The sequence below is a fragment of the Cenococcum geophilum genome (genome assembly GCF_001692895.1).
Source record: "Cenococcum geophilum 1.58 unplaced genomic scaffold K441scaffold_72, whole genome shotgun sequence".
NCBI lineage: Eukaryota > Fungi > Ascomycota > Dothideomycetes > Gloniales > Gloniaceae > Cenococcum > Cenococcum geophilum.
In genome coordinates, this window is record NW_027137630.1 from 315,001 (window position 1) to 387,089 (window position 72,089).

Here is a 72,089-nt window from a genome sequence, read left to right on the forward strand (position 1 = left end):
TATAAAATCCTTCTTATATATAATATACGTGTATTCTATCTACTTTATTACGGATTATATAGATTATACAGATTATATAGATCATATTATATGACCTTAGTTACTATTCCTTGTCACATAGTTCTATCGGCTCTATTCTAGACCGTGCCTAAATTAACTAACTAGCTTCTTCTAACTCTTCCCCAAGTAGTTATAACATTGTACTTAAAGCGTTCGTAATAATAAATAACCTATTACCTAGATAAAAGAACGAGCTTTCCCTACCAGTTTAAGTAAACGGTAACGACAAATAGAAAGTTAATAAAATATTAGCCTATAAGATAGTATAGGGAACGCTAAAATACTATATTTAATAGAAGGGCTACAATCTAGACCTAACCTAGTACCCTATATAGAACTTTATAAGCTGCCCCTAGAAGCTTAAAGAGTTTTATAACTAATACCCTAATACGCCTAAACCCCTAAAGTACCTAAATAAATAGATAAAATGTTAGTATAATAAAGATAATAAGTTACTAAAAGAATATAGGGATAAAAACGCCCTAAAGCCCTAATACAGCTGTCTGCTAAATTTTGCTATATTCCGCCGTTTTCTACTAATACCGTAAAATTTAAATATTTAGGAACTTTGACCGCCGGTTAAAGTTGTCTAATTAGTTAGATCTATACTAAGACCTTTAATAGCTACTCTTTTTAGCCTAGTGCTTTCACTTAGCCTATAATTGCCTTTTATACTAGTCCGGACGCACTTATATCCCCTTTATCTCCTTATCTTATATTTTATAATCCTATATTTATAAGCCTAAAGATAGGCTTTCTTTTAAAGAGGGGGGTGATATAACGGCGCTATCGCACGTTACCTATTAAATTCTGCTATATTCTGCTAACCTATAATTAGCTCGCCTGGAGCTAGCGCCTTAGCGGCTTACCCTATATATTTGTTTATATTAGTCCTAGTGACCCCTTTTTTCCCTTCTTCTTAACTTAGTATCTTCGTAATATAGCATTCTATAAGCTTTGGTTTAGAGGTATTTATATAAGCCGTAACAATTATAAGGCTTAATATTCGTTATATAATATAAATTCTTAGCCTATTATGGCGGTAGTAGGAGTACTAGAGGGTAAGGATTGGATTGTGGACCTAGAGGATAATAAGGAGTAGATAAAAGTTACTGTTTATATCAATTTAATAATATAATTAAGTCATATCCCGGGGCACGAAATACGTATAGTATCGTATACTCTTTGGGATGGTAGTAACTGTTAATTATATAAAGCAGACTACGTGGTCTATATACTAATACACCTCCCCCCTAATTAGTTAGTGCTTTATAAGTGCACCAAACGCGTAAGTGAGTGGTTAGTGCACTAAACGTGTAAGCGCGTACCTGGTGTACTAAACGCGTAAGCACGCGGTCGGTATAACAGGTGCTATAATTATACACTAGCAGTACTTAAAAAATAAAACCACCTATATACAGCCTCCGTAATTGCTTTAATAAAACCATAAAACATAAAGGAAAATATATAGGAAATCTCCCCTAAGGTGCTGTCTAGGCTGCCTTCCAAACGGTGCTTTAAGCTGGCCATAAGTCCTGCTTACGGTCTGTAGAATAGGCTGTATAATAAGCTGTACGGCCTTCTAACGGGCCGTAGGCGTACCGTAGGTACTCCGTTAGTCCCGTTCTACCTATTTTATAACTTTTAGGTTAAGCTTATTCGTGTTAATTAGGGTTTTAAGGGCTTAACACGGCTTTGCCTTAGTTATAACATCTACTAGGTTGGTTCTGCCGCTGGTCTATTTAACCTCCGTAATTTCACGTTGTTTGTAGGCCTAACGTAAGCACATTAGGTTAACCATAAGCCTTTTTTCTTATGTTATACCTAGTTTAACTAGGCAGTTATAGAGGGACTTTAAATTAGTATATAGAACTAGGGGTAACTACTCTAGTTATAGAATCTTCTGGACCGTTAATTTAATTGCGGCTGCTATATTAAAGCCATAAGCTAGTGCATATAGTTTAGAAGCTAGTATACTGCGGGTTACTTGTTTGCACTTAATTAAAGACTAATACAGTATATTTGCGTCCTAATTACGGTCTGTAAGTATAATTATAAAGCCGATTTGTAATAATAGGTCTTTGTTATTAGTAAAGGAGGCGTCTGTAAATGCTAGTAAGCTAAGGGAATTTAGGTCTAGTGGTACAAAAGTAAGTCCCCTTACTGCATTATTAATTTGCCACTAAATGCGCTTATTAAGCTGTTTAATATTTTCCTCTTATAGGTCTATTACCTGGGCCGCAAAGGATAAATTATAGGTAGATTTAGGTTGACAGACTATGGCAATATAGGCGCCTCTTGCACGCTACGCAGCATATTAGTCCTTTATATTTACGGTCTTATAGGTCTTTATAGGAACTAGTGAGGTCCGTAGGCTTTACTGTAATAAGCTTTAGGTTTTAAGCTTGGCGTTCCTAAGTTAGCTTAATTAGGTTGCCCTTTTATATAATTAAGCCTCTATTAAACTTAATTGGAGTCTGCTTAGTTAACTGCTCTCACGGCTTTACTAAGAACTTTACCTTTTGTAGTTTAGTTTCTTTAGCGTTCGCAAAGGTTTGGTCTACTAGGAAGAGGGTATTGTCTATTTAGAGTCTAATAATACCAAGGCCGTTTAATAGGCTGTATAGGAGGTAGGGGTCGTAGGTCGACTATTCTATTTTGAGTTTACTAATATGGTGCTAGTAGTATGTCTTAAACTAATAGTTTTTAGCTTCTGGTACTCCGTAAAGAGGTTTTACGACCCGTAAAATTGTTCTTAGTTATAGGTTAAGCTTGCGGGGTAGTTGTATAAAGATGTCCCTACTTAGGTAGGTATTAGACTGTATATAGGCTTGTGAGATGTCCTGTAAGTATAGGGCTATGGGCTTAGTTTGCTGTAGTCTAGGCATAAGTGTAAGTATAATCTGTTAACTAACTTGTTAAATTATAGGCGATTGCGTAAGGACTAAGTCCTTTCCTTAGTCGTTATAAGCTTATATAATAAGCCTTGACTTTTTAAAGGCTTTATTAGTATTAGGGTGCTTAATTTTGTTAATAAAGCGTAAGTTAAATATACGGACGCCTTACGGAATATCTTTCTCCGTTATAACCATAAAGACGCCCTTCTTAAGTAGTCCGTTAATCTCTTTACGTCGTAAGTCCGTAAAAGGGGTTTCCTATACTAGAACTAATATATTTATAGGCGGAGATTGCCTTACGGATATTCCTACGGAGGTTAGGTAATTCTTTATTATGGGGTTTTTGGTTATAGGGTGCTTTTAAGGGCGTCCTCGGCTATGCTTTATAGTAGGTTTAGTAGGTTTAGTAGGTTTCTAGGGGACTTCTAGGGTAGGCAAGGGTGCTTTTAGTTTATCTAATTTGGTAGTCGCTTCTAGTTTATCTAGTTCGGCGGTTGCTTCTAGTTTGTCTAGCTTAACATTATAGGCGTTTTTAGGCCGAAAGTAGGGTTTTACGGACGTGCTCCTAAAGCTAGTTAATCCGCTAGGGAGTTGTATATAACACGTTTCGTTTTCTACGGCTAATAAACGGTAAGGTCCCGTCTAATTGCCGCTTTTACGCCATATAAGGACTTTAGAATTAAGCGGAAGGTTATAAACTAAGGTTATATTTAGTCCGTTGCGGTAATATAGGGCGCTATTAACTGCTTATTTGGCCCGTAATTTGACTATTTCGGCTATTACCTTCCGTATTATAGCTGCTTGTTCCGTAATGGACGGGGTAGAAGGGCCTAGGTTGCTTATCCTTAGGTAAGCTCTATAGACTAAAAGGGTGGGTACTAGTCCGTTTAGGCCAGCGGTGTTATTAACGGCTTTTATAGCTATCTATAGAGCTAGTTCCTTTTAGATGTCCTTATATTTGTCCGTAATAATCTAGTAAACTCTCTATAAGGCTAGGTAAGCTCGCTTAATAAGCCTAATAGACTAATACGCCTTAACTAGAACAGCTTTTATTAATATAGCTATAGCCGTAGTATACTACTGGAATTCCTTACTAATAAAGTTTCTATCGGCGTCGTGGGTAATATACTTAAGGGGTTTAACATATGTGTTAATCTAGTAGGTCCGTAAAATGTCCTAAGTATGTTTTATGGATATATTTTATAACTAACGGGTGGCTTAATAGTGGGTTGCCTTATTAATTATGTGTAATACTAGGCTGCCGTTAATATATATAATATCTATATATACTAAGTGGTTAAAATTAAGGTCTTTATAAAGAGTAAACTTAAATTGGCCTAGGGAACGTCCGTATTTCTAGTAAAAGGAGCAGTATTTAGTTAGGTGGTTAATTGCCTTCCTATTAACGTTGTCGTGTCTAGAGCGTTTAAGGACTCTATATAGCTTTTCGGCTAATAAATAGCCGAAATGGTGGTATAGGCGGTGGATTTTAGTACTAGTAAGGTAGCATGGGTTATAGTTAAAAGATTCCTAAATATAGGTCCGTAGAGTCTCTCCCTATATAAGGAACGGGTGTCTAAATTGTTATATAATTAGTAGGGTAATATGCTTGCTTCCTAGGGCAGTTGCGGGGCCAATTAAGGTATCCGTAACGTTATTATAGTAGACCTATAACCTATCTATATCTGCAAGACAGAGTAGGAAGGGGGTGTCCGCTTTTACTATATAAAAGTTAACTAGGCTAATTAGAGTCTTAACTTTAACTAATCTAATTAATGCGGTTAAGCCGATACCGAATTAAACGTTTACGGCCCTAGTTTGCGTAATATCAATATCCGTATTATTATTTGTGCTGGTCCTATATATAAGGTATTATCCGTAGCCTATGGTAGACTTCTTAGAGGTACCTATATCAATTATAATACCGTAGAATTCCTTAGGGGTATAGCGTTCTGTAGTGATATATATAAATAGGTCCTGCTTATAATCTATAACGTCTATAACAGGGGTGCTTGTGGAATGGTTTTTAGGCGTAATTAAGTGTATAAAGGAACGGTCGGCTAATATAGTCGTAATATTAAAGGCTTAGCTGTCCGTAAAAGATCCGAAAGTAGTTAGGAATATCTCTAAGGTCTCTTATTTCTAAGTGTTTAAGTTAAAGTTAATTATAAGGGCTTCTATTGACTTATTAGGGGGCTTTTCTACTTCCTTTCCTTTGTATTCCAAAATAAACTGGTTAATACGGCTATTAAGTCTCTTTTTGGACTTGTTACGTTCTTCCTAGGTATGCCTTATAGACTAATATCTTTCTTTACTACACATAAAGTACTTTTGGCTGGTTTGTCTATAGGGGTATGTTTTTATATAAGGGTTACTGCGGGGGTTATAGGTAGGACTTGGTCGGTACGGGTGCTGTTAGCGGTAGTGGCGGTCTATAAAGTAGACGTCTAAGTTTGGTTGCGGATATTAAATATCCGTAATAAAGGCTTAAGTGCTACCTGGTGAGTTTAAGACTTTATACGTTATAATAGAGGAGCGTAGATTATTAATAAGGCTAGCTAAGGTATCTGTAAGCTTATAATAAGCGTACTTATAGGGCTTTACTTCTTGGTAGGCCGTAATAAGTTTGTTATATAGGAAGTCGTCTATTTAAAGCTTGGTGTTAAGGCCGTGCTATAGGTGCCAAAGGTCTTTAATAAGAATTTATAGGCACTCTATAGTTAATTTTTTAGTATTTTTATTAATTACGGTCCGTAGCTTGGTTATATTCTATTAGGTAAGAATATTACGCTTATATTTTAGTCCTTTAAAGTAGTTACAAGTAGCTTTATATAGTTTATTAAAGGGAACACTAAGGGGGTTGCTCTTAAGGTTAGTGTAGTAGTGGTTAAGTGCTAGGCCGCGCAGTATAGTAGAGTAGGCTTAGCTAAACTCCTATTTAGGGATATCGGCCTTCTGATAGAGGTTCGTAAAGATGGTCAGTTCAAAGTTAAAATTATCGTTTTTACCGCTATATTTAGATTTGTTAGTATAGAGCTTAGCTAGGTTAGCTAGCTCCTTACTATAGGTCTTTATTTAGGTAGGTTGCGAATCTATAACTTGCGGATTTGTGGCTTGCGGATATATAGCTTGCGGATCTATGACTTAAATAATGGGGGTAATTTGGTCCGTATTTTGGTTTATAGGGGTATTATAGTCTGTAATTTGGGTTACGGGGGTATTATAGTCCGTAACTTGAGTATTGGGTATACTTTGGCCAGTAAGATTAATTTTAATGCCACTTAGGTTTATAGAACGAATTTGGTTAAATAGGTTAGCTATAAGGCTAGAGATTCTGTTAAGTTTAAAGGAGGTAAAGAGGTCGCTAGTTTTGATATAATCTAAAATCTACTCTTTAGTCTATTCCGTTTGGTCCTCCTTATATAGTATATCATATAGAGACCGTGTAATAGTAACTTATTTATCCCTTTTAACCTATACGCCTTAGTAATATAAAAGGGTTCGTAGGTTACGGATAGCAGTAGGGTTATAAGCCTTAAAAATAGCTTCCGTAAAGTCCGCAAAGTCTTCCTTATATTGCTCCCACAGGTCGTTATTTATAAGCATAAAATATCCGTATTTAAGGATTTTATATTTAATATAGTTGTTAACATTAGTTATAGACGTAAGGTCAACTCCTTAGCTCCATTTCTCTTAACCTTTATTAATTTACTTACTTGTGTCTGCTATACTGTATAGTATAGTACATAGCGAGTAGAAAAGGTCTTGTAGTGGTCCGTAAAGGCGGTTAATAGGTCTATAACAATTTGCAGGAGGGTAGGGGGTTTCCGTAAGGTCTTATAACGGTCCATAAAGGTAATTGGTAGGTCCGTAGTAGTTCGCGGGAGGGTAAGGAGTTCTATAAAGGTCTATATTTGCATCTATAAACTTCTAATAAACCGTACTAAGACTTAAATAAGTATACAGAGTTGGTAATAGTCCGTAATCCCCAACTTCTAACCTTCTAGTAGGTCGTACTAGGAGTCTAAACGGGTGATTACTGTTAAGTGTCGCTTAGGGGGAGGTGTCAAGTAATTGCTGATCTGTGCGCGCTTACTAATTAGTATTTGTATTAATTTAATAATACAATTAAGTTATATCCCGGGGCACGAAATACGTATAGTATCGTATGCTCTTTAGGATGGTAGTAACTGTCGATTATATAAAGCAGACTACGTGGTCTATATACTAATGCACCTCCCCCCTAATTAGTTAGTGCTTTATAAGTGCACCAGACGCGTAAGCAAGTGGTTAGTGCACTAAACGCGTAAGCGCGTACCTGGTGTACCGAACGCGTAAGCACGCGGTTGGTATAACAGGTGCTGTAATTATACAGTTACTAAATTTAAACTGCTAGGTCTCCTCTCTTTTTCCTATTTTTATTTTATTTTATAGTATTTTATATAAAGAGAAGTGTAAATAAAAAGGTAGAAAGGAGATATCTAATTAATAGGAAAGCTAAAGGTATTTACTAGAGCTTCGTGCAGAGCCTCCGTAGAGCTTCGTGCAGAGCTTCGTGCAAAGCTTTTGCTGAGCTTTAGTAGAGCGCCGTGCGGGGTTCCCCCTAAGCCTTATTCCGCAGAGCTCTTATAAGCTTTATATCTATATAATATTACTTATCCTTAGGATATTTAGATAAAAGTGGTACCATTTTAAAGCGCTTTATAAGCTCTATAAATCTATACTAATAAAAAAATTATTTATTTAATATTGGGGGGTGCATTACAAGCGTAAGCATATTAGGGGATTTTGCCAAGACTATCCGGAGACTATCCGGATAGTCTCCGGATACTATCAGCTGATAGGTCTATTATCCGAGAGGCTTATCTGGCCTATCCTCCGCAGGTCTGAGGATTCCTAAAGTCTTGAGGGCCTGAGATAAGAATGGCTTGGCTCTCTGCCTCGTGCTCAGACGAGAGTTAACTCTCGACGACACCAAGCAAGGATCACCATGGAGGCTATTGGGGCCCTAGCAAGCATTATCCAGGTCGTTGATGGATCAATTGCGTCCCTCAAATACCTGAATGAGGTCAAGGCAAGCCCGAAGGAACGATCGGCGCTTTCTCAAGAAGCCTCCACCCTCGGTGGGCTGCTCGCGGAAATGAAGACGAGAGTTGATGAAGCGCAACGACGGAATGATGATTTGTCCTCTCGAACACGTTCACTGGGCATCCCGAATGGTCCGCTCGATCAGTCTAAGCAGGCGCTAGAGGAACTGATTAAGCAGCTTAGCTCACCGTCCTCTGGAGCTAGCAGACCGGCGAAGCGCTCAAAACTTGGAGAAATACGACGAAACTTAGCATGGCCATTCCATAGAAGCAATTGTGCTATGCTTCTGTCCCAGATCGAACGCACGAAAGCTGCGATTCAGCTTGCTCTGACACAAGACTTGTTGTATGTGATATCTCACTACCTTCGCCTTCACAACTAAAGCGATCTAGAACAAGCACATACGAGATTAAAAAGGACACGAATATCATCCCTGTCCTCGCTCGAAGCACAGCCAAGATCGTCGGTGATGTTTCAGGTCTCACGTTTGCTGCTAAGAGTAGATATGACATCATCTTTGCTTATGCTGTATAGATACTTACTACGGTCCAGTCCGTTCGCGTCAAGAAGCAATCTCATGGTTATCTCCATTGAACTTTTTCATCACTCAAAAAGACATTCTCGGGAGACGGCAGCAGGGCACGTGCAAGGCTATCCTAAGATCCGAGAAGCTTAGGTCATGGATTATAGGTACAAGAGCCAAATTGTGGTGTCCTGGGATTGGTAAGACATTCGGCAATTTCTATGGTCTTCAGAGCTCACGCTTCGTAGCTGGATCCGGGAAAACGATGCACGCGTATGTCTCTCACCCGAAAATTAGTTCTCGATGGCCCTCTTAGGAACGCTAATTTAGTTGACCGTTCACAGTGCCACAATTCTCGAATACTTGCAGGAAAGATTCTCGTCTGACTCGGGGTTAGGAGTGGCAGGTGTATTCTGTAACTATAAGGAAGTGGATATCCAAACTCCAGCCAATCTACTTGCCAGCATTTGGATGCAGCTTGCCTATGCATCGGACATATCCCCAGATGTTCTCAAACTCTACCAGGACAATCTCGACAAAGGAACTCAGCCAAGTCTGAATGAAATATCCCATATCCTACTCTCTGAGACCAAAAGATACAGTAAGGTACTTATCGTCCTTGATGCCCTAGATGAATGTGAGGCGACTGTAAGCGGTACTCTTCTCCGCGAGCTTTGGCTGCACACCTCTAACGTTAACATCCTGGTCACATCCCGTCATCCCCGACCAGAGTCATTTTATTTGAATGGTGCTGCTATCCTCCGAATCTTGCCCGATGAAGAAGATCTGAAGGACTATATAAATGGTCGCATTGAGAATGACCCTTCTTTATTTCGACATCTGGACAAGGACCCTACGTTGAGAGAGGACATAGTATACTCGGTCCTTCGGAAGGCTGATGGAATGTAAGTACCTCCCGGAATACTTTGACGAACACACAACCTGACTAATTAGCTTCTTGCTTGTTTGTCTCCACATGGACTGTATCGCTGGCCAAGACAGCGTCCGAAGGGTGCGAAACATGCTTCGGACTCTCCCTGATGATATTTACTCGGCATATGCCAGTACTGTCTCTCGAATATGCTCTGGACGACTTTCCGAGAGGGCTAAACGACTAATTTCATGGGTATCATGTGCAACGCGGCCATTAACCGCTAACGAGATACTTTATGCTGTTTCTGTTGAGCCAGGCGATACCTCACTCGAGGATGATGCATTACCTGACCTCGACCTTCTTATTTCGGCATGCGCAGGCATCGTCGTGGTGGACGACGAGAGCCTCGTTGTTCGCTTCGTCCACTATACTTTCCAGGAGTACGTCAACAGAGAAGCCCGGAATTCAATACAGGTCATCAATTCGAGCTTGACGAAAACATGCCTAACATACTTGCTATTCGATGAGTTCGGTAGCGGTCGATGCGAGTCCGATAAGGAGATGGAAAAGAGGATCAAATCCCATCCATTCCTTCTATACGCTGCTCAGAACTGGGGACACCATGCCCGCCGTGAAGGAGAGGTTGAGGACGAAACCCAAGGACTCATCGGAAAGTTGTTTGGCCAACGAAACCACCGGGAAAGCGCTGTTCAAGCGATGCTAATACCCTCACAAAGGTTTGATGGCTACAGCTGGACCACCCCAAGGTACACCCATGGACTTTGGTTGGCCAGTCGATTTGGGCTGCGCTCTACCGCCGAATCACTCATGCAGCGGGGTTTCCCGGTTGACGAAGAAACCTCCGATGGGGCTACCGCGTTCTTCATGGCGGCTAGCATGGGCTATGATGAAGTGGCAATGCTTCTTCTCAACAATGGGGCTTCAGTTCTTGGTGGCACCAATCGAAATTATGACAGGGTTCCAATTCACGAGGCCTCTCGTCGTGGTCATCTGAAAGTGGTTAAGGTACTCCTTGATCAGGGCGCAGACATTAATCAGAAGACCAAAAGTGGCAGAACAGCCTTGCACGAGGCGGTAGGCACGGGCCAGGTAGATATCACACGCTACCTGCTCGAAAATGGGGCAGACATTACAGCGCAGACAACACCAACCCTCTGGACAGCCTTGCATAGCGCCGCTAACCAAGGAAATAGTAAGCTATTATCACTGATGTTGGAGCACGGCTCCAATTTGGAAAGTAAAACGTCGGATGAAGAGACTGCTTTGCATATCGCAACAGTACTTGGTTACACCGCAATTGTAGAGCAGCTTGTTGACGCCGGCGCCGCGCTAGGTTCGAAGGACCGCAGGGGAGATACCGCGCTCCACCTTGGAGCTAGTGTTGGCTCACATCCCATCTGCTGGATTTTACTCCAGAAAAGAGCCAACATTGATGCCCAGAATTATTTTCAACAGACTCCGATATACCAGGCCGCTGCATCAAATGGTTTAGAAGTCGTCAAACTACTACTAAAGTACAAGGCAAACAGCACTTTCTCCAGTTCCGACGGGGCGAGCCCTCTACACCAAGCTGCATGGAACGGACATCTTTCCATCACGGAAGTATTATTAGACAAGGGCGACGATATCAACTGCCAAACATGTGCTGGCAAAACGCCTCTCCATGGAGCAGCGGCGAATGGCCATATAGAAGTTGTGAAGCTTCTTCTGAGTCGAGGGGCAGATCACGCAATTACTCACAGTCATGGAACACACGAAGTCCGTGCCGCCATTAACCGTAACCAGGCCTACCCCTCGAAAAAGGACGTCCTGCAGAGAATGATTGGTAACAATGATCTGGAATCCACCGCAATCGACGATGCAAGAGCAAATGGCCATGACGAGATTGTTCAATTGCTTTCAGACTGGAATACAAAACAGAGTCGCCGAGCCGACCTCCACAATCCGGAGAAACTTGCCAATAGTGACTCAAAGGCCTCCCATTATAACGGTCTTCCACTTCAACGGTATGTTCTAATAAATCACTGAACAAGCTTGGAGAGTGGCTCAACATCATGATTAGAAAAGGGAAGATAAGCGAAAGTGCGAGCACCTCCACCCCCAAATCAACCTCTTCTCCAGTCACTAGCGGTACTACAGAGAATACCGTCCTAACCCTCCAAAATATACAATCTTCGAGCCATCAAGGCGGTTGTATAGAAACATCCACAGTTAAGACTAGGGTGACAAATCCGAGAAGGTTAGGAGCTTTTCGGAGGATAAACAAGGAGCTGGTAGACCTAGGAAGAAATCCTCCCCCTAACTGCAGCGCTGGCCCTATTGGAGACGACATGGTTAGTCCTGCTTTATAATATTTAGTGTATTATTCCTTAACTTCTGACAGTTCACATGGATGGGCACGGTATTGCCTCCGGTAAGGTTTATCCACTTGGAAAATTTACTTTATATTTCTAAATTAGTAATCATGTAGGGTGACTCTGACTATGCTGGAGGGGTATTTTTCTTAGATATACTCTTCCCAGACGATTACCCATTCTCTCCACCCAATATTTACTTTACGACGAAAATCTTCCACGCCAACATAAGCGAAGGCCACATCTCCCTCGACATCTTTGCATCTTATCCAGATATTGGGCAGAGGTGGAAAACAAACCCTTCTGATTCGAGAAATTACGGAGGTCTTGCGAGTATATGCCATTGGTCCAGTGCTCTAACTATAGGCGCGTGTAAGCCGCCATGTTTTCGTCGCGCTTGAGTGCATTCTAATAGTCTGGAAGGTCTCCGCTCAATAATCGCTCTTCTACTCGACCCATACCCCCCTCCATCCTCCGAGTTTCCGTCCGCAAACCTATGGAGGCGAGATAGGGCGAAGTATCACAAGACAGTTCGAAAATGGACAAGAAAATATGCTATATAATTGATCCCTGGTATATGAGCATTCACGATCTGATTTTTGATTTATTTAGGCAGGATATGCGCCTCTGATCTGGCTGTAGGCTGCTATTACGTTCTCTGAGCTATTACTAGCGGGGAATAGCTCGTGCCATCATTTGCCATAGATGATAAAGACCCGGGTTAAGATATCTTTCCTCTAAAGAGTTCTAGCCTATAACCCGAGTTGAGTTGCTTGCAAATCATTCAAAGCACCATTTACCTACGTCGAATCTCCCTTCATCCAAATTCATTATTAGTCTCCGCATTATCTAGGCAAACACCTGCCCGTGTCTGCATTCCGGTGTTCCTCAGCGTTTAACTATTCACAATTTGCCTTTATACGCACTGCAAAGAACTACATCTCGCCAAACACCTCGAAGATTCAGCGTATTATCGATATCGTCCAACGGATTGTCTTCTATCAAATCCGCCTTCAACTCCCCCATCAGCCTTCCTCTATCTATGAATCCGAACCTCCGAGCTGTCACGCTGGTAGCTGAGCGCTGGTCTCTTCTGGCGTTATGCCAGCATTATGAACTAACAGGTGCAGTTCGTGATTCATTGTATCAGCCGATAAATACGTCCTATTTGGCTTCGCCAGAGGGACCAGTCTTTTTGGACCAATTGGGCGTTGACACATTGATAGACCCCATGCCGTATCCAGTGCTAGGCCCGCAGAATTGCTCCCGCTATCACAGGTCAGCTTGCTAACTCATTTATACTGGACTCGATCCCTCACCAGATAATATCGATTCCCGCTCCCTTAATATTCTCATACCCTCATACGCATACTCAGCCTTGCTCGTCGGTACCGTGAAATCCATTCACGGACACATTCCCCCTCTCCTTCTCCCAAGTAAGCCTTGTACCCTCTTGTTATGCGCAAATCCCCCCCGCAGCTCTTTCAAACTCCCAATCGCCGCCAACGTATGATTCAACAAATCATTATTCTTCTTATATTCCTCGACCAGTTCCTCCGTCGGCGGCTAGTCAGAACTAGTGCTTTAATCTATATTCAATATTGATTAGAGTTATTCAATATTCAATATTCAATACAAAAAGTGTTAATATTTAATATATTGAATATTGAAACACATATATGTATACACTAAGAATTTTTAATTTTATAGTTAAATAGGCCTATATTATACCTACTAATATATTAGGCTATATATATAGATATATAAAAGAGTGTATAGGTAGGAGTAGTAGAGGGATAAAGTATATCCTAAAGGGGGCAAGGGGAGGAGGGGGGAGGTATCCTCCCTAAGCGATAACCCCCCCTAAGTAACACCCCTTCTCTATATACGCACGCAATATATAGTACTATTAAGTCCCCGCGATATTCCTAATAGCCTTTATATATACCTCTACTAAGTATACCCCCTAAGTAGCTACCTTATTTTTTACTAAATTTTACTAGCTTAATTGACTTCTACTAAGTTCTACTAGATTAATTGAATTTTACTAAAGTCCGTTAAAGACTATATGCGTACCTATTAACCGCTAAGACCCCTAACTATTAATTATAAGATTCTTATATTATTCCTTTCTCTTCTTTATATAATATTTTATTCCTTATAAGAGCTATATTTCTAAATTTAGATAAAGAATATATTATTCCTTTAAATTTACCCTAAAGTCTCTTTATACCTATTGGTCACACAAAATAACTCACCAATAACGACTACTCGAGTAGGGTTATAGTGATGTTGGTTAATAAAGCTTATTAATTGGAATGAGGGAGGGCGAGGAACTTAAGGCTCCTCGCCACGCTAGTACCGCGGCGACACGTAATGGTAACTTGCCATTACGTGACGGCAGTTTGCCGTACGTGGCGGCAACTTGCCTTATTCCCAACACTAGTAACTCTTCTTTTATAGTTGCCATCTATATACAAATACTACTTAACTATCGTAACAAATATAAACCCTCCTCGCTTACTATTGCTATTATAGTATAAGTCTCGCTGTCCCAAAATTTGCCTCTTAGCACGCGGTGCTTTCTTGCTAAGGAGTCGTAGGTAGATATTATATTAGGGCCGTCAGGGCCGCTAAGGCGCTAGCTATAAGCGAGCTAATAGCGATTTTCTATCCTGGGGATAGAAAATCCTAATTGGCTAGTTTAAGTTAGGGTCTGCAGAATCTGACTAATTAGACAACTTTAACCACTGGTTGAAGTTCCTAGATATCTTAAGGCCTTATATAACTAAGATATTTTTAGGGACTCCCTTTTTACCTAACCTTTAACTTATATATATAGAGTATTTATATTAATAAACGTCTCTAGTGCCTTATTTAGGTTCGCCTTCGTTATCGCATCTACTAGGTTATTTTGGCCATTAATCTATTAAATCTTAAAGAGTTCTTAACGTTTATAGGATTAACAAAGTGCCATAATATTAATTATAAGGCGTTTCTCCTTTGTGGTACTAAGCTTAACTAAATACTTATAGAGGGAGTATGAGTTGGTACACACGATTGTAGGAATAATAGGAAGTTTGAGTCGATCTATAATTATCTTTAGGGTAGTTCCAATTATAATTACTATGTTAACTCCGCTAACCATTCTATATATCTTTAACGCCAGAACGCTTTAAGTAACGCGCTTACTCTTGGTTAAGCTCTAATAGATAAGGTTACCGTGGATTATAAAGTCGTTTTCTCTAGTAGATTTATTCGCGATAATAATCTTATATCCCAACTAGGAGCTAAAATCTTTATTATTTATAAACGATCTATTAATAAATATAAAGAGCTTAGCGGTAGGAAGACTAATAGGCATATAGAGTAGTCCCCGATTGAGATGGTTTATTTACTAGAAAAGACGTTTATTTAGGGCAAGAATATCATCCTTAGTTAATTCTTAGTATTAGGCGGCAACAGAGAGATTAAATAAAGCCTTAGGTTAATAGATAGAAGTAATATAAGCTCCGCGAGCGCGTTGCTCCACGTATCCTTACTTTAGGGAATTAACGTTAATAATATTAATCTTCTTACCTTAACCCTTCTAGCGTAAAGCAATAACATCCTTATTTAGGGAGAGGATGCATCTATTAAAAAGTAATGGTGTTATTAAATTAAGCTTTTCCTTTAGCTTTGCTATAAGATTTGCCTTTACTAACTTATCTTCTTTAAGGGCTAAGAATCGGTCGTCTTCCAAGATAATTGTATTATTAGTTTATATACTAACAATTCTAAATAGGGTTCCCGTAGTTGTGATAAGGAAGCATAGATCGAATATAGAAGTAGTTATTAAAAGTTTCTCTTTATAGTGCTTGCTATAGGTAGCCCACCAATGGGTTCCTACCTCTGCGATTCTATATAATAGCTTAAGCACAACCATAATCGTATCCTCGGGATATTAGTAGCGAATTTACTCTAGAAGGTATGCTAATATTAAGCGCTAAAGGTGTGTCTCTAATTGGGTATAGGCCTAAGTAATATCTTGCAAATAAACCGCCATTCTATTCTTTATTAAGGAGGGAGCTAGCGCAACAATAACTCGCTAACTAGCTCGTTAAATTATAGGAGATTGCGTAAGGATTACCTCCTTACCATTATTATTGTAGCCTTGGATAATAAGCCTTAATTTCTTAAATAGGGCGTTAGTAGCTTTACCCTTAATCTTATTAACTATTCTTAACTTAAAGATGCAAACTCCATTAAACTTAGTATGGTTATACTTCTTAAATTTAAAAACTCCTCTTATAATAAGACTATCGATCTCCTACTTATCAGATGCTTAAAAAGGAGCTCCTAGAGTTATAATACGACCTTCCTTTTAAAGCTATTTTGCGAGCTTAAAGTTAGCCTTCTTCTTAGTTATTATAAAGGCTATTAACAGCTTAATTCCGTTCTTAATAGCGGCAATAAATTGCTCTTTAAAATTAATAAGATGTTAGCAGTTTTATAATCCCTTTAGGCGACCTCTACCGCGTTATAGTTACGGCGTATCTACTATAATTATATTAGAATCGTTGTCGCCTTCTAGAGCACGTTAATTATAGCTCTCCTTTAAGGCATTTTCTATAGCATCCTATAAAGGCTTAGAACTGTTATCTTTATAGTAAAGTTTAATAACGGTTAAACGGAATTAAGTAGGTCTATAAGGCATCTAAATTGTATAAGTTTAACTATTAATTATAATAAGTTAATATAGGCCTAACTATCCTCCCTTTTTACGCTATACGCGTACCTTAGACTGGAGTGGCAGGTCGAGCGTAGTTAAGGTATTTAGGCCATTTCTTATTCCTAGTGCGTTGTTAACCTGGCGTGTAGTATAGAGACGTTATACCTCCTTTGTTGCCTTATAAATAGCCTTAGCTTATTATACAACGGAGGGAGATAGTAGAGAATTGTTAGTTATTTAAGGGTAGGCGCTAAAGACTAGTAACGTAGGTACGAGTCTATCTGGGCCAGCGGAATTATTAATGGCTTTAATAGCTATTTATAAGGTAAGTTTTTTGCTAGCGTCCTCTAGTTCCGAAGAAATAATCTTATATACGCGGCGTAATGGCGCGTAATATCGTTCTACTTTTTTAATACTATTGTGTGCCTTAATAGGGACTTCCTTAACCTTAATTGCCATTGCCTTTATTTATTATTAAAACTCTATAGATAAGAAGTTCTTTCCTATATTGTGGACGATTTAATCGGGGGGTTTTAGGTAGATATTAATCTAGTATAGTTAAAGGGTATCCTATGCGTTCCTAGCTAATATATCCTTTAAGAAACGTGCGGCTTAGAAGAAGGTTAAAAAGTTAATAACTTAGAGTACTGGCTTACCGCTAAGATATATAACATCAACGATAATGCAGAAGTTAAAGTTGTAGTTATCTTTAAGGGTGAACTTAAATCGGCTAGGGGACTTCTAGTTTATTTGGCAGTTATAGCAGTACTTTATAAGGTGCTTAATTGCCTTAACCTTAACTTTATGGCCTGCTTGCTAAAGAACCCTAAGTAATTAATAAACGGATAGGTGACTAAAATAATGGTATAGTTAACGTAACTCTAACTTAGTTAGGTGGCTCTAAGTAATACTCTTTTCTAGTTAATAAAGGAGCAACTAGGGGTGACCCTACTTGCGTATAACGGGTACCTAATTATCTCCCTAAATAAGTATATTTTTAAGGTTATTAAGCTTAACGCCTAATTTGTTTATATCTCTAATGCAAAATAGAAATGGGGTGTTCGTAGGGATAATATGGAAAGTGATATACCCTAAGGGGGTTTGGACCCTAATTATGCCAAGAAAGATCGTAGTACCCTTGCTAAAACGAATCGTGTGTTAGCCTGCCGTTAAATAGTTAATCTAGATAGAGCTATTAAGCTACTAAAGGGCTCGAACTTAAGGTTTTCCTACTATAGATACTCCTGCGGCTCTAGTATCTGGCATAATACTATAAAAGACGTTCGCCGAGTATCTGTCATCAAAGGAGAACGCGGAACTCTTCCTTAGCTTATTAAAGATATCTAACTTTGTAATAGAATAGAGCGTAGATTAGTTATTAAGAATAGTAACGGTTTGTATACCATTTACCTTACCATACTTAGTAAAGTATTGGTTAGGAGAGTAGTCCTCAATTTCCATATCTATAAGGAGCTATTCGGCCTTATTAACCTCACCCTTAAGATCTTCTACGCCTTTATATTAAACTAGGAAGCTTTAAAAGTAAGCCGCAGTAGCCTTACAATTTCTAACGTTTCTTATACTCTAGCGAAACTTATTATATACCTCCTTTCGCTTATTAAGAAAATGCCTAGTTAACTAGCAATTTAGTTTCTTATAAATATAGCACTTCTTCTGGCGATTACTTTAAAATGAACCTCTATAAGGACCTCTACCTTTACCTTATAGTTGTTAATTATACCCTCTACCGTATTACCCACTACGGCCACTATATATTCGATTAGTCCAATTATAATTATATTGGCCGGGCGGGTTAATTAAAGTAGGTTGGAGTTAGGCGTTAAATTATTATACTTCTTAAGAGCGTAGAGTGGTGCTAACGGAAGATCTTAATTAAGCATACACTCCTTTATAAGTATTTATAGGATTAAAAAGAGCAAGGTTATATTCTTTAACGCCTTGGTATACGCTAATGACTTAATTACGTAGGCTAAAATCCTCTTAATATGATTCGGATAAACCACGCTAAATTATCTAAAGTTAATTAAAGAGCTTTTAAAGATAATCAAGCCGAGGGACACCTGGGTTTATAGCAATAATCCTTAGGAAAGTAGTCTCTCTCTATTCTAACATATACTACTACTTATTCTCTTCTATTTCGAAGTGGCATCTTAATATATATATTATGCGGTTGAAATTATATCCTTTTCCTACCAAACGATTATAATAGAAGGTACTAGCTTGGCCCTTAAGTATAACGGAATAGGCGTTATAGTATTAATTAGACTCTATTCCTACCTTTTAGTAACAGTTATAGAAGATACGTAGTTTTAAATTAAGAATATTATATAATTCCCCGCTAAACTTCTTCTCCTAATCTAAGTAGAGCTTTGCAAGCTCTATAAGCAATTTTAAACTACCTCCAATTTAAGATTAAGGTAGAGGAGGTAGGAGTTATATTGCAGGCTATAGTGGGGACGTAGGTCTAGTTGGTGGAGTCTAAAGGTTGTTAAATTGCGAAGCAATAGGATCCTGTGCCTGCTCTTATTAGGGTATAGTATCTAACGTTAAGGTTACGGGTTAAATTGGATACAGAGGAGTTAAAGGTAGAGGTAAGTTCGTCTCTAGAGGTGTATTACTTAGGTTCTATTATAAGTTAAGCTTCCTTATAGTACGTAGTTAGTGCTTAATCTCTTATAGAGTCTATTCGTGCTCTTCTTTTACGTTAATAACCTGCTCCTAAATATTGTCTCTAATAGTACCCCCGTCCTTAGGGATAAATACTCTATTCTCCTAAAGGAAGTTACGGAAGTCCTATATAATATCCTTATTTATAAGGGTTTATATTTCCTTTATCCATCTAACAAAGTCCTTCTTTATACATTCCCATAGCGCGGTATCGTTATATTTACTGTCCTTATAATATGCCATACGGTATAATAAAAATCCATTTAAGTCTTGTTTATTAGCGTTTACAAGGTTAATTATAGCTTTATTCCATATCTTTGGGTTAATATCTTCCTTATACTTCTTTAGGTAGGTTAACGCCATAGTAGGTATAAAATTAACGGGGTATCGTACGTTAAAGGTAGGTAAGATTTTCGGTTTTATAGGATCTCGTAGGTTTGCTGTCAAGAGGTAGGCAATTTAAGATATTATTTGACGCGTTTTAGACGTCGTTTAACGCGTTTTGGACGTTAACTTAAGACCCTAGGTTTAGTAACACTTCTAACCTAAAGTACTTAACCAAATCTTCGTAAACGCGGTTGTTCTACGTAATAGACGCAACTTGGTATCTCTTAGTACTTAGTGACACTTCTATTACTAGTTTTCCGCAAGCCTAAGGTAGCATAGTATCGCTGAGATCCATTCCATATAAGCGCATATAGCACCCCTATACGAGACTATCTCTTCTATTTAAAAACCTAGCTACTCTATAATTAACTGTGTATTCAACCACTAATTAGTATTAGTTATATAGGGTAACTCACTAATAACGACTACTCGAGTAGGGTTATAGTAATATTGGTTAATAAAGCTTATTAATTGGAATGAGGGAGGGCGAGGAACTTAAGGCTCCTCGCCACGCTAGTACCGCGGCGACACGTAATGGCAACTTGCCATTACGTGACGGCAGTTTGCCGTACGTGGCGGCAACTTGCCTCATTCCTGACAATACCCTTATATATAGGACTCTATAGCTATTACCTCCCTTTTAACCCTTTGCCGTCGCCTTCTATTACTTCTCCGCCATTATTAATAGGGCATTACTAGCTATATAGCCTCTAAAGACACGTTACTAGATACTAGCTATTATAACTAACTACCCTACTATAACTAGTCTACCGTAAACAGCTAATCACTATAGATAGCTAGCTATCGCGCTATAGATAACTACTATACTATACCGCAAGCTATCGCGCTGTAGCTAACTACTATACTATAAGCATATGGTGCATAGTAAAGGTGCCGTAGGTATACCGCAAACGTACTGTAAACGCACTGTAGACGTATATAATTACTATAATATACTATATTACCGCAGACGTACCGTAAGCTATCGCGCTATAGACAACTACTATATTATAGGCGTACTCTAAATATACTAATAAGAATAGCTATAGTAAGGGGGAAAGAGGTCGGCCTATATTACTCCACCAGGTTAAATATAATGTGGATAGGTAAATTATTATTATTTATTGCTTAACGTCCGATTTAGATCCCTATTAGGCCTACGCGGACTACTTCTTATATATATAGAGAGAAAACTCTATTTAAGAAAATCCCATAATCCCTCTCCCCGCTTTTTAGAACTTGCCTATTTAGCGCCTATAAGTTACCTATAGTGCTTTACTACCTTACTTTTTAACCTTTTTAGAAACTACTGCTACTGTAATAAGCCTACGGACGCGCTAGTATCTTAGACTTTACTCTACTACTATAGAGTTATTAGGGGGCGCCTATTACTCGCCCCTTTACCTTTTATTACTATTTTTTTTAATATCTAGAACTAGTTTAATATATTTTAGCTAATAAGCCACTAGGTAGCTGCCTTAAGGCCTTTTTATATTAAAAGTAGTATATTATAGTTTTCTATACTAGCCGTTAAAAGTATTACTTTTTAGCCAGTATGTAAGGGATATAATAATATTATATATTTTAGTATCTATCTTAGCCAGCTATATTTATACCTTGGGCTACTTACTAGGATACCTACCCAAGGATATATATAATTAGTGCAACCGTAATCGATCTATGGATTTTAATCCCTATAAAACCGCTCCTTTTAATTATAATTAATTGAATTAAATATTTTAGTTATGTACTAATTTCCTAATTAGGTAAGTAGGTGTAAATATAGGTATATAGTAATTAAAAGGGACTTCTAGATAAAATATACTATAACGCGTTAGCACGTATATATTAACTTTTTCTAATAAATCCCGCGCTGACTTTTTTTAAATATAAAACCGCAGGCTCGGTGCTTTTTAGAAGATTGGTGCGCAACTTTCTTAACATTAAAGCTTTATTGCTATATTTTATTCCTACGCGTTCTTCCCGCAAGTGATTATATTAATTACACAATTGTAACTATAATTAAAAGACAGATTCTAATTGCGATTAGTTATATTATATATTAATTATAACTTATATAACTAATAGAATAGTTATATACATCCCTATACCCACCTAGTAAGGCTAATCTTTTAGTCCTATTATTCCTATCCTTAAAAGTATTACTATTATATTTTCTACCTTTATTAGGCCTTCTTAAAGCCCTTAGGTATTCACCCCCTATAGTATTAACTATATTATAGCCTAGCTTCCTTTTGCCTAAATTAACCTCTATACCTTCGCCTTCTATATATCTCTTTAGCGCTAGTTTAACTAGTATTATATTATAGTGGATGGTTTCTTAATATTCTTTTATACTCTACTTTAGCTCCTTTCTCTCCCTTACTATTATCTTTACTAGCCTTTTATACGTCTCCCTTCCTCCTCTATATAGGCCTAGGCCCTAATACCGCATTATTTTTCTTCTACTTTCTTTACCTATTTTTCTAGTATATCTTCCCTACTTTAGGGTTATTGGGTTTTTCTCCTATAGGATACCCTAGGGTCTCTCTATAGTTTATTTAGGCGTGTTTTAATATACTTTATAATATTAGAGTTATATTTCTTTTCTACTCTTTATACTGCCGCGGCTTTATATATAGTTATAAGGGGGGAATATTGGCTTCCTTTTTAAGTAGTATTATAGCCATTTGCCTATACCCGCCTATTATACTCTAAAGTCAGGCTATTTAGACCTTTTAAAGTAATTTAAGGAGTAATTTAGGGGGGCCTTTTTTAGTCTCTCTAATAGCCTAAATACTAGATTTATACGTCAAAGTTGGCTAGATAATTACTATATATAATAGGCGCGACCTCTAAAAGCATAGACCCTATATAGAGTTAGTAATCCTAAATATAGCAATATACTATACTTAGCCTTTATAGGCCGTTAATATTATATATACGCTCTATAAAAGCTTACTATTATAATAAGGGCACGAAAAGGCTTTAGGAAGATTTAAAGGAATAATATAAATTCTATCTAAATCTAAGCGTATATAGCTCTTATAAAGAACAAGACATTATATAAAAAAGAGAGAGGAATAATAAGAGAATCTTATAATTAAATAGTTAGGGGTCTTAGTGGTTAATACATATATATATACGCACGTGGTCTTAAACAGACTTTAGTAGAATTTAATTAATCTAGTAGAACTTAGCAGAAGTCGATTAAGCTAGCAGAATTCGGTAGAATTTGCTTAAAGCGTTGGAATTTATCTGTTAAGTGTTTTGCTAAGATATTCCTACTATAACTAGGCTAGTCCCGTTATAACTATCTACCTATACTCCTAATACTCTTAGGCCTTAAATAGGTTAACCCCTAAAGCCTTAAATATAGATTATATACTAAAGATCTATAGATTAGTTACGTTTTTTTATAAAATAAATTAACTAGTATTTCTCTAGTAAGAATTAGACTCTATATCTTGCCTATTTTATATAGGTATTATAGGTTTTCTTACGTGTTCTATAATTCTTTACGGCTGTTAGCCTATATATAATTAAGTTTATATTATTAACAAAACTTATCCCTTAGGTCGCCCCTTTCTTAAAGGTATTAAGTAAGTTTCTTATAAAGAAAAGAAAGAGCATAGGCAAAAGGGGTAATCCTTATAGTATTTCTATTATAACTATAATAGAGGGGCTTTAGTATCCGCTAAAGACTAGTAATATTTATTTTTAGCTTATAAATCCTTAAATAAATTATATAATCTATTTTAGGAAGCTCTTTACCTTAAGGATATATAGGAGGCGCTTATAGGGTATATTATTATAGGCACCGCTAATATCTAGGCTAAGTATTAACACTATAAAGTCCCTTTACATAGCTTATACAGTTTTAATAGTAGTAGCGAGTAGTATAAGTACTAATGGCATTAAGCGGTTCTTTCTTGCCCCTATTTAGCTTTATAGTAATAAAACGTATTCCTTTACTATATCTACTATATAGTCCATTACAACCCTTTCTAAGATCTTACTATAATGGGCAAATATAAGAAAAAGTAGAACTAGAAACAGGGATACCATAGGGATCGCCTATATCCCCTATCTTATTTCTACTATATATACGCAATATCTGCAACATACAAACAGAAGGAGCCTATTCTCTTAGCTATATGGACGATTTTGCAATTACGGTTACCTCAAATTCAGCTAAATCTAATTGTAAAAAGCTAGAGAAAATAGCGCTAGAGCTAATGTCTAAGGCTAAAGAAGCTGCTATTAGTTTCGACGTTAGCAAAATAGAGCTTATACACTTCCATAGTAAACGTACTACTATAGAAGAAGGGTTAAAGCTAGGAGACGTAGAAATATCCCCTAAACCCCTAGTTGGGTAGCTAGGGGTATTCCTAAACTCTAAGCTTACTTTTAAACAATATATAGAAATACAAATCTCTAAAGCAAAGACAGCCTTCTATTTAATTAGAAGACTAGGTAATACACAAAGAGGTCTATCTCTATAAGCCCTACAACAGCTCTATATAGCATGCGTTACTACTATAGCAGACTACAAAGTACAATGCTGGTGGAAAAGTAAATCTAGAGACTACCTACTAGATAGGTACCAATCTCTACAAAATAAGGCCCTAAAACTAGTTCTAGGAGCGTTTAGAGGATCTCCTAGCCAAGCTNTAGAGATNNAAGCCTNTATTCCTCCNCCTAGAATTAGATTTAAAAAGCTTTGCAATAACTACGCATTAAGAATCCTAAAATNTAAGGAAAACCACGTAATTAAGAAGGTCTATATAGAAGAGATCAACAAAGATAGGGACGAATTAGCAGCTAATTCTAGCTCTAGCTCTAGCCCTAAAAACTATACTATAAAGTAACTCTTACAGCCAAATACATAGCTACTATCTCTAGCCTCTAGAGTTTAGCAGCTAATTTAAAACTGGAAAATAGAGAGAACTTCTCTAAATTGGCAAAAACCGTGGTCTTCTCCTATTTCTGCATCCTTTTCTATCTTAAAAGGTAGTAAGGAAGAAGCTGCACAAGAACACCTAAAACTAGTAGAAAATTTATAAGAATCCCTAGAGTAGGACCTAGTAGATATATACTACACAGATGGCTCTAAAGACAATAAATTAAATATAGCTGCTATATGTAAAATAGGGGAGAGAAATAGGATTAAATATGCAATAAACTGGAATCTAGGACCTTATATGGAAATTATAAACGCAGAGATCTATGCAGTCTATAGGGCCCTAGAACACCTAAAATAATAAAGACTAAAAGAGAAACAAGTCTATATCTTTATAGTTAGCTAAGCGGCTATTAAGAGATTATAGCTTAATTCTCTTACAGGGGGGCAAGAACTAGTCTTTAAAATTACGTAAAGCTGCTCCTATCTAGCTAGTAAGGGGATCTCTATTAACTTTTACTGGGTTCCTAGCCATCTAGGAATCTATGGGAATAAAATAGCAGATAAACTAGCTAAAAGGGACCTTTTTAAAAGAAAACTACAATCTTCTTATACCTTCCTAGCCTATATAGGGAGAGCAGCAAGAGAAAAGATACTAGAATAGTGGAAAAATAACTGGCAACAGAATAAGAATAAAGGAAAACACTATACTAGGATCTGTAAAGGAAGCTATTCCTTNTCTCTTAAAGCCCCTAAGGATAAATATCCTAAAAGGCTATTTTAAATCCTTCTCTAAAGTAATAGGGGGGGAAGACGAAGATNGTAGATGCTTTAAGGAATATAGAGCACTACAAACCCCTAAGTACCTACTACTAGACTGTAACCTATATAGAGAAGAAAGAAGAGAAATGCAAAAGAAACTAGGCTCTTCCCTCTCTCTAAAAAAGCTATTTTGTACACAAAAAGGAAAAGAGGCGCTTTTTCTATTTCTAAGTAGGATAGGGATAGCTACTAGAAAGTGGCTAATAACAGCAGGATCTATAAAAGGAGGTAACTCCTACTAAGCTCCTAGTAAAGAGATATTAGTAAGTAAAAGGATAGAAATAAATCACAAAAGAATAGGGATAGGCGTTAGGATTTCTTAATTTTCTTACAGTTTTCTACCGCTTTTTCATTCCCTAGTAGTTGCTTGTAACTTAGTATTTTATTAAGGAACTATAAACTCCTAGTTTAGGGGCTTATAAACTACTAGGACATAGTTACTAGTACATATTAAGCTGCCCTAAGGGATTTATATATATAGGACTATAGCGCTATAGCCTAGAGGCTGCATACGCAGTATTATACGTAGTATAATACAACGGATTTAAAAAAAAAAATTTTTACTAAGGGTGTTTTCTAAAGCAATAGGGCGGTAGCTTCCTAGGATTAAGTAGTTTGCTTTACCTTCTTTTTATTAAACTACTATTATTACAAATCTTCTAAGTTGCGGGTGGTAGCCTATTATAAAGTATACTTTAGCTATATCTATAAGCTAGGGTACTATAAGCGGTTTATAGAACTTTAAGGCCTTATTTAAAATCTTATTCGGTCCTAGTGCTATATTATTTAAAAGGCAACTAATAGTTATAGCTATTTCTTCTATTATTATATTGCTATTAACTTATAGCAGGTTACTAATATTTTACCCATAATGTTACTAAGGTCTACTAAAGCCGGTTAGGGGAAGAACCTTTTTATAAGTATCTTTACCTTCTTATTATTATTATTAGTGGCCTATAATTCCCCTGTTTTTTATAGGGGTAATAAATATAAGTCTTCTACTAGGCGTCCTACCTTATTCTTTACCTATTTTACTATAATCTAATGGCCCTTATTATAGGGAAGGCTTAAGTTAGAAGTATATTTATTTATAAACTACTTCTAGTTATTCCTTACTTTTTTTCTTAGGGTATTCTTTAACTAGTTTCTTATATCTTTATATTATCTCTTATCTTTAGAGTTATAGCTATTTATATATTTCCTTTTTACTTATTATTAGCTAGCTATAAAAACTACGTATTATATAGACTATATATATTCCGTATAGGGGCCTAGTTTTAAAATTAGGTAGTACTCTTCTAGCCTATTTTTAATTACTACCTAAATTCTTTCTAGTCTTTAGTTAATTTTTATAGGGGTAGCTAGTGTAACGGGACTAGCCTAGTTATAGTAGGAATGTCTTAGTAAAACACTTAATAGATAAATTCTAACGCTTTAACCAAATTCTGCTAAATTCTGCTAGCTTAATCGACTTCTGCCGAATTCTATTAGCTTAATTAACTTCTGCTAAGTTCTACTAGATTAAGCAAATCCTACCAAAGCCTATTAAAGACTGCGTGCGTATATACGCATGCATTAACTACTAAGACCCCTAACTATTTAATTATATAATTCTCTCGTTATCCCTTTTACTTCTTTACGCAACGTCTTATTTTTAGCAAAAGCTATATACCTTTAAATTTAGATAGAATTTATATTATTCCTTTAAATCTTTCTTAAAGTCTCTTCGCGCCCTAATATTACGTTGCGTTAAAATAACTACTATTAAAATGACAAATAAACTTAAACCTCTTACGTTAACTATAAGCATTATAGCCCTAATTAGGGAACAGTTAACTATAATATAATAGTCCTTTATAGATTCTCTGGCCTAATAGCGAGCAATATTAGAAGCCTAGTATTAGTAATTAATAGGAGCAATTTATAAAGAACTCTATAACCTTAAAGCAATTATATTAGCGACCCTAATAGCAACACCTATAAATAAAATTAAAATAACTGTATATAAACCTAACCCGTTAAATATAAACCCTAAACTAGTAACGGTAGCTTAACCTATACCTATAAGCTCGGACCCCTAAAACTCGGCCGCCCCCTAAACTCGGCCACTTAAGCGAATCGAACCCTACCACTTTTAAAGCTATCTATACTTAATTAAATCAACTTAACCCCTAACCCCTACGTGTAATTTAATATATTGGCCTCGGCCTTTCTACCTAGCGCATTTTTAGGCTTTAATTTTAACTCCTTTGTTGTTATTTTAGCCTCTTTCTCCTCTACCTCCTCTATACCTTATTTAACCAATTCTATATTTCTAAATTCTATATTTAGACCTTTAAGGTCTTTAAGCTGCGATTGCGAGCTATATATTTAAGCGTCCTTATATATAGTCTCTACAGTAAGTTGCTTAAGTTAGTGACTTCCTTTTTAGAAAAGTAACTAAGTCTTTTAACTAAGTATATATTTGTTGCAAAGGCTATAAACTACTCAATATATATTAAAAGGCTTTTTTAGGATGTCTATAGTATTAAACTAATTACGGTTAGCTTATTTAAAGCTTAAAGCCTTTATTAAAGCCTTATTTTTAACCTATAAAGACTTAAAGCCTATACGTAGATTCTATAGATAAATACTAAAGGTATACTACCTAAATTTAACTATTTTTGCTAAAAGACCTTCCTTTTAGGCTTTATAGTTATACTTAGTAAAGCAGCACCCTTTAATTTAAGTTATATTATTAAGAAATATAAGCTCTATAATTTAGTCCTAATATTTTAATTTTATAGAGAAGAAATACAATAGGTTTGGGGGTTACTATATTAAATAAAGCAGTAGAAAAATAAGTTATATATTATATTATATATATTTTAATAAAAACTTAATTATATAGTGGCCTATATAGCTATTAAAAATAATAATTAGGCTTTATTACTAAAAAACCCGGTTTTATATAAGAAAATATTAGTAAATTAGTTAAATATAATAATATTTATTCTTTTAACTATCTTTAAATATTATATATACCTAATAGAGTGTTTTTCCTTAGTAGAATTATATTAATTAAAAGTGTTTTCCTTTAAAATTTATAAGAAGTTTAATTAAGTAATTAAGGGTAGATATTATCCCTATAATAAACACCTATTTATAATTATTTAGTAACTATATAAAGGCTTTCTCTTTAAAGGTATCTTTAGTAGTAATTTAGTTTATATATACACTTAATATAACTTTAAATTCATTTATATATTAGGCATTTTCTACTTATATATTAACCTTCCTTTATACTTTTTTTTATAAAGGTTACATCATTTTTAAATTTACTTTAGTTATGCCCTATTAACTTACATACTTTCCATTAACTAGGGGAAAAAAATTTATATAAATTTTTTATTTAAAATACCTAATTACCTATATTTTACTTAGGGGCTTTATATTGCTATTTTAATTAAATATTTAGATTACTATTCTTTTATAATTATATATATAAGGGAATAAATATTTATAAATTATATTTAAGTACCCAATTAATAAGCAAGGCCACTTATATAGAAGTTAATTCCTATTTATATTAGTGTATAAATTGCCCTAGTAGCATACTACTTAATTAATTGCTTAAAACTAACAAAGGGACACCGTGTGCAAGCATAGCTTTTCGCGCATACTTAAACACCAGATTTAAAATCTATAATAGCTATTTATAAGTTCTACTTATTTTGGTCTATGTTAATTAATTCGTTATAGAGAAAATAAGTTAACAAATTGGTGGTTTAATTTTGGTTAAGTGGCCGACTTCTAGAGGTGGCCAAGTTTTAGGGGTCTGAGCTTAATAAACCCAATACTAACTATAAAATCTAAAAAAACTCCCTAACTCTCTAATATTTAATAGAAATTAAAATAACCTATATCCCTTTATAACTAATACCCTACTAAAGTTAGTAAGATTAGCTATAAAATATCTTATTTAAGTAAAGACGTTATATAAACTATAGACTTATTCTTCTATAATAGCATCTTCGTTAATTTTAAAATTATTATCTCTCTATTAGAATAAATATATAATAATTATAACGGAACCTTATAGTAGGTACGGAGGACGGCCCAGAAAGAGATTTCTCCTTCCTATTTGGGAAAAGTGCGGTTTTGGTGCCAAGACCCCACCAAAATTTGCCAAATTTTTAACTTCGAGCTTTATAAAAGCAACTCTACACCAACCTTTTAATAGAATCTACTCACTTAATCGCTTATAATATCCTTTATATACCTCCTACTGTTTTCCCTACTATTTTTAAGCCCAAAATGCCTTACTACGGCCTTGCAACGAGGGCGCAGGCCGTAGTAATAAAGGCTTTAGGTACACCCCTAAAACTAATTACTTAAGTTACTAAGATTAGCGGTAGGCATATTGGTAACCTAGTAAAAAAGGTAGTAGAGAATGGTTAGAATGCAAATTGGGTTCTCCTTAATAACCACCTTAAGGATAAGCCCCGCGCAGGGCGTACTAAAAAGATTACCCCTAATATTAAGCAGAGAGTTATAAACGCCGTTATATACGATCGTTACGGGCGTAAAAAAAGTAGTAAAAAAATAGCTCGCGAAATAGGTATCTCTGCGGCGTCCGTTTAAATTATACTTAAAAAGCACGGCTTCCGTAAAATAAAGCTAATAAGGAAGCCTAGATTAACTACAGCTATAAAAAATAAACGATATAGTCGCCTCCCCTTTGCTCCTCCGTCCGTCGTCGTAAGGGCGCCGCCGGTTGTATACCCCCTAAAGACACGTCACCACGACGCTAGCCACCACAACCAACGATTCTACTACAACCAGTCTGCTATAGAGCAGACGACCTCCTCTACAACCAGTCTGCTGCAGGGTAGACGACCTCCTTTATAACCAGTCTGCCGCAGGGCAGACGACCCCCACTATAACTAGTCTGCTACAGGGCAGACGACCTCCTCTACAACAAGTCTGCCGCAGGGCAGACGACCTCCTCTATAACCAGTCTGCTGCAGAGCAGACGACCTCTACTGCAACCGGTCCACGGCTGTCGCGCTATAGGCAATCAAACTATAGAGGACCGCAGGCGTACCGCAGGCGCACCGCAGGCGTACCGCAGGCGCACCGCAGGCGTACCGTAGACGATGCACTGCTAGGGTAGCTGTAGGGGATAGGGGAAGGGGGCCGGCCCGTGTTACCATTAGCACGTTAAATATAAGGTGTATAGGGGAATTGGTATTTATACCCCATATAAGACAACCTTGTAAAAAATTTTCCTACTACGGTGGGTTTTATGTAGTAAGGTTCGCCCTTATAAAATACCTGTTTCCTAAAATATAAAACTAGGATTAATAGCCTACTTATAGGGAGAGTAGCTATTAATTACTAATTCCCTACCTACTCTTAAGCAAGGAGAAGAATAGGTTACATTACTAAAAAAAGTCGTATAGGAATAACTGGTAGTTGTCTCTAAGCTGGTAAACTATATAGAGCCCTTTGTTTTTATATGCAAATGTTACTAAATCTATCTTTTAGAGCGCTTTTTCTACTCTAGAAACGGCAGAATACGGCAGAAATAGATAAAAGAGCTAGGATTTCCTTTTGATTTTCTTGGTACGAACTAAACTATAGTAAGCAAAACACCAGGACAAAACTCCCCTAGCATTTAAAACGGGCCAGAGTGCCTACTTAGTTACTAGTATATGTTAAGCTGCCTAGAAAGGATTTATGTATATAGGACTATAGCGCCATAGCCTAGAGGCTGCATGCGTAGTATTGTACGTAGTATAATATAACGGACTTAAAAAGAAAAAAAAAAAAAACAAACGATATAGATTTGCACTGGCTTATCGTCATTGGACGTTAGAAGATTAGAAGGCTGTGATTTAGTTAGATAAGACGAGTATTATTTTAGGCCACCGTCGAGGGGGCTATTGAGTATGGCGACAATCGAATAAGGCCTGCGTACGCAGCTGCGTACGAGAGCGGTAGAAGGGGTACTCCGAGTTTATGTTTTGGGGTTACTTTACATATAACTTTAAAGGCCCTTACTATATTTGGAAGCCCCAAATAAAGAAGAAATTTAACGAATTAAAATCTATTATTAAGATCTAGAATTAAGCTCTAGAGCTAAAGGCATATAAGGCCTGGAAGAAGAATTAAGCCGCTAAAAGGAGCCTATATAAACTACGTTATAAGAGGCAAATGGGTGGCGCTTCTACTAAATAGAAGTTTATGGCGTTATACGGAGCTTTAACTTAATTAGATGGAGGTAGAATTAACTAGTAGCAATATCTAATGAATATTTTAATACTAAAACTTCTTCTATTTGCCTAGAGTCTTACATACTTAAATCCTAATACGATTGTATAGGAAGATATAGCTACTACTTATATTGCAAAGATTCACTAAACCTACTTTAACGCTTGCGAGATTTAACGTCTTCTTTAGCTAGGTAATTCGCCTAATCTAAATATAATTAAGCCCTATTAGGGCTACCTAAAACGGATTACTATAAAAAGAGGCCCGCTTACCTCCCGCGCAGCTATAGAGAAGGCTTGGCTTAGAGCTTAGCAAGATCTTAAGCAGTAGCAAATTTAGCAGTGGATTAAGAGGATCCCTTACTATATTAAGAAGATTATAGAACTTAAAGAAGGCAACGATTATAGAGAGGGAGCAGATAAAAAGTAGTAAAGCTAGAAGCAGCTCCGTACGGAAGCCAATCGCAAACTCTCTATAATTATTGAGGTGCTTAAAACGGGCTACAAGATATTACGTAATTACTGTAGTCTGCCTAATGCCTATTTATAATTCTTCCTACCTACGCAGAGCCGTAAGGAAATTGAGGAGATTACTAAGGAAGAGTGGCAAAAATTAGCTGATTTGGTTGTTCCAAATCGACGTTAAAACACTTAAGGCTCTGGCTTAATTGTAGATTAACAGCTCTATAACCAGAGACTCCAAAGAAACAATCGCAATCAGGTAATCGAACGGGTAGAGAGCCAGGTAGAGAGCCAGATAGAGAGCTAAGAACAACAGAGGCAACTAAGGCCTCGAAAACCTCGAAAGCCTATAGAATATAAGGTGCGGTGGAACGAGGTCAATTAGGTAAATGCTAGACACTAAAACACCACGTTTTAGAAGCTATATAGACAATATACTAGTATTAAAAGCTTTAATCAAGCTAATTAAGTTAATTTTAGTGAGGTCTTGGCGCTTAAAACCGCACTTTTCCTAAATAGGAAGGAGAAATATCTTTCTGGGCCGTCCTCCGTACTATGGTAGGCTTATTATTAGACTAGGTATATAGGTAATGTAAATAAAAGTCAACAACGTAACAATAATGGAGTAGTTGTTTAATAGATTAACTTTAATTATATTCTAAGAATTACAATAAGGAGGGAACTATCTAGGTAGGGACCATAGTCCTTTAAATATACAACCGTACTCCTAAGAAATCCTCCTTATACATAAGGTACGTATACTCTATCTACTCTATTATAGATTACCTAGATCCCCTTAGATTATATAAATTACATTATATAACCTTAGTTACTATTCCTCGTCATATAGCTCTATTAGTTCCATTCTAGACTATACCTAAATTAACTAACTAGCTTCTTTTAACTCTTCCCCAAGTAGTTATAATATTATACTTAAAGCGTCCATAACACCATCTCCTCCCTTTTTATCTTTATCCTTAAAGATTTAAAACATCTCTAAGTCGTTTATTAAAGGTATAATATCCATCTAATTAATTTAGTTAATATTATTGCTTCTTATACCTAAAGTCTCTTCCTTTTCCTTAACTGTCCGTCATACTCGCACTATTACTGCAATATTATCTCTTAGTAAGATCATGCTATCTCCGTATTCTTATTATTCAAAAAAGGGGTTAGTTTATATTACGTTAGTAAACCTATCTTTATAATAACTATCCTCTTATTTAAAGTGCACTAAAGCAAATATTTGTTTATCCTATAACGTTCGCTCTATCTCTAATACTAAATATACGTGTCCTATTACTCTAAATAGTTGTCTAGTTCCCTAATTAATCTATCTTAAGGTTTTATATTTAATCTACTGCTACGCAGCTAGATAATAAATTATCTATTACTCTTGCTAAACTCCGTCATTCTTATAATACTAAATAAGAGGCTGCCGATACTTAGCAACGGGCCCTTAAGTCTTATTTTACGGCGTCCGCTCAGCTAATCCATCTTAAAAAGGTTTATAAAAAGGTCCGTTTTAAGAAGTAAAAGCTTATAAAATAAGGTTTATAGGAACTTAGTAATAAAAGAACTAATTCTCTCCTAGCTAAGAAGGAAATAGATTTAAGTAGTTCGGCAACTGCTCTTCTTAGGTCCCCCTTAGGTGACTTATTCTTTAGTGATTCTTCTTTATTAATACTGCCTGACCTAATCTCTCCTAATACTCCTATACCTTTCTTATAGCGTTCTTTAAATTTTTTAGTAGCTCCTAGGTAGTCTTGCTATAGCCTATCTACTTAACCTTATACTATATTTTGTCGTTAATGTCCTTATAACTAACAATCTTTAAAACTTACTATTTATCTTCTTCTTATCCTCTATATATATCTGCCTTATAAACTAGTAGTTTAATATTTCTATATACTGGTTTTAGCATTACAATATACTATATAGGGTAGATCTTTATTTTAGCTAGTAAGTTTAACTTAAATATAACCGGTAAAATTCTTTATATAATCTTAAAAGGTCCTAATCTAACGTAGTCTAACTTCTTACTTAGTTATTAACTCTTAAAATTTTTATATAGTAGCTACACTTTATCTCCCTCCTTAAGATCTAGTCCCTTAGATCTCTTAGCGTTATAGTACTTTTTTATTCTTTCTTATACTTTTTTTGCTAATTCCATAAGGTTTATATAAAGATTTATTAATATCTTTATTCTTTCTTTAGCTGTGCTACTTATTTTCTTCGCTTATTGTAGTAATAACAATATTCTTAGCTTATATCCATAATTCGCCTTAAATAGTAATATGCCTATTCCTTCTTATAGTGTTATATTATATATAAACTATACTATTAGTAATAATAATATCTAATTATTCTGTGCGTGGTTAATATAGTGTCTTAGATACTATTCTAGTATCTAGTTTAACCGCTCTATTTAACCGTCTATCTATAAATAATATGTGGTAAAAGTTGCTACTCTAACTTCTTATTCCGCTAAGAATACCTCCTAAAATATTATTATAAATCTTAGATCCCTATCTAATATAATCTTACTTAGTACTTTATATTTTATAAACACTTCTTTAATATAAACTCTAGTGACTTCTTCTACTAATATTTCTTCTATATATGCTATAAAGTATCCCCACTTTATAAGCTTGTCTACTATTACTAAGATTATATTATAATCTTATCCGGTAATAAGGTCCCTTAACCTTAGTAATTTAATAATAAAGTCCTATAATATAACTTCCTATAATCTTTCTAGCATCTTAACAGGTTATAGCCCTCTATATAGCTTATGCCTTATTAGTTTATTCCTCTAGCAATTTAAATATTCCTTTATAACTTTTTACGCTAAGCCCTAAATTCCGTTAATAATATACTCCTCTTAGAGTCTTAATACTAAGCCCATGGCTCTATTATATCTTTAAGTTATTCCTTTATAAAACTCTTTTATAAAGTGCTTTACTATACTTCTTAGGATATACTTTACTTTATAATTTTCATATATATCCGTCTATAGATCTTCTAATTATACTTTTAGAATTCTTTATACCTAAAAGCTTTTTAGTAATTCGTAAACTCTATTTAATTCTTTCTAAGTTATTATAATTTTTAGATAATTGTACCTAATCAATCTATCTATATCTTTTTGCAGTAAAGCCCCTAACGGCTTTTTATCATTTTACAGTTTAGCTTTTTAACTTAGAGCATCTACTTATATATTATCTATACCCTTAGTATATTAAATCTTAAAATAATATTCTATAAGTATCTCTACCTATCTAACTTATCTTTAGTTAAGTTCCTTTATTATTAGAAACTCTATTAGGTTCTTATAATCTATCTTAACTATAAATAGTTTTTTTATACCTTATAAGAATACTCTTTATTTTTTTTAATACTGTAACTATACCTAATAACTCCTTATTATAGATATTATAGTTTAACTCTAATAGCGTTATCTTCTAACTATAGTATACTACTAGGTGCCATCTATTTTAATATTTCTATATAAAGTACGCCCCTAATATATAGTCTAATACATTAGTTTCTATAACCGTCTCTAGTCCTAGTTAATAGATTTTAAAAACTAGCTCCTAGGTAAATAATTCCTTAACTTTTTTTAAATAGCTTTTATTATTCCTCTCCCTATACTTATAGTTCTTCTTTCTTTATTAATTACGTAAATAGTTTAATATCTTTTAACTATTACGCTATAAACCTCCTATAGTAATTATAGAACCCTAGGAATAATCTTAACTATATAACGTTCTCTAGTTTTTACCAATTTACTATAGCCTTAATCTTTTATAAATTTATACTAAGTTAGCCTAGTTTAATAATAAATCTAATAAAATTAGTCTTCCTAGTAAAGAACTCGTATTTCTTAATTATTACTAGCATCTATTCTTCTTATAGTCTCTTTAAAACCCATTTAACGTATTCCTTATATTCTTCCTTAGTTATTAAGTAGATAATAATATCGTTAAGGTATACTATAATAAATTTATCTAGGTGTTTTCCTAATATATTATTAATACGCTTTTAGAATATTACTAGTACGTTTATAAGCCTAAATTATATAACTAATAGTTTATATAGTCCTTCTTTTAACCTAAAGGCTGCCTTCTATTCGTCGCCTTCCTTAATTCGGATCTAGTAGTACGCCTATCTTAGATCTATCTTCGTAAAGATTTATATATTACCTATCCTATCTTAGATCTCGCTAATTAAAGGTAAAAATACCTATCCTTTCTAGTAATACTATTTAACTGTCTATAGTTAATACACTGTCTTAGTTTGCCATTCTTTTTTAGTATAAATAGTACTGAATAACCTGCTAATAATTGCGATGGTTTAATATATCCCTTTTATAAGTTTTCTTAGATAAACTCTTTTAATGCTTTATCTTTTTCCTTAGTAAGTTTATAAATTAGAAAGAACCTTAAACTTATTCCTAGTTCTAAATCTATTTTATAGTTATATACTGTATATTTTAATAGCTTTTTACTTTCCGGTAACTATAGTTTCTTACTATACTTATAGTATCTTTTTAGTACGTAGCTTAACCCTTTTTCTATTTCTTCGTAGGTTGCTCCTACTTAGTACTATACTAACTTGGCTTATTATCGCATCTTACGGCATTAAGTATCCCTAATATTGACTTAACCTATAACCTAATTAATCTTTAGATTATATTTCTGTAACTAAGGTATTTTTAGTACTACCTTATTGTTTCCTAATAGTAATATATCAAAAGATATCTTAACTTATTTTCCTTTAATGGTTATCTAAATAGGTCCTATTTTAAGATTAATAATGCCTCCTCTAAGGCTATTAGATCTCCTAAAATTATTACTAATAGGTAAGAATGCTCTTTTTTCCTATATAGTAATCCCATTCTTTTAACTACTATTAGCAAGATATAGTTCCTTATTACTCCACTATCTACTAATACTTTAAACTATTAATCCTATTACTTAATTTATAAATTTAGGTATTATTCTTAAATTCCTTTAAGGGTTTAAGGCTCTACTACTAGTTCCCTTTAATCCTATAGGCCTCTACTTTTCCTAACTATTAGCTACTTAATCCTATTTATACTTAGTCCTCCTTTAGCTAATACTTAGTTTACCTTTTATTTTTAATATACTATAAATATATATTCTCTAGGCACTTCCACTACTATTATTTATCTAGGTATTTTTCCGTAAGGAATCTTCCTAGCTAAAGTATTAAGTCTCCTAACTCCTAAACTTCTACTAGATACTAGCTATATATATACTTAACATTTTTATACTTTTACTCTTCTATTATCTAATATATTCTTATAGGGTATTTCTTATACTTATCTTTAGGTGCTCTATATATATTATATATATTATCTATATATACGATCTATACCAACGTATAATACACTTAGTATCTTAGGTTAACTCTTAGCTTATCTTTATCCTTAAGTTTAAACTTTTATCGTGCTAATCTAAACGTTATAACTTTATTTACGGGTACTAAGATATATCTTTTGCTTCTCTAGTCCTCTAAACGTTCCTTTAGATCCTTTAATGTTATAATTACGGCCCCTTTAATATAGCTTATTACCTTTTCCGTAATAGGGTAGTCCTAGATAACCTTCTTGTCCAACTATATATAAAAATCTTCCTATTTATTATTATGCCTCTATCTATACCACTTTTAATATAGCTGCTAGAGTATACGGCTCGTCCGTAAGAAAGTATCTTCTTATTACTATGTTATAATACCCCTTAGTATATTATTCCTTAAACCTAATTAGGATTACTAAATCCTCTTTATTTTCTATTTTAGTAAGCCACTTAGCTCTTAGTATGCCTGTTCTAGGCCTATTAGTAATTTTTTATATAGGTGCTCTATTCTTAGCACGTTTTAGTATATTAGTTTACTAATCTAACTTTTGCTATTACTACGCGATAATTCTTGCTCTGAATTCCGTTATAGTTTTTTTTAGTTTTTACCTTATAAGTAAATCCTTAAAGTCTTCTTACTTCTTAATCTCGTTAATAATCCTTATTTATATCTTAAAGTCTTAGTTCTATAGGATTCTTAATTCTAAGCTTACTTCTGTCTTAAGCTTTACTCCTACCTTAGTCTAACTAGGCTTAGGTATTCTTATCTTATCTTAAAAGTCTTAAATCTTACTTATCTTATCTTAAGAATCTTATACCTATAGGAAACTCTATCCTAAGCTTATTCGTATATCCTTAAACTAAGCTACTACCCTACTTTATTGGGTTTTGTCTATTATAGGTCTTTAGGTCTACCTTATCTTATCTTAAGAATTTTAGTCGTTTCTTATCTTATCTAAAGAGTCTTAAGCCTTTAGCCTCTTACCTTTATTAAGTACTAAAATAGTTCGCTATCCTACTTCTCTTACGTCTTATAAAGCAATAGACATTATATCTAGCAGGGTCTTAATCCCTACTAATATTCCTTATTCTATAGTAGAATTATCCTCTACTTTATTTATAATATCTTTAAGGTCTATATACTCCTAGTAAGCTGCCTTTATATTACGGACACTTTAAGTACAATGTTATAACTACTTAGGGAAGAGTCGGACGAAGCTAGTTAGTTAATTTAGGCACGGTCTAGAATGGAGCCGATANAACTATATAACGAGGAATAGTAGCTAAGGTTATATAACGTAATCTATATAATCTATAGGATTTATATAATCCGTAATAAAGCAGATAGAGCGCACGTATATTACGTATAAGAAGGATTTTATAGGAGTACGGTTATATATTTAAAGGACCACAGTCCCTACCTAGATAGTTCCTTCCTTATAGTAATTCTTAGAATATAATTAAAGTTAATCTATTAGGCAACCACTTCACCAGTTATTATTACGTTATTAATTTTATCTTATATTACCTACACACCTAGCCTAATAATAAGCCTATTGTAGTACCTGCTATAAGGTTCCGTTATACAATTACTACCTAGTTATAGTATTAAGTATAGAAAGTTAAATAACATGTCACCAAAAGCAGCCACTATAACGCTATTAACGGCGGCAACTACCTTAGGGTTAATAGGCGACACTAGTATAGCGGATACTAAGCTCGGACCCCTAGAACTCGGCTAACCCCGAACTCGGCTACCCAAACAAAACCGAACCACCAATTTGTAGACCTATTTTCTCCACAACGAATCGATCAATATAGACCAAAATATATAGAACTTATAAATGACCATTATAGATTTTAAATCTGGTATTTATAAGTCTGCGCGAAAAGCTATACTTGCATATAATGTCTCTTTGTCAATTTTAAACGATTAATTAAGTAGTACGCTACTAGGGCAAATTTTACACTAATATAAATAGTAATTAACTCCTATATAGAAGACTTTGTTTATTAATTAGGTACTTAAATAGGATTTATAAAGTTTTACTTGCTTATATATATAGTTATATGAAAATAGTAACCTAAACCCTTGATTAAAATAGCGATACTAAGCCCCCTAGTAAAATATAGGTAATTAGCTATTTTAAATGAATTTTTTATATAAATTTTTTATTTACTAAGTTAATAGAAAGTATAGAAATTAATATGGCACAACTAAAGTAACTTTAAAAATTCTATAACCTTTATAAAAAGGTATAAAGGAAGGTTAATATATAAGTAAAAAATACCTAAATTTTAAATAAAATTAAAGCGATATTAAGCGTATATATAAACCAAATCACTATAGGAGATACCTTTAAAACAAAGACTTTTATATAGCTACCAAATAATTATAAATAGGTATTTATTATAGAGATAATATCTGCCCTTAATTAATTAATTAAACTTCTTATAATTTTTAAAGTAAAACACTTTTAATTAATATAATTCTGCTAGGGAAAAACACTCTATTAAGTATATATAATATTAAAAAATAGTTAAAAAATGTATAATATTATATTTAACTAATTTACTAATATTTTCTTACCTAAAACTAAATTATTTAGTAATAAAGCTTAATTATTATTTTTTAATGGCTATATAAGCCACTATATAATTAAGTTTTTATTAAAAGATATATAATATAATATATAACTTATTTTTCTACTACTTTATTTAATATAATAACCCGTAAATCTATTATATTTTTCCTTTACAAAATTAAAATATTAGGACTAAATTATAGAGCTTATATTTCTTAATAATATAACTTAAATTAAAGGGTACTACTTTACTAAGAATAACTATAAAGCCTAAAAAGAAGGCCTCTTAGCAAAAATAGTTAAATTTAGGTATTATACCTTTAGTATTTATCTATAGAATCCGTATAAGGGCTTTAAGCCATTATAGGTTAAAAATAAGGCTTTAATAGTGGCTTTAAGCTTTAAATAAGCTAATAGCAATTGGTTTAATATTATAGACACTCTAAAAAAGCCTTATAATATATATTAGATAATTTATAGCCTTTATAACAAGTATATACTTAATTAAAAGACTTAGTTACTTTTATAAAAAGAAAGTCAACCACTTAAGCAACTTACTGTAGAGGCTATATATAAAGACGCTTAAATATATAGCTTGGGATCGCAGCTTAAAGACCTTAAAGGCCCAAAATTTTATAGGTAGGCAGCTATAGATCTAAATATAAAAATTATAAATATAAAATTGATTGAATAAGGTATAGAGGAGGTAGAGGAGAAAGAGGCTAAAATAAGGGCAAAGGAGTTAAGAGTAAAGCCTTAAAAGGCGTCAGATAGAAAGGCCAGGGCCGATTTACTAAATAGCACATAGGGGTAGAATATTAGATTGATTTGATTAAGCATAAATAGCTTTAAAAGTGGTGGGGTTCGATTCGCTTAAGTGGCCGAGTTCGGGGTTGGCCGAGTTCTAGGGGTCCGAGCTTAACTTATAGCAACCTATAACGGTCGGATAACTATAAAAAATAGTCGACCAGCTAATAACAAATAATATAGCGCTAGAAGAAAGGGTTAATAGGATAGAAGTAGTAAAGATTAAGTTACTATTAATTAAGAGGTATTTAGGAGAAAGATTAAAGCTTAAAGGGTTTCTTATGTAAATGCACTTTAAGGTTACGCAGGAAGGAGTAAAGTTACCTATACCTATAGATTGAATAGTATATACGGGACTATTCCTATTAGGAAGGGCACTTAAATAGTTTAAGCCTTACTTTATGGAGATATAAGCGAATGGCATAATAACCACCAATTAAGAAGTACGGTTTATATTTATAAGCTAAAAAGGGTTTATAGAGCGACTTATACAAATATTCAGAGATCTGGAGTTAGTAACTATAGCGAAAAAAAAACTCTAAGACATTACGTAATAAACCTTAGCAATTAAGTATATAACGCAGTTCCAGACGTTAGCAATATAAGTAGAGTGGAATAATAGGGCGCTTATAGCACAGTATAAGTAAGGACTTAAGGCTAAAGTCTAGGACGTAATTATCCTAATAGAAGATACGGACACCCTAAGGGAGTTAATAGATTAAGTAATTAAGATTAATAATTAGATCTACTAAAGGGAATAGGCTAAGAAAGGTTAGGATAGAGTTCTATAGTTGTATAAGGTATAGAGTACGTAACAACTAAAACTAAGTTAAAAACTATAGTATAGCGTAGAGTTAATAGACCTAAGTAGTACTAAAGAAGCCTATAGAAGATAGAGTAAGAAACTATAGAAACCTAGAGGTTAGGGATCTAGTAATTACAGAACTAAGGAGCAGAGGCTAAACTAGGGATTTTAGTAGTAGAAGACGTTTAGGCGGACTCTATAATAAAGTTAATAGTTTAAAAATAGAGCTTATATAAATTACGGGAAACAAGGTCACTTTGTAAGGGATTATAAAGATAGTTAGAGTTACTATATAATAAAGGGAACTAGACTAGTAGTAGGAGATATATACGTATAGAGGGATAATAGTATACTTCAAGGAACGAAAGAATGTTTGATTAAAAGTTTTGCGTTTTATTATAATAACGTATACTAAATTTATAAAGACGCTAAATATAGCGTAAGCTATTAGCTATAGGAGCTAATAACCTTAAAGTATAGAGGAACTAATAAACTAGTTCACAGATTAGATATTAAGAATAATAAATTTAACGTAGGCAAACATTTTATAACAATAAGGTAATAAAGGTAGCTTACTAGGAGTATATAGACCTTAAAGATATTATATAAGAGGTAGAGGATAATTCCACTATAGAATAGGGAATATTAGTAGGGACTAAGACCCTACTAAACACGATATCTATTACTTTACAAGACGTAAGAGAAGTAAGAGAGTAAACCACTTTGGCACTTAATAAAGGCAAGAAGCTAAAGGCTTAAGATTCTTAAAATAAGATAAAAAATAACTAAGATTCTTAAGATAAGATAAGGCAGACCTAAAAATCTATAACGGATAGAAACCGATAGAGTAGGGTAATAGCTTAGTTTAAAGATATATAAATAAGCTTAGGATAGAGTTTCCTATAGGTATAAGATTCTTAAGACAAAATAAGTAAGATTTAAGACTTTTAAGATAAGATAAGAATACTTAAGCCTAGTTAAACTAAGGTAGGAGTAAAGCTTAAGATAAAAGCAAGCTTAGGATTAAGAATCCTTTAAAACTAAGATTTTAAAGCATAAATAAGAACTATTAATAAGATTAAGAAGTAAGAAAACTTTAAGGATCTACTTATAAGGCGAAAATAAAAAAAAACCATAATGGAATTTAGGGCAAAAATTATCGCATAGTAATAGCAAAAGTTAAATTAGAGAACTAATATACTAGAATATACTAAGGACAGAGCACCTATATAAAGAATTACTAATAAACCTAGGATAGGTATACTAAAAGCTAAGTAGCTTATTAATTTAGAAAACAAAGAGGATCTAGGGATCCTAACTAGGTTTAAAAAATAATATATAAAAGGCTATTACAATATAGTAATAAGAAGATACTTCCTTACGGACGAGCTGTATATACTCTAGCAGCTATACTAAAAGTAGTATAGGTAAAGGCATAACAATAAATGGGAAGATTTCTATATATAGTTGGATCAAAAAGTTATCTAGGATTACCCTATTATGGGAAAAGCAATAAGTTACATTAAAGGAGCCTTAATTATAATGTTAAAGGATTTAAAGGAACTATTAGAGGACTAAAGAAGTAAAAGATATATCTTAGTACCTATAAACAAAGTTATAACGTTTAAATTAATACGATAAAGGTTTAAACTTAAGAATAAAGACGAGCTAAGAGTTAACCTAAGACACTAAGTATATTACACGTTAGTATAGATCGTATATATAGATAATGCGTATAATATATAGAGAGTACCTAAGAATAAGTATATAAAATACCCTATAAGAATATATTAGATAATAAAAGAACAGAAGTACTAAAATACTAAGTATATATATAGCTGGCATTTAGTAGAAGTTTAGGAGTTAGGGGACTTAATATTTTAGCTAGAAAGATTCCTTATAGAAGAATACCTAGATAAATAATAGTGGTGGAAATACCTAGAGAATATATATCTATAGTATATTAAAGATAAAAAGCAAACTAAGTATTAGCTAAAGGAGGACTAAGTATAAATAGGATTAAGTAGCTAATAGTTAGGAAAAGTAAAGGCCTACGGGACTAGAGGGAGCTAGTAGTAAAGCCTTAGACCCTTAAAGGAATTTAAGGATAATACCTAAATTTATAAGTTAAGTAGTAAAATTAACAGTTTAAAGCATTAATAGATAGTAGAGTAATAAAGAACTATATCTTACTAGTAGCAGTTAAAAGAATAGGATTACTATATAGGAAAAAGGAGCACTCTTACGTATTAGTAATAATTTTAGGAGATCTAATAGCTTATAGAGGAGGTATTATTAATCTTAAAATAGGACCTATTTAGATAACTATTAAAGGGAGATAAGTTAAGATGTCTTTTAATATATTACCATTAAGAAATAATAAGGCAGTACTAGGAATACCTTAGTTATAAAAATATAATCTAAAGATTAATTAGATTATAGGTTAAGTTAAGATTAGAAATACTTAACGCCGTAAGATATAATAATAAGCTAAGTTAATATAGTACTAAGTAGGAGCAACCTATAAAGAAACGGAAAAGGGACTAAGCTATATACTAAAGAGATACTATAAGTATAGCAAAAAACTATAGTTACTAGAAAGTAAGAAGCTATTAGAGTATATAGCATAGAACTATAAGATAGAATTAGAACTAGAAATAAGTCTAAGGTTCTTTCTAATCTATAAGCTTACTAAAGAAGAAGGTAGAGCATTAAAAGAGTTTATCTAGGAAAACCTACGAAAAGGATATATTAGACTATTATAGTCATTAGTAGGTTATCTAGTACTATTTATACTAAAGAAAAACGGTAAACTAAAACTATATATTAACTATAAATAGTTAAACAGTATTACTAGAAAGAATAGGTATCTTTTATCCTTAATTAGTGAAATCTAAGACAGGATAGGTAATATATAAATCTTTATAAAGATAGATCTAAGATAGGCATACCACTAAATTAGGATTATGGAAGGCGACAAATAGAAGGCGGCCTTTAGCTTAAAGGAAGGACTATATAAACTATTAGTTATATAATTTAGGCTTATAAACGCACTAGTAACGTTTTAGAAGCGTATTAATAACGTATTAGAAGAATACTTAGATAAATTTGTTATAGTATACCTTAATAATATTTTTATCTACTTAGTAACTAAGGAAGAATATAGGGAATACGTTAAATAGGTTTTAAAGAGACTATAGAAAAAGCAGATGCTAGTAGTAATTAAAAAATACGAGTTCTTTACTAGGAAGACCGATTTTATTAAATTTATTATTAAACTAGGCTAACTTAGCATTAATCTAAAGAAAATCGAGACTATAGTAAACTGGTAAGAACTAGAGAACGCTATATAGTTAAGATTATTCCTAAGGTTTTATAATTACTATAGAAAGTTTATAGCGTAATAGTTAAAGGATATTAAGCCATTTATATAGTCAATAAAGAAAGAAGAACCTTAGGTATAGGGAGAGGAATAGTAAAAGCTATTTAAGAAAGTTAAAAAGTTATTTACCTAAGAGCCAGTTCTTAAAATCTATTAATTAGGACTAGAAACAGTTATAGATATAGATATATTAGATTATATACTAAGCGCATACTTTATATAGAAATATTAAGATAGATAGCACCTAGTAGCATACTATAGTTAGAAGATAATACTACTAGAGTTAAACTACAACATCTATAATAAAGAGCTATTAGGTATAATCGCAGCACTAAAGAAATAGAGAGCATTCTTATAAGGCACGGAGAAACTATTTATAATTAAAATGGATTATAAGAACCTAATAAAATTCCTAATAATAAAGGAACTTAATTAAAGATAGGTTAGATAGGCAGAGATACTTATAGAATACTATTTTAAGATTTAGTATACTAAGGGTATAGACAATATATAAGCAGATACTCTAAGTTAAAAAGCTAAACTATAAAATAATAAAAAGCCATTAGGAGCTTTACTGTAAAAGGATATAGACGGATTAATTAGATATAATTACCTAAAAATTATAGCAACTTAGGAAGAATTAAATAGAGTTTATAAATTACTAAAGAGCATTTAAGCACAAAGGATCTCTAAAGCTTAGCTAGAAGAATAGTTAGAGTACCTAAAGGGAGAAATACCGTATAAGTATAGAGAGGTAAAGTACATCCTAAAAAGCTTAGCGAAGTAATTTATAGAAGAATTCCATAAGAGAATAACTTAAGGACATAATAGAGCCATGGGCTTAGTATTAAGACTTTAAAAGGAGTATATTATTAACGGAATTTAGAGCTTAGCACGGAAAGTTATAAAGGAATATCTAAACTGCTAAAGGAATAAATTAATAAGATATAAGCCGTATAGAGGACTATAACCTATTAAAATACCAGAGAGACTATAGGAGGTTATATTATAGGACTTTATTATTAAGTTACTAAAGTTAAGAAATCCTATTACTAGATAAAATTATAATATAATCTTAGTAATAGTAGATAAGCTTATAAAGTAGGGATACTTTATAGCATATATAGAAGAAATATTAGCAAAAGATATCACTAGAATCTATATTAAGGAAATATTTGCAAGATATAAAGTACTAAATAAGATTATATTAAATAGGGATCTAAGATTTATAGTAGCATTTTAGGAAGTATTTTTAGCGGAATAAAAGGTTAGGGCAGTAACTTCTACTATATATTATCCGCAGATAGACAGTTAAACAAAACGATTAAATTAGACACTAGAGTAGCATTTAAGGCATTATATTAATTACGTATAGAATAATTAGGTATTATTATTACTAGTTATATAGTTTATATATAATATAATACTATAGAAAGGAATAGGCATATTACTATTTAAGGCAAATTGTAGGTATAAACTAAGAATATCGTTATTATTATAGCAAGTAAAGAAAATAAGTAGTATAACTAAAGAAAGAATAAAGACATTAATAAATCTTTATATAGACCTTATAGAATTAGTAAAGAAAGTATAAGAGAGAATAAAAAAGTACTATAATGCTAAGAGATCTAAGGGACTAGATCTTAAGGAGGGAGATAAAGTATAGCTACTATATAAAAATTTTAAGAGTTAATAACTAAGTAAGAAGTTAGACCACGTTAGACTAGGACCTTTTAAAATCATATAAAGGATTTCACCGGTTACGTTTAAATTAGACCTACTAGCTAAAATAAAGATTTACCCTATATAGTATATTATAATACTAAAGCCAGTATATAGGAATATTAAGCTACTAGTTTATAAAGCAGACATATATAGAGGATAAAAAGAAGATAAATAGTAAGTTTTAAAGATTATTAGTTATAAGGATATTAACGATAAAATATAATATAAGGTTAAGTGGATAGGCTATAATAAAACTACCTAGGAGCTACTAGAAAATCTAAAAAACACTATAGGAAAGGAATAGGAGTATTAGAAGAGATTAGGTTAGGTAATATTAATAATAAAAAATCGCTAAAAAATAAGTTACCTATGGGGGACCTAAGAAGAGCAGTTGCCGAACTACTTAGATCTATTTCCTTCTTAGCTAAAAGAAGATTAGTCCTCTTATTACTAAGTTCCTATAGACCTTATTTTATAAGTTTCTACTTTTTAAAACGGACCTTCTTATAAACCTTCTTAAGACGGATTAACTAAGTAAACGCTATAAGATAAGACTTAAGGGCCTATTACTAAGCATCGGCAGCCTCCCGTTCTATATTACGCGAATAGTATAACTCTGCTAGAGTAATAGACAGTTTATTATCTAGCTATATATATTAGGTAAAAACCTAAGTAGATAGTTATATAGCTGCGAGGCACAGGCGACTCGCATATAACTTGCCTGTAAGGTACGTGCTCTATATATGCCTAGGGAAACCCCTTCCTTACCTTACACCTTAGACTCCTCCTTCTTCCTTAAGGATTTGTCTACTATATAATATACCCTATTGTTCTATTATTGGACTCCCTATCCACATCCTTACCTTATATTTAAATCCTTACCAATCCCTTTAGGAGGATAGCCGGTTTAATTTCTTACGATCTATAATGCCTCCGAAGATAAGATTAACGCCTATACTTAACGGTAATACGCCCGCGATATAACGGTAAAGCGCCTTAATATCTAGTGTAGATAAAAACGCTAGCAGCATACTAGTAGAATCTAAGCCACCTTCTAAATCCTAAGATTAGATATTTATAAACGCTAGAGACTAATTTGACTTATATACCTAGGCTTAACAGGAGCTTAGTAAGGTTATTAGCGTTCTACCAAATACTACTAACCTAAAGGAGCTAGATAAGCTAGTTAATAAAATAGCTAACTTACAGAGCATTATTGATTTAATAAAGCCCTCCCGTTATCTCTCTAGCGAAGAGTATAAGTTATACAGCGAACGTATACGACGAATGAATCTCGACGCCCTAGTTAAGAAGTTACCGCCTAATATTAGTAGCACTATTTAACAGAAGTTTAACCGGTAGATTGCTGCAATTAAGAATTAATTTAAAATCTACGACGCTGACTATAACTATGAGTGATGTACGCGTTAGGCCATTAAAGGTTTTGTAAAAGAGAAGACAGTTACCTAACTAGTACATCGCTGTCTGGGCGCTAAAGATAAAGGTCCTCTACTATAGGACGAACTTAAGACTATAGTCTAAGACCAGATCAAGAACCCTATAGTAAGACGCTTTAAAAATGTTACTATATACTATATAACTGTAATAAAGGAGAACTAGAAGTTTGACACCTTTTTAGCCCGTATGCGTAGCTTAGAGGACCTCTTCTTATATACCCCTTTTATCGACCCTAATTAATAGGTAGACTTTTAGTTCTCGCGCCTTCCGACCTACCTATAAGCAGAGCTCTTCCGCTAGAACTTTACTACATGGGTAAAAACCGCTAAGGACCTCTTTGTAGAAATCCGCCGTGTAGAGCAACTGCTCGACACTATAAAGCTTATAGAAGATCGCGTAGTTAGTAGTAATAAATCCTTACGCTTAAAGCGCGGTCGTACCTTAAGCTCTGCAGGATTAGGTTTAGAGGACAGAACCTTAGGAAGGTAACGCTTTTCTAACTAAACTTTTATAGAGACTACTTAACAGCCAGATAGCTTAGAGGACCCCCTAGACGCCAGCGCTATATACGCGACTTACACGAGGAACGCAGATAGCAGCCGTAGTAAAGATTACTGGCAGAAAGCCACCTAAGACTAGGATAACGCATACCCCTAAACGCATACCTTGCGCAGGCGTATTGCGACCTGACGTTAGATAGGAAGAAGGCTTAGATAACGCATACCCTAAACGCATTATGCGTAGGATATCGCGACCTAATGTTAGAGAACGAGATAAGGACACCGTATACCCTAAACGCATATCGTGCGCAGGATATCACGACCCGATGTTAGAATAGGACTAGGATAACGCATACCCTAAACGCATACTATGCGCAGGACATCGCGACCTAACGTTAGATTTGGATACCGTATACCCCTAAACGTATATCTTGCGTAGGCGCATCGCGACCCGACGCTAGATAGGGAGAAAAGGAACGCATTATGGTATATGTTGCGATAGATACGCCCTAGGGTAAAGTCCACCTACGTGCTTAATAGGACAATAGGTGCTAAATTAACCCTTAATGCTATATAAAAGTTGCGGGTTATAGACCTTATGGGCGGTTCTGGTGGTACTACACTAATAACCTAGTGCTGGCGGACCAGAGCGTCTTGCTATTCTTATTAAGACTTTAACTAACCTAATGGCGCTAAACCCTTAGCTTAGGCGATAGTCCCCCACAATAACCCTGCGAGTTACCTCGCTGGTACTAGCTTTGCGTAAAGCCTCGTGCCATAGTAAGTGGTAGTAGTAGCTACCTTAGCCGAAACGGCTTATAGAACACCCCTAAGTTACTAGTCTATCTATGGAGTATAAGGGACGCATTTATACGCTCTATACGCGACTACCTAGGGGTGAGCTCCTGCTAGCAACACTTAAGGACTCCTAAGGTATAATAAGGTCTGGCCTTACTAAGGACCTCCGTAAATACCTAGGTACTGCGATACCTGCTAACGCTTAAATCGCGCCGCTATACACCTTATGGTGAGCTACAGCCCATAAGGCCCCTATACGAGCCTAGCGGTATTACTTACTTAACTATTACGGATCTCCCTAAGACTAAGATACCTTCTTATCCTTATAGACCGTTTTACAAAACTAGTATACTACTACTTAGCCTTACAGCTAAAGCGTAAGTGAAAAGCAAGTGCTGCTGCTAAGACATAACTTATATACTATTCTATATATATGCTATATAGAGAACGCGCAAGGCTAAAGTAAGGGTCAGCGGCGGGTTTAATGGGCATATAGCCCTACCGTCCTAATCTGGCTGTATGTAAGTAACCTATAACCTACCCGCGAAGTATATACAGCGCTATACTAGTATAGCGCAAGGCTAAAGCAAGGGTTAGCGGCGGGTTTAACTAGTATATAGCCTTACCGTCTATAAATCTAGCTATATATAAATAACCTGCAACTTACCCGCGAGGTACTAGCGACCTACCTACATAAGCGAGCTTTTGGAATATTTCTTATCTACTAAATTTGGGCGATAGTATTGAGCTACTGGCTCTACCTATTAAATGGACTAATTAGGATTTTCTATACCGGGCATGTAAAATCGCTATTAGCTTAGTGAAATGTAGGGAAGTCTTAGTAAGCTAAATCTAACTAATTAGATAACTTGGACTAACGGTTGAAGTTCCTTAACATCTTTGCGCCGTAAGTGTACTACCTATCTCTATGCGTAAAATTAAGACGCTCTTTCCCCTTTAAATTTTTTCCTTACTAAGGTTTTTTATGGGGTTTTATTAAGGCTTAAGTATATAAAGGATTGGGGACGACCCTTTTTAAAGGGGGGGGCATTATTAGGTAAAAACCTAAGTAAATAGTTATATAGCTGCGAGGCACAGGCAACTTGTATGCGACTCGCCTATAAGGCACGTACTCTATACATACCTAGGGAAACCCCTTCCTTACCTCGTACCTTAGACTCCTCCTTTTCCCTTAAGGATTCGTCTACTATATAATATACCCTATTATTCTATTATTAGACTCCCTATCTACATCCTCACCTTATAACGTAGTAGTAAATTAAATATAAAACCTTAAAATAGATTAATTAGAGAACTAGACAACTATTTAGAGTAATAGGTTGTATATATTTAGTATTAAAGATAAAGCAAACGTTATAGGACGAATAAATATTCGCTTTAGTGCACTCTAAGCAAAAAAACGGTTATCGCGAAGATAGGTTCGCCAATATAATATAAACTAACCCTTTTTTCAAACAGCAAGAATATAGAGACGGTATAATCTCACTAAAAGATAATATTATAGCAATAGTACGAGCATGACGGACAGTCGAGGATAAAGAAATTGCTTTAGGTATAATAAGCAATAATATTAACTAAATTAATTAGACGGATATTATACCTCTAATAAATAACTTAGAGATATTAAAAATCTTTAAGGACGAAGATAGAGAGGAGGGAGATAGTATTACGGACGCTTTAAGTATAATATTATAACTACTTAGGGAAGAGTTGGAAGAAGCTAGTTAGTTAATTTAGGTATAGTTTAAAATAGAGCTAATAGAACTATATAATAAGGAATAGTAGCTAAGGTTATATAACGTAATCTATATAATCTATAGGATCTATATAATCCGTAATAGAGTAAATAGAGCGTACGTATATTATATATAAGAAGGATTTTATAGGAATATAGTCGTATATTTAAAGGACTATAATCCCTACCTAAATAGTTCCTTCCTTATAGTAATTCTTAGAATATAATTAGAGTTAATTTATTAAGTAACTACTCCACTAGTTATTATTACGTTATTAATTTTATCTTATATTACTATTATACAATACACTACCTATACCTACAGTATGGGCTAGAGAGCTTATAAGGCATTCTAATCGGCAGCCTGTCTAGTCGCGAGACACTGCTACTATCTTTTTAGTTTGCATGGCCGAGTGGGTTGGGCTTGGGCACGACAATGTGTCTCGCGACTACCTAGAGGTCAGTGTTCGATCTGTGGCGGGGTTGAGCATTTACGAGTATGGGACAGCCTAAGCGACTACACTCTCTGTAGTCAGTGCGGGGTATCGCACGTTTGGTGCGTATCGCACGTGCTTGCTGGAGGTCACCCTTATGGAAAGCTTAATACGCTAGCTAGGGTGCTAGCGGACGCCTCGCGTTGCAGCTAGGGTGCTACGGGCAGCTCGCGCGCTGCGTGGCCAAGACTACCTGGCGAAAGGCCAGCCATTTGTCGCGATTTAGGCGCCTGAGGACATGCGCCCTAGGAGGGGGTGCAGTTGTCATGCAATGCGCTACCCATACCTGCGGTATGGGCTGGAGAGCTTATAAGGCATTCTAACCGGCAGCCCGTCCAGTCGCAAGACATTGCTGCTATTTTTTTAGTTTGCATAACCGAGTGGGTTGGGCTTAGGCATGACAATTACCTATATACCTAGCCTAATAATAAGCCTATTATAGTACCTGCTATAAGGTTCCATTACACTTTATTACCTTATTATTATAGAATGTTTTACCTACGTTAAATTTATTATCCTTAATATCCAATCTATAAACTAGTTTATTGGTCCCTCTATACTTTAAGGATTTTAGCTCCTATAGCTAATAGCTTATACTATACTTAACGTCTTTATAAATTCGGTATGCGTTATTATAGCAAAACGTAAAACTTTAGATTAAACACTCTCTTATTCCTCGTAGTATACTTTTATCCCTCTATATATATATATCTTCTACTAGTCTAGTTCCCTTTATTATATAGTGACTTTAACTATCTTTATAATCCCTTATAAAGTAACCTTATTTTCTATAATTTATATAAGCTCTATCCTTAAACTACTAACTTTACTATAAAGTCCGCCTAACCATCTTCTACTACTAAGATCCCTAGTTTAGCCTCTACTCCTTAGTCTAATAATTACTAGATTCTTAACCTTTAGGTTTTTATAGTTTCTTACTCTATTTCCTATAGGCTTCTTTAGTACTACTTAGGTCTATTAGCTCTACACTATACTATAGTTTCTAACTTAGCTTTAGTGTTACGGACGCTTTAAGTACAATATTATAACTACTTAGAGAGGAGTCGGAAGAAGCTAGTTAGTTAATTTAGGCATGGTCTAAAATAGAGCCAATAGAGCTATATAACGAGGAATGGTAACTAAGGTTATATAACGTAATCTATATAATCTATACGATCTATATAATCTATAACAGAGTAGACAGAGCATACGTACCTTACGTACTAAGGGGATTTCTTAGGAGTACGGTTGTATATTTAAAGGACCATAGTCCCTACCCAAATAGTTCTCTCCTTTGTAGTAAATCTTAGAATATAATTAGAGTTAATCTATTAGGCAACTACTCTACCAGTTATTATTACGTTATTAACTTCTTATTTACCTATATACCTAGCCTATTAACAAGTTTACCGTAGTTTCTGCTACAAGGCTTTGTTATATATTTATTACTAAGATTATAGTATTAACAAAGTTAAATAATATGCCACTAAAAGCAGCCACTATAACGCCATTGACGGCGGCAACTACTTTAAGATTAGGTAATAATACTAGTATAGTAGACACTAACTTATAGCAACTAGTAACGGTTAGATAACTATAAGAAATAGTTAACTAGCTAATAGAAAATAATATAACGTTAGAAAATATAATTAACGGGATAGGAGTAGTAAAGATTAAGCTACTATTAATTAAAAGGTATTTAGGGGAAAAGTTAAAACTTAAAGGATTCCTTATATAAATGCACTTTAAGGTTATATAAGAAGGGGGTAAGCTACTAATACCTATGGATCGAATAGCGTACGCGGGATTATTCCTATTGGGGAGAGCACTTAAATAGTTTAAGCCTTACCTTACGGAGATATAAGTAAATAGTATAACGACCACTAATTAAGATATACGGTTTATATTCTTAAGCTAGGAAGAGTTTATAGAACAACTTACACAAATATTTAGAGACCTAGAATTAACAACTATGGTAGAAAGAAAACTTTAAAATATTATATAACAAACCTTAGTAATTAAGTATACTATATAGTTCTAAACGTTAGTAATATAAGTAAAGTGGAATAATAGGGCGCTTATAGTATAGTATAAGTAAGGACTTAAGGCTAAAGTCTAGGATATAATTATCCTAATAAAAGATACAGATACCCTACAGGAGTTAATAGATTAAGCGATTAAGATTAATAATTGGATCTACTAAAGGGAACAGGCTAAGAGAGGCTAGAATAGAGTTCTATAGTTATATAAGGCGCAAAGCACGTAATAATAAAAGCTAAGTTAAAAATAATAGTATAGCGCAGAGCTAATAAACCTAAGTAGTACTAAAGAATCTAAGAAATAAAATAAGAAATTATAGAAACCTAGTAGATAAGAATTAAGTAATTAAAGGTCTAAGGAGTAGAGGTTAAACTAGGGATTTTAATAGCAGAAGACGTTTAAGCGGACTCTATAATAAGAAAAATAGTTTAAAGAAGAAGCTTATATAAATTATAGAAAATAGGGTTATTACATTAGAGACTATAGAAGTAGTTAGAGTTACTATATAGTAAAAAGAATAAGACTAGTAGACGATATATATATATAGAGGGATAATAATATACTATAAGGAATAAAAGAATATTTAATTAAAAGTTTAATATTTTGTTATAACAACGTATGCTAAATTTATAAAAACGCTAAGTATAGTATAAGCTATTAGCTATAAGAGCTAGTACCTATAGAATATAGAGGAACTAATAAACTAGTTTGTAGATTAGATATTAAGGACAATAAATTTAATATAGGCGAAATATTCCGTAACGATAAGGTAATATAGGCCGTTTACTAAAAATAAGTAGACCTTAAAGATATTATACTAAAGGTAGAGGATAATTCTACTATAGAACAGGGAATATTAGTAGGGATTAAAACCCCACTAGATACAATGTCTATTACTTTATAAAACGTAAGAGAAATAGGATAGTAAGCTACTTTAGCACTTAATAAAGGTAAAAGGCTAAAAGCTTAAGATTCTTAAGACAAGATAAAAGACGACTAAGATTCTTAAGATAAGATAAGGTAAGCTTAAGGACCTATAATAGACGATAACCAATAAAGTAGAGCAACGGCTTAGTTTAGTAATATATAAATAAGCTTAGGACGAAGTTTCCTAAAGATATAAAACTCTTAAGATAAAATAAGTAAGATTTAAAACTCTTAAGATAAGATAAGAACATTAAGTAAGCCTAGTTAGACTAAAGCTAGAGTAAAGCTTAAAATAGAAGTAAGCTTAGGATTAAGAATCTAAAGGAGTTAAGAATTTAGAGTATAAATAAGGACACCTATAAATAAGAGGTAAGAGGCTTCTTTATAGATTAAAGAATCTGTAATATAAACAGTAATTAGACTAAGAGACAGATATATAAACCTAAAAGACTTATTAGGAGAACACAGTATTCAGCCTAAAGATTAAAATGTTAATACTAAGATTAAGAAGTAAGAAGACTTTAAGGATCTAAGCGCGAGATATAAACTAAAAGAAACTATAGAAGAATTTAAATAGAGAATTATTATATAACAAAAACAGAAACTAGATAAGAGATCTAGTATATTAGGACGTATAAAGGATAGAGTACTAGTATAAAGAATTACTAATAGGCCTAGGGTAGGCATACTAAAAGCTAAGTGGCTTATTAAACTGGAAAACGAAGAGGATCTAGGGATCCCTATTAGGTTTAAAGAACGATATATAAAGGGCTATTATAATATAGTAATAAAAAGATACTTCCTTACAGATAAGCTATATATACTCTAGCAGCTATACTAAAAGTAGTATAGATAACGACACAACAATAAGTAGGAAGATTTTTATATATAGTTAGATAAACGAGTTATCTAGGACCACCTAATTATAGAGAAGGCTATAACGCATATTAAAGGAGCCTTAATTATAACGTTAAAGGATCTAGAGGAATAATTAGAGGACTAGAGGAGTAAAAGACGCATCTTAGTACCTGTAAATAAAGTTATAACGTTTAGATTGGCATAATAAAGATTTAAACTTAAAGATAAAGATAAGTTAAGAGTTAACCTAAAGCACCTAGCATACTATACGCTATTATAAATTATATATATAGACGATATATGCGAGATATATAAGAATCTAAAGGAAAAGAATTAGAAATACCCTATAAGGATATATTAGATAATAAATAAGCAATAATATAGAAATACTAAATATATATATAGATAGCATCTAGCAGAAGTCTAAGAGGAAGAAAGTTTAATACTTTAACTAGGAAGATTCCTTATGGAAAAATACTTAGATAAATAATAGTAGTAGAAATACCTAGAGAATATATATCTATAGTATATTAAAGATAAAAAGCGAACTAGGTATTAGCTAAAGAGTAAGCTAAGTATAATAGGATTAAGCAGCTAATAGTTAGGAAAAGTAGAGGCCTATAGAACTAGAGGGAACTAGTAGTAGAGCCTTAGACCCTTAAAGAAATTTAAGGATAATACCTAAATTTACGAGTAAATTAGTAAGATTAGCAGTTTAAAGCGTTAATAAATAGTAGAGTAACGCGGAACTATATCTTACTAGTAGTAGTTAAAAGAATAGAATTACCTTACAAATAGAAGGAGCAACTTTACCTATTAGTTATAATTTTAGGAGATCTAATAGCCTATAGAGGAGGGATTATTAACCTTAAAATAGGACCTATTTAGATAACTATTAAAGGAAGATAAATTAAGATGTCTTTTAATATCCTACCATTAGGACAGGATAAGGCAGTATTAGGTATGCCTTAGTTATAGGAATATAATTTAAGGATTAATTAGATTATAGGCTAGGTTAATATTAGGAATATTTAACGCTATAAGATATAATAGTAAACTAAGTTAGTATAGTACTAAGTTAGAGCGATATATAAAGAGACTAAGCGAGGCTTAAGTTATATACTAAAAAGATACTATAAGTATAGCAAAAAGTTATAGAGCCTAAAAAGTAAAAAGCTAGCAGATTATATAGCATAGGACTATAAAATAAAGTTAGAACTAGGAATAAGTCTAAAGTTCTTTTTAATCTATAAGCTTACTAAAAAAAAGGTAAAGCATTAAAAGAGTTTATCTAGGAAAACTTATAAAAGGGATATATTAAACCATCGTAGTTATTAGTAGGATATCTAGTACTATTTATACTAAAGAAAAATTGAAAGCTTAGGTTATATATTAACTATAAATAGTTAAACGGCATTACTTAAAAGGATAGGTATCCTTTACCCTTAATTAGCAAAATCTAAGATAGGATAGGTAATGCGTAAATCTTTACGAAGATAGATCTAAGATAGGCGTACCATTAAATTAGAATTAAGGAGGGCAATAAATAGAAGGCAGCCTTTAGATTATAAGAAGGACTATATAAACTATTAGTTTTACAATTTAGATTAATAAATGCACTAATAATATTTTAGAAAAGAATTAATTGTTACGGCACTGACGCGCGTAACCTGGGTAAGGATCTAGTCAGGGGGCTCGCTTAAGCCTTGGCATATGTATATAGACGTGTCCTTTTCCACCTTCTGCTCCTCATCTTGATATCCGGGTCAATAGACTACCAATTGTACAGGCTTGCATACGTTCTACGGCGCTCGTGCCTCGATTGACTGAGTCGCTGTGACATTAATAGTGTATTAGGAGAATACCTTAATAAGTTTGTTATAGTATACCTTAATAATAATATTATCTACTTAATAACTAAGGAAGAGCACGGGGAATACGTTAAATAGGTTTTAAAGAAACTATAAGAAAAACAGATGCTAGTAGCAATTAAGAAATATAAGTTCTTTATAAGGAAGACCAATTTCGTTAGATTTATTATTAAACTAGGTTATATTAGTATAGACCTAAAGAAAATTAAAGCTATAATGAGTTAGCAAGAACTAGAGAATATAACGCAGTTAAGGTTATTTTTAGGGGTTTGCAATTACTATAGAAGGTTTATAGCATAGTAGTTAAAGAATATTAAATCGTTTACTAGGCTTATAAAGAAAGAGGAACTATAGGTATAGGGAGATAAATAAAAGAAGTTGTTTAAGGAACTTAAGGAGTTATTTACCTAGGAGCTAATCCTTAAAATCTATTAACTAGGACTAGATATAGTTATAGAAACGGACGTATTAGACTATATACTAGAAGTATATTTGCTATAAAAGCATAAGGACATATAGCATCCAGTAGCATACTATAGTAGAAAGATAACACTATTAGAGTTAAACTACGACGTCTATAATAAGGAGTTATTAGGTATAATTATAGCACTTAAGAAATAGAGAGTATTCTTATAAGGCGCAGAGAAACTATTTATAGTTAAGATAGATTATAAGAACCTAATGGGGTTCCTAATAATAAAAGAACTTAATTAGAGATAGGTTAAATAGGTAGAGATACTTATAGAATACTATTTTAAGATTTAGTATACTAAAGGAACTAAGAATATAAGAGCAGATGCACTTAGTAGAAAGGCTAAACTATAAAATAATAAGAAACTATTAGGAGCAATACTATACAGAAATAAGGATAGATTAATTAGATATAATTACCCTAAACTAGTAATAACTTAAGAGGATAATAAACTAAGAAAAGTCTATAAGATACCAGAAAGCTTTTAAGTATAGAGAATTCTAGAAGTATAGCTAGAAGATCTATAAATAGATATATATAAGAATTAAGAAGCGAAGTATATCCTAAGAAGTATAGCAGAGCATTTTATAGAAAATTTCTATAAGGGAGTTACTTAAGGACATAATAGAGCAATAGGCTTAGTGTTAAGACTTTAGGAAGAATATATTATTAACGGAATCTAGAATATTATAAGAAAAGTAATAAAAGAGTATTTAGATTATTAAAGGAATAAACTAATAAGGCATAAGCTATATAGAGGGCTATAACCTATTAAAATACTAGAGAGACTATAGGAGGTCATATTATAGGACTTTATTATTAAGTTACTAAAGTTAAGAGATCCTATTACCAGATAAGATTATAACGTAATCTTAATAATAGTAAATAAGCTTACAAAGTAGGGATACTTTATAGCATATATAGAAGAAATCTTTATGGAAGATATTACTAGAATCTATATTAAGGAAGTATTTATAAGATATAAAGTACTAAATAAGATTATATTAGATAGAAATCTAAGATTTATAGCAGTATTTTAGGAAGTATTCTTAGCAGAGTAAGGAGTTTAAGCAGTAACTTCCACCGCATATTATCCGCAGATAGACGGTTAAATAGAAAGATTAAATTAGACGCTAGAATAGTATCTAAGGCATTATATTAATTATATATAAAATAATTAGGTATTGCTATTACTAGTTATATAGTTTATATATAATATAATACTACAGAAAGATATAGGTATATTACTATTTAAGGTAAATTACGGATATAAGCTAAGAATATTGTTATTACTATAGGAAGCGAAAAAAATAAGTAGTATAGCTAAAGAAAGAATAAAGACGTTAATAAATCTTTATATAAACCTTATAAAATTAGTAAAGAAAGTATAAAAGAGAATAAAAAAGTACTATAATGCTAAGAGATCTAAGGGACCAGATCTTAAGGAGGGAGATAAAGTATAGCTACTATACAAATTTTTTAAGAGTTAACGGCTAAGTAAGAAATTAAACTATATTAGACTAGGACCTTTTTAAATTATTTAGAGGATTTTACTAGTTATATTTAAGTTAAACCTACTAGCTAGGATAAAGATCTACCCTATATAGTATATTATAATACTAAAGCTAGTATACAGAAATATTAAGCCACTAATTTATAAGGTAGATACGTATAGAGAATAGAAAGAAGATAAATAGTAAGTTTTAAAGATCGTTAGTTATAAGGATATTAATAATAAAATATAGTATAAGGTTAAGTAGATAGGCTATAATAAGACTACCTAGAAACTACTAGAAAATTTAAAAAACGCTATAAGAAAGGTATAGGAGTATCAGAAGAGATTAGGTTAGGTAGCATTAATAAAAAAGGATTACTAAAAAATAAGTCACCTAAGGGGGACCTAAGAAGAGTAGTTACTAAGCTACTTAGATTTATTTCCTTCTCTATTAGAAGAGAATTTGTTTTTTTATTACTAAGTTTCTATAAACCTTATTTTATAAGTTTCTACTCCTTAAAACGGACCTTTTTATAACCCTTTTTAAGACGAATTAACCGAGTGGACGCCATAAGATAAGACTTAAGGGCCCGTTACTAAGCATTGGCCGCCTCTTATTTAGCATTATAAGAATAATATAGTTCCGCTAGAGTAATAAATAATTTATTATCTAGCCGCGTAGTAGCAGATTAAATATAAGACCTTAAAATAGATAAGTTAAGGAACTAGATAACTATTAAGAGTAATAAGTCGCGTATATTTAGTATTAGAGATAGAGCGAACATTATAGGATAAATAAATATTTGCTTTAGTACACTCTAAGTAAAAAGATGGTTATTGCGAAGATAAACTTGCTAACGTAATATAAACTAACCCCTTTTTTAAATAATAAGAATATGGAGACGGTATAATCTTACTAAGAGATAATATTATAGCAATAGTGCGAGTATAACGAACGGTTAAAGAAAGAGAAGAAGCTTTAAATATTATAAGTAATAATATTTATTAGGTAAAACCTAAGTAGATAGTTATATAGCCGCAAGGTACGGGCGACCCTAGGGCAACCCAGGGGTAACTCGCCCGTGAGGCACGTGCTCTGCACGTGCCTAGGGAAAACCCTTCCTACCTCGCATACAGACTCCTCCTTTTCCCTTAAGGATTCGTCTCTGTCTATATAATATACCCATTATTCTATCATTAGACTCCCTATCTATATCCTTACCTTATATTTAAATCCTTACTAATCCCCTTAGGAGAATAGCCGGTTTAATTTTTCTATAATACCTCTAAAAAGAAAACTAACGCCTACACCTAATGGTAATACACTAGTAATACAACCGTAGAACGCCTTAGGATCTAGTGCAGACGAAACCGCTAAAAGTATACTAGCAGTATCTAAGCCATTCTCCAAATCCCAAAATAATTAGATATTTACGAACGCTAGAGACTAGTTTAACTTATATACCTGGGCTTAACAGGAGCTTAGTAAGGTTACTAGCGTCCTACCTAATACCGCTAATATAAAGGAGCTAGATAAGCTGGCTAAGAAAATAGCCAACTTACGGAGCATTATTGATTTGATAAAGCCCTCCCGTTACCTCCCTAGTAAAGAGCACGAGTTACGTGGCGAACGTATACGCCAATTAAATCTTAACGCCCTGGTCAAGAAGTTACCACCTAATATTAGCGGTACTACTTAACAGCATTTTAACCGGTGGATTGCCGCAGTTAAGAACCGATTTAAGGTTAATAACGCTGACTACGACTGTAAGTAACGCATGCGCTAGGCCATTAAAGGTCTTATAAAAGAAAAGACAATCGCCTAATTAGTCTATCGCCGGTTAGGTACTAAGGATAAGAGTCCCTTACTATAGGATAAATTTAAGACTATGGTCCAAGACCAGATTAGGAACCCTATAGTGAGACGCTTTAATAACGCTATAATGTACTATATGGCTGTTATAAAGGAGAATTAAAGGTTTAACGTCTTCCTAGCCCGTATATATAGCTTAGAGGACCTCTTCTTATATACCCCTTTTATTAATCCTAAATAATAGGTAGACTTCTAGTTCTTATGTCTTCTAGCCTACCTATAAGTAGAGCTCTTCTGCTAGAACTTCGCCTAACGGGTAAGAACTGCTAAAGACCTCTTTAACGAAATCTGCTGTGTAGAGCAATTACTTAATACTATAAAGCTTGCGGAAGATCGCGTAAGTAGTAGCGGCAAATTATCGCGTATAAAGCGTGGTTGCAGCATAGGCTCTATAGACTTAGGCTTAGGGAACAGAACCTAAAAAGGGCGACGCTTTTCTAAGTAAACTCCTAGGGAGATTACCTAAAAGCTAGATGGCTTAGGGGACCCCCTAGACACTGGTGCTACGCAGGCGAGTTAAAGGACCGTAGGCGGCTACTATAAGGAACACTAGAAGTAGGCTAAAGAGAAGTTAGCTCAGGCTTTAGAAAACCCGAAGCCCTAGTAGCGCATCTCTCTTAACTGTAACTAGGGCCTAATATAGAGGGAGAGAAGAAACGCATTATGGTATATATTGCGATGGATACGCCCTAGGGCGAAGTCCGCCTATATGCCTTATATAATAATAGGTACTAAATTAACCTTATTAATTAAGACGTTGTCTATAGGTTTAACTTACCTATACGCTACGCGCTACGTTTACGTAAACCTATTATATGTTTCCTTAATAGCAACCAGATAATAATCTGGGATGCTTATAATCTAACAATCACCACTAGCGACTCCTAGGGTATCCCTTGTACTATTAGCCCGCAGACCTTTTAGGGCGGCTTATTTGATGGTTATAATATGGTTCTTAGATAGGATTGGCTCGCAGAAGCAGATTTATTAATTAGCTTCCGTTCTGGATAGTTCGTCTAGGGTACTTCGGACCCTAGACGCCTCTAGATAGTTACCCTTAACGCTCTCCTGGTAGATATTAAGGCTAGCGAAATAGTTTATTTGCTATAGCCAGAAGACTCCTTTTCTACGCCAGTCGTGAACATAATAGAGGACCTGTTGTTACTGGCAGCGAGTACCCGTATAGACCCTCTAGATATAGAGACACCGGTTATAAATATAGTAGAGAACCTACCGTCACTGGCAGCGAGTACCCGTGGAGACCCTCTAGTGCCGGCGTAGATCACCTATATATAAGGGGGAGGTGATTAAAACCCTGAAACTATTAAGTATACTGCAGTAGAGCTATATGCACTCTCTATATAAGTATACCTACGAAACGTATATTAGCCGCACCCTTCTCTTCACTAGCTCCTGGAAGCACACTACTATATAATAGTCGCTTCGACCTCTATAGCCCCTGGCCTACCAGATATATATAAGGAGGAAATTAATATCTTTTCTAACGAGCTAGCAAGCATACTACCGTAGAACTCTAAGTATAACTATATAATTGACTTAGAAGAAGGCAAGACACTACCGTAAATACCCCTCTATAACCTCTTATAGAAAGAGTTACAGATCTTATAAGAGTACCTAGATAGTGCTCTTGAAAAGGGCTGGATCAGGCCCAGCAAGTCGCCTGCTAGAGCGCCCATCCTCTTTATGCCGAAAGCAGACGGTATAATGCGGCTATGCGTTGACTATAGACGCCTAAATAAGATTATGATTAAAAATCGGTACCCCCTACCGCTAGTTGGCGAACTCTTTAATAGGCTTAGCTATGCGAAGATATTTATAAAGCTGGATCTTTATAATGCGTACTATAGGATTCGCATTAAAAAGGGAGACGAATGGAAGACCGTATTTAAAATATACTACGGTCACTTTAAGTACCTAGTGATGCCCTTTAGTCTTACTAACGCCCCTATAACTTTTTAGAGCTATATTTATAAAGCTCTAGGAACCCTAGTAGATACTATCTGCGTAGTCTACCTAGATAATATTCTTATCTACTTAAATAATAAGGATAAGCACGTTGAGCACGTTAAGTAGGTACTGCGACAGCTCCGCGCTTGGGGCCTATACGCCAAACTATTAAAATACATCTTTTATACTAAGAACGTTGAGTTCCTAGGCTTTATTATTACCCCTAGGGGTATTATAATGGACCCTAACCGCGTAAAAGCTATTAAGGAATGGCCTAAACCTAAGTCCTATAGGGACATCTAGGTCTTCCTTAGCTTTGCTAACTTCTATAGGCAATTTATTTAGAACTACTCGGATACCGCATACCCCCTATACGTATATCTTATATAGGCATATTATAACCCGACGTTAGATGGGGAGAAGAAGAGGAAGCGTAAGTTAAAAGGGCCTACTAAATGGTATTAACCCTGGTCCTGGCCTAATAACGCGCAGTAGGCGTTTTATAAGCTACGCGCTGCGTTTATATAGGCTCCTCTACTTCGCTACTTTAACCCTAATCTACCCCTAATAGTAATTACTGACGCTTCCGACTATACCTATAGCGGTATACTTCTACAGCCTTTAGGGTAGGGAGATTAACTCTACTAGCACCCAATCGCTTATTATAGTTAGAAGCTTACTAGCCTAGAAGTACGGTATAACACATATAATAAAGAACTACTCGCTATAGTGCAATGCTTTAAGACGTAGCGCCATTACCTTAAATACGCCGCATATATAACGCGCGTGCTCTATAATTACAACAATCTCTAGTACTTTATAACCACTAAGAGCTTATCTACTCGCTAGGCCTGGTACGCTAAGGAACTAGCTAAGTTTAATTTTAAGATTAAATATAAGCTAGGCAAGATAAATCCTGCTAATATACTATCTTGGCGCCCAGATTATGCCAAAGGCTTTAAAGATAGTAGTAAGAGGATACTCCTTAATGCTATACTGCCTATATTGCAGCAAAAGTTGCGGGTTATAGGCCTTATAGGCGGCCCTAGTGCTACTATACTACACTAGCGAGTAGCATACGTGTAGTATACAAGTAACCCTTACAAACTTGGCGCCGGTGGACTAGAGCGTCCTACCATTCTCTTTAAGACTACTTTAACCGGCCTGATAGCGCTTAACCCTAGGGAAAACCCCTTAGCCTAAGCTACGGTCCCCCGCGACAACCTAGCGAGTCACCTATATATTATATATTACCTTGCTAGCACCAACTTTGCGCAGAGTCTTGTGCTACGGCAAGAAGTAGTAGTAGCTGCTTTAGCCGAAACGGCGTTTATAGAACAACCCCCTAAGTCACTAGTTAATTTTATTTATAGAGTATAAAAAAGGGACGCCTTTACACGCTCTATATATAATTAGTTAATCTAGAAATAAGTTCCCACCGGTAACAAGGACTATACCCTTAATAATTAAGGACTCCTAAGGCAAAATAATAAGGTCTGGGTGCCGAATTGCACATTACTATAATAGGAGATCCTTAAGCGAAATCATAACAATTCTATAGGCGGCTACTATGGTTTTAACCGTACCTTCGAGGTAATCGCGCAAAAGTACACTTAGAATGGCCTTACCTAGGACCTTTACAAATACCTAGATAATTATAATACCTACTAACACTCTAAATCGCGCCGCTATAAACCCTATAGTGAGCTATAGCCTCTCTAGGCCCCCACCCAAGCCTAGCGGTATTATTTACTTAACTTTATTACGGATTTCCCAGAGTCTAAAACTCCTAATGGCGTAGAGTATAACTCCGTCTTTATCCTTATAGACCGTTTTACAAAGCTAGTGCGCTACTATCTAGTGCGTAAGATAATTAATGCTACATAACTCGCAGAACTCTTATTTAGAGTCTTTGCATAAATAGGGCCTCTAGATAATATTATCTCTAATAGGGGTAGTGTATTTACAAGCGAGTACTAAAGCACTATATGCTACCATCTCCGCGTTTAACGTAAACTTAGCACTATATTCTACCCGCAGACAGATAGGTAGACGGAGCGTTAGAACCAGGAGCTTAAGGCATACCTACGTATATTTACGAACTAGGAACAGTTTAATTAGGCCTCCCTACTTAAAGAAGCAGCCTTTGCCTATAACTCTAAGGTCCATACCATAATAAAGCGTTCCCCTATTAAGCTCGCCTACGGCTAGCTACTAAATGTCCTAAATAGAGTCCTAGACAGCGTCTAAGACGCCTAGTAAGGTGGGGAGGGGTCTGAGTTGATAAATGTCTAACTCGTAGAGACGTACCTATAACGCCTGCGCCTTATACATAAGGTAGCGGCGGCGTTAATAATGCACGCCTAAAAGCTTCAGGTAAAATACTACAATCGTCACTATCTGGCCAAGCATTTCGCCGTTAGTAAATAAGTCCTACTCTCCTCTAAGAACATCCGCATGAAACGTCCTTATAAAAAGCTTAACTATAAGTTTATAGGACCGTTTTAGATCCTAGAGCGCGTAGGGCAGTAAGTATATAAGCTAGAGCTCCTACCTGCTATGGCACGGCTCCACCTAGTCTTCTATATCTCCCTACTAGAGCCTTACAGGTTACGCCCTAGGTTTTAACCCCTAGCAGTGGAAGAGCTTAAGGAAGGCAGCTGGGAAGTAGAAGCAATCATTACCTACTAGGATCGTACTAGATAACTGTAGTACCTTATTAAATAGCTAGGATGGCTAAATAAGTATAATAAATAGAAATACGAGACAGAATTTAAGAATTATTAATAACTGCTGGATAAGTACTATAAGCGGGACACCTTAGCCTTATAGCCGAAGCGCAGGTAAAAAGTAAGCACCGCTATTAAAATATAACCTGTATTAAAGCGGAGCAGAGGACGTCCTAAGGGATTAAAGAATAAGTAACAACTGCTATAAGAACTGCGGCGTACGTATAGGGTGAAGTTTTAATTCATTAATATCCTATATAAGCCACACTCTAACGCAACCTAACGATGCTAGTGACTTATAGGTGAGGCCACAGCGTATACCGGCAACAAAGCTTAATTTAGAGAGCACCCTTTCTAGACCTAGTCCGTTACTCTATACTAGCTAAGCAGATTACTTATATATTAGAGAATAGGCCTGTTTATAACCGGGGTCTATTTAACTAGGGTTTACGACCTACTGGTAACCCGCTAGTAGTAACCTATACCAATAACTTACACTATTCTATATATATGCTACGCAGATAATATATAAGGCTAAAGTATAGGTTAGCGGCGGATTTAACGGGCATATAGCCTTACCGTCCTAAACTTAGCTATATATAAGTAACCTATAAACCTACCCGCGAAGTATATACGGCGCTATGCTAGTATAGCGTAAGGCTAAAGTAGGGTCAGCGGTGGGTTTAATAGGCATATAGCCTTACCGTCTATAAATCTGGCTATATGCGAATAACCTATAACTAACCCGCGAGGTACTAGCGACCTATTTACATAAGTGAGCTTTTAGAATATTTCTGGTCTACTAAATTTAAGCAACGGTATTAAGCTCCACTAGCTCTACCTATTAAATAGACTAATTAGGATTTTCTATACCGGGTATATAAAATTGCTACTAGCTCGGTTAAATGCGGGGGAGTCTTAGTAAGGCAAATCTGACTAATTAGACAACTTCGACCGCCGGTTAAAGTTCCTTAACATCTTTACGCCGCGCATATGTACTACCCGTCTCTCTATACGCAAAATTAAGACGCTCTTTCCCCTCCAAATTTTTTCCTTACTAAGGTTTTTTATGGGGTTTTATTAAGGCTTAAGCATATAAAGGATCGGGGACGACCCTTTTTAAAGGGGGGGGCATTGTTAGGTAAAACCTAAGTAGATAGTTATATAGCCGCAAGGTACGGGCGACCCTGGGGCAACCCAGGGGTAACTCGCCCGTGAGGCACGTGCTCTACACGTGCCTAGGGAAAACCCTTCCTACCTCGCACACAGACTCCTCCTTTTCCCTTAAGGATTCGTCTCTGTCTATACAATATACCCATTATTCTATCATTAGACTCCCTATCCACATCCTCACCTCACATATTAACCAAATTAATTAGACGGATATTATACCTTTAGTAAATAACTTAGAGATATTAAAAATCTTTAAGGATAAAGATAAAAAGGAGGGAGATAGTATTATGGATGCTTTAAGTATAATATTATAACTACTTAAAGAGAAGTTAGAAGAAGCTAGTTAGTTAATTTAGGTATAGTCTAGAATAGAGCCAATAGAGCTATATAATAAGGAATAGTAACTAAGGTTATATAACGTAATTTATATAATCTATATAATCTATATAATCTATAATAGAGTAGATAGAGTATATATACCTTATATACTAAGGGGATTTCTTAGGAGTACGGTTGTGTATTTAAAGGACTATAGTCCCTACCTAAATAGTTCTCTCCTTTATAGTAAATCTTAGAATATAATTAGAGTTAATTTATTAGGCAACCACTTTACTAGTTATTATTACGTTATTAACTTCTTATTTACCTATATACCTAGCCTATTAATAAGTCTACCATAGTTCCTACTATAAGGCTTTGTTACATTTAGTTATTGCATACTCTATATCTTATATAACTATAAAACTCTATCCTAGCCCTTCTTAGCCTATTCCCTTTAGTAGATCCAATTATTAATCTTAATCGCTTAATTTATTAACTCCCTTAGGGTATCCGCATCTTCTATTAAAATAATTACGTCCTAGATTTTAGCCTTAAGTCCTTATTTATATTATGCTATAAGCGCCTTATTATTTTACTTAACTTATATTACTAATGTCTAGAACTACGTTATATACTTAATTACTAAGGTTTATTGCGTAATGTCTTAGAGTTTTCTTTCCGCTATAGTTACTAACTCTAGGTCTTTAAATATTTGTATAAGTTGTTCCGTAAACCCTTCCTAGCTTATAAATATAAACCGTACTTCTTAATTAGTGGTTATTATACCATTCGCTTGTATTTCTATAAGGTAAGGCTTAAACTATTTAAGTACTCTCCCTAATAGGAATAGTCCCGCATATACTATTCGATCTATAGGTATTAGCAGCTTCGCTCCTTCTTACGTAACTTTAAAGTACATTTACGTAAGAAATTCTTTAAGCTTTAATCTTTCTCCTAAGTACCTTTCTATTAATGGTAACTTAACCCTTACCGCTTTTATCCTATTAACCCTCTCTTCTAGCGCCGCATTATTTGTTATTAACTAGTTAATTACCTCTTATAGTTATCTAACCGTCACAGGTTGCTATAAATTACTATTTACTATACTAGTATTACCTAACCTTAAAGTAGTTACCGCCGTTAATAGCGTTATAGTAGCTATCTTTAGTAGCATATTATTCGACTTTCTATATTTAATACTATAATTAGGTAGTAATTATATAACGGAACGTTATAGCAGGCACTACGATAGACTCGTTATTAGACTAAGTATATAGGTAATATAAATAGAAGTTAATAACGTAATAATAATAGAGTGGTTATCTAATAGATTAACTCTAATTGTATTCTAAGAATCACTATAAGAAAGGAACTATTTAGGTAGGGACTATGGTCCTTTAAATACACGACCGTACTCCTAAGAAATCCTCTTTATACGTAAGGTACGTGTGCTCTATCTACTCTATTATAGATTACCTAGATCCCCTTAGATTATATAGATCACGTTATATAACCTCGGTTACCATTTCTCGTCATATAGCTCTATCGGTTCTATTCTAGACCGTGCCTAAATTAACCAACTAGCTTCTTCTAACTCTTCCTCAAGTAGTCGTAACATCGTACTTAAAGCGTCCGTAATAATAATACTAGCTATAAATATATAGCTATTACTAAACTTAAAAACTTATAATAATGGAACTAAGACTTTACTAGCTTCTTTTTTGAAAAATTTAGGCCTTATTAGCGAGCTAGATTAGAATAAAGCCGCTAAAGTTACTACCCTTTAATAAGCTATTTTAGATAAGATTAAAGCCTAGTTAGTAAGTAGAGAATTACTAAAAAACCTATCCGAATTTACTATAATATATTAACGAATTAATAAAAACCTTTAATTTAATAAATAGATTTATTCTCTAAAGCTAACTATACCTTATATTTAAAACTTTATAAAACTAGTATATACCCTAAAACACGATCCGTCTTTAAGACCTAAAAGCCCTATATATAACTTTATAGACCTTAATACTACCTAATCTTATATACCCTTAAGAACTAATAAATAAAGAACTTAAGCCGTAAATAGACAATACTTTAGATGCGGTAAAAAGGGATATATTTAAAGAAATTGTTAAACTTACCCTTTTAAAAAGGCCCGCCGTAGTTCCTTTTAATCCCTAAATCGTACCTATTCTATAAATTATACTTAGTTACTATAAAGTATCTTACTTTTAGTTAACTTAGAAAACCAATTATCTTAAGGCTAAGTCGTGCCTTAAGATAAAAAGTAGAAGAGTATATGTATCTAGGCTCTTTTAGCGCTAATATATAATATAACTCCCTTAATATACTTAGCAAAATTTAAATACTTAAAAAATAAAAGAAAGTGTAAATCCTAATAGATAGCGGAGCTACTAGTATAGACTTTATTAATATAAACGATATAAAAACTTAACGCTTAAATTTTAAGAAACTTAATAAGCCTTAAGGCCTATAAGGCTTTAATAGTAAGCCTTTAATATATAGCGAACTAATATACTAAGCTTTTATAAAGATGTAAATAGGTAAACACCTTAAATATATTTCCCTATTTATAATACCCTTAAATTATTATAAAGTAATACTTAAATATAGATGGCTAAAATAATACAACCCTTTAATTAGCTAGGTTAAAGAAATACTAAAATTTCATATAACCTACTGCTAAAGTTATTACTTAAAACACTACATGCCCTATAAATATTTATATAACTATTCAAATTTAATATAATATAAATTGCCCTTACTATAAACCTTAAATTAATATAATAAAGTTATAACTATTAATTGTAGTAAAGAATGCAAAAATAATATATTAAAACTCCTTGAAATTTATATAATATAAGCCGTACCCTTTTATTTATTAGTAAGGGAAAAAGTTTATAAGATTTTTGATATAATACTAGAAGATATTGAAAAGGCGTTAGAACTAAAGTAATATATTAACCCCCAACCTCTTATACCTAAAGAATATTATAATCTAATTAATATATTTAAGAAATAATTTATAAACTAACTACCCCTATATTAAGATAAGTATAATTTTAAAATAAAACTTAAACCTAGTATAATGCTAAAGTTCGGCCTATTATATAGTATATTATAAGAAGAGCTGCTTATAATATGATAATACCTTATAGAGCACCTAAGAAAGGGATTTATTTACCTTAGTTAATTACTATTCGCCTCGCCTATACTATTTATTAAAAAACTTAAAAGAGGCTTAAGGTTCTATATTATTTATTAAGCCCTAAATACGATTATAATTTAAAACTAATATGCAATTCCTCTACTTTAAGAAACGCTTAACTACTTAATAAAAGCATAATACTTTACAAAGCTTAATGTAGTCGCTACCTTTAATTAAATCTATATTCGCGAAGGAGATAAGAAGTATATAGCTTTTTATATATAATAAGGATATTTTAAATACTTAGTAATGCTATTTAGTATAAAGAATGGTCCCGGTACGTTTTAGTAATACGTTAATAATACTCTTCGCGAATTCCTTAATATATTTGTTACCACGTATATTAATAATATCTTTATTTATTTATCTTTGCTTTTTAAGCATTAAAAGCACATTTAAAATAGTCCTTAAACGCCTATAAGACGCGGGCTTATAGTATAATATTAAGAAATATAAGTTTTACGCGTCCGAAGTTACGTACTTAGGCCTAATTATATCCTATAACGGAATTAAAATAGACCCTATTGCTATAATTATAAACTGGGAAAGTCCTAATAGTATATAAAATATTTAAGGATTTTTAGGATTCGCAAATTTCTATTATTAATTTATTAATTACTTCTTAAAAACTATATAGCTATTAGTAAACTTAATAGAAAGAATATAAGATTTAAATAGACTACTAAATATAAGCAAGCTTTTAATAACCTAAAATATTATTTTGTAACTACTTTAATTCTCGCCTACTTTAATCCTGACTTTAAATATATTATTAAAATAGACTTGTCTAATTATATACTAGGAGAAGTATTATTATAATATAATAAGAACGGTAAGCTACGCTTAGTAGCCTTTTTTTTTAGAAACTTACCTTTATTAAATTAAACTATAAAATATATAATAAGGAACTACTTATAATTATTAGATGCTTTAAATAATAGCGTTTAAAATTTGAAGAATTATTATTTATAATATGCGTATTAACGGACTATAAAAACTTATAGTACTTTATAACTATAAAGCAATTAATATAACGCTAAATTTATTAGGCCGAATACCTCTTATAATTTAACTTTAAGATTACGTACTAACCTAGCAAACTTAATTAGAAGCCTAACTTATTAATAAAATAATTATAGAACTTGCTTATAAACGCCTTTAATAAACGGATTATAAATTAATTATAAATTCTACTACTCCCTAAACGCTTTAAGAAACTACGCCCTATATTTCTAAACGTAGAGCTTAATAGGAATAAATTAGAAATTAATAAATGGGATAGAAAAATTAATAAATTAATAAAGTATAAATATAAGAACAATTTCTATATAGTAGATATAATAAAAGTAATTTAAATAGGAAAATAGTAATATAAAGATATTACACACACTAAATATA

At 33.8% G+C, this 72,089-nt stretch overlaps 2 protein-coding genes across 2 annotated transcripts; both read left to right on the top strand.

The window, feature by feature from the left end:
• Positions 1-7,947: 7,947 nt before the first annotated feature.
• Positions 7,948-12,255, top strand: K441DRAFT_682037 (ankyrin; the record flags this gene model as incomplete). Its single annotated transcript, XM_067651530.1, has 10 exons — positions 7,948-8,390; positions 8,438-8,544; positions 8,580-8,768; positions 8,801-8,841; positions 8,899-9,473; positions 9,523-11,469; positions 11,526-11,796; positions 11,847-11,876; positions 11,934-12,189; positions 12,233-12,255. 10 exons carry the CDS (start codon positions 7,948-7,950, stop codon positions 12,253-12,255), a joined length of 3,882 nt encoding a protein of 1,293 aa, XP_067497675.1.
• A 17,528-nt stretch (positions 12,256-29,783) lies between these two features.
• Positions 29,784-29,951, top strand: K441DRAFT_590304 (uncharacterized protein; the record flags this gene model as incomplete). The annotated part of the gene is made up of 1 exon (XM_067644794.1): positions 29,784-29,951. A coding segment is annotated over one exon (168 nt), but the record flags the coding sequence as incomplete, so codon positions are not given.
• Between the last annotated feature and the right edge of the window lie 42,138 nt (positions 29,952-72,089).